The sequence below is a fragment of the Ursus maritimus genome, unplaced genomic scaffold (assembly GCF_017311325.1).
Source record: "Ursus maritimus isolate PB19 unplaced genomic scaffold, ASM1731132v1 scaffold_37, whole genome shotgun sequence".
NCBI lineage: Eukaryota > Metazoa > Chordata > Mammalia > Carnivora > Ursidae > Ursus > Ursus maritimus.
Genome location: NW_024426341.1, coordinates 495,929 through 568,017, shown reverse-complemented (window position 1 = coordinate 568,017; position 72,089 = coordinate 495,929). Strand labels below are relative to the sequence as shown.

The 72,089-nt window shown below is 39.5% G+C and overlaps 4 protein-coding genes and 1 pseudogene across 4 annotated transcripts; 3 read left to right on the top strand and 2 right to left on the bottom strand.

Moving 5' to 3' along the window:
* Positions 1-2,087: 2,087 nt before the first annotated feature.
* LOC103681577 lies at positions 2,088-3,021 on the top strand (annotated as a pseudogene).
* A 10,950-nt stretch (positions 3,022-13,971) lies between these two features.
* LOC103681578 (olfactory receptor-like protein OLF4) lies at positions 13,972-15,000 on the top strand. Its single transcript, XM_008711165.2, has one exon. It carries the CDS (start codon positions 13,972-13,974, stop codon positions 14,998-15,000), a length of 1,029 nt encoding a protein of 342 aa, XP_008709387.2.
* An 8,878-nt stretch (positions 15,001-23,878) lies between these two features.
* On the bottom strand, positions 23,879-24,832 carry LOC103681579 (olfactory receptor-like protein OLF4). The gene has a single exon (XM_008711166.1). The coding sequence runs from the start codon at positions 24,830-24,832 to the stop codon at positions 23,879-23,881; it is 954 nt and encodes a 317-aa protein (XP_008709388.1).
* Positions 24,833-45,401: 20,569 nt separating this feature from the next.
* LOC103681580 (olfactory receptor-like protein OLF4) lies at positions 45,402-46,388 on the top strand. The gene has a single exon (XM_008711167.2). The coding sequence runs from the start codon at positions 45,438-45,440 to the stop codon at positions 46,386-46,388; it is 951 nt and encodes a 316-aa protein (XP_008709389.2). The 5' UTR covers positions 45,402-45,437.
* Positions 46,389-56,687: 10,299 nt separating this feature from the next.
* On the bottom strand, positions 56,688-57,761 carry LOC103681581 (olfactory receptor-like protein OLF4). Its single transcript, XM_008711168.2, has one exon. It carries the CDS (start codon positions 57,654-57,656, stop codon positions 56,688-56,690), a length of 969 nt encoding a protein of 322 aa, XP_008709390.1. The 5' UTR covers positions 57,657-57,761.
* Between the last annotated feature and the right edge of the window lie 14,328 nt (positions 57,762-72,089).

The window sequence follows — 72,089 nt, the reverse complement described above, 5'->3', positions numbered from 1 at the left end:
TCCCGGTCTCAGTCTGGATCCAGTGAGCACACCGGGATTCCGGAGTTTGTGAGATGCCTGGTGGCGCGCTCCCGGCTCACTGGCCTTGTCAGCTCTCTTGCAGGTGCCATCCAGGAGTCCGCCCGCTCCCCCGTGCAGGTGGCTGCCACTTCCCGGCACCCTTACGCGGCGGCTCCCTCCCCCTTCCATTTATCTTCCGAGATCTGTGCGTGGTTTCATGACTCCCCTCTTCGTACCTCAATATTCAGCGCTGGAGATGTTCATTTGTAGAGATCCAGATGTATCTTCCTGTGTCTCAGGCTGATTCCGTGGTTATTTAGGCTGCTCTGGTACCTATCCAGCTCGACTCAGGGGACCGGCTGAAAAAGGGGTCCCCTACTCCTCCGCCATTTTACTCCCTCTGGTAGTGATTTTTAAACCAATAAATGAACAAATGAAAAGCAGAATGGTGAAGGGGAGTGGGAGATACAGGCTTCCAGTTAAGGAATGAATGAGTCACGGGAATAAAAGGCACAGCGTGAGGAATCTACTCAGTGGTATTGTCAGAGTGTTGTGTGGTGACAGATGGCAGCTCCACAGGGGGTGAGCACGGTGTAATTTTTAAGATGTTGTCACTGTGTTGTACACCCAAAACTAATGTAACATTGTGTGTCAACCACACTCAAATTTTAAAAATTAATTTTGAGAAATTCAAGTCTGTTCTGAGAGCCTTGGCAGCGCTATTCTCTCTGATGGGCACACGCTTCCATGGATAACTTTGTGTCTCCTGCTGTCTCCTCCTGAAGCCTCCGTGTAAATGTGTGCTGATTTCACTCACATGTGGAAAATAAGAAACAGTGCAGAGGATTGTAGGGGAAGGGAGGGAAAACTGAATGGAAAGTCATCAGAAGGGGAGAAAAACCATGATAGATTCTTAACTCAAGGAAACAAACTGAGGGTTGCTGGAGGGTAGTGCTGGGGGATGGGGTAACAGGGTGATGGGCATTAAAGAGGGCATGTGATGTGATGAGCACTGAGTGTCATGTTATTTTTTGTTTCCCGTAGTCACCTCCACCACATGGAACCAGGAAATGATAAACACATTTCACGATTTTGCACTCCCGTGTTATGTCACTTTCAGGTGTCCAGTTTATAGAGGCGCCCTCCCCTGTCAGTTTATCTTCCAATATTTCCTGAAAATTCAAGATTCCACAAAATGTAGTCATTTTTCTGCTTGTAGAGATCCAGATATGTTTTCTTACATCTGAGGTTGAATCCGTGTATGTTGAGGATGGTTTGATAGATTTCCAACTAAATTTGAGGGAACAGATGGAACAAGGTTCCCTACTCTGCTGCCATCTTGCTCCTGACCCTCTACGTAGACCCCATAAAAATGTTTTAAATTCTATTAGTTAATGTATAACTTCTTCCTTCTCGGTTTCTTGCATTAATTAAGAGGTTTTACCTGTAGATTTTATTTGTTTATTTTTTGTTTTGGGGTATTGTACACATGAAACGAATACTACACTGTAGGTTAACTAACTGGAAAGCATGGTCCACAATTGCTAAATCGTGGAAGGAACTGAGATGCCCTTTAACAGAGGACTGGATTAAGAAGTTGTGGTCCATATATACAATGGAATATTACTCAGCCTTCAGAAAGAACGAGTTCTCAACATTTGCTGCAACATGGACGGCACTGGAGGAGATAATGCTAAGTGAAATAAGTCAAGCAGAGAAAGACAATTATCATATGATTTCTTTCATCTATGGAACATAAGAACTAGGAAGATCGGTAGGGGAAGAAAGGGATAAAGAAAGGGGGGGTAATCAGAAGGGTGAATGAAGCATGAGAGACTATGGACTCTGAGAAACAAACTGAAGGCTTCAGAGGGGAGGGGGTGGGGGAATGGGATAGGCTGCTGATGGGTAGTAAGGAGGGCACGTATTGCATGGAGCACTGGGTGTTATATGCAACTAATGAATCATTGAAATTTACATCAGAAAAAAAAACTTAAAAAATAAAAAATAATAAATACATAAATGAAGCCCATTTGCTTGAAAATCATTATTTAATTTTTTTTCTTTCTATGTAGTCTCCACCACCACATGGAACCACACAATGATACAAGAATTTCAGAATTTCTTCTTCTGGGATTGTCAGAGGACCCAGAACTGCAGCCCCTCATATTTGGGCTTTTCCTCTCCATGTACCTGATCACTGTGTGTGGAAACCTGCTCATCGTCCTGGCCGTTAACTCAGACTCCCACCTCCATACCCCCATGTACTTCTTCCTGGCCAACCTGTCCTTTGTAGACATCTGTTCCACCTCCACCACCATCCCCAAGATGCTGCTTGAACATCCAGACTCAGAGCAAAGTCATAACCTATGAAGGCTGCATCACACAGATGTATTTTTTCCTACTCTTTGTTGGATTTGATGACTTTCTCCTGGCTGTGATGGCCTATGACCATTTCATGGCCATCTGTCACCCCCTGCACTACACAGTCATCATGAAACCTACCTATTGTGCACTGCTGGTTCTGGTGGTCTGGGTGATGAGTGTCCTGAATTCCTTATTAGAAAGCTTAATGGTGTCATGGCTGTACTTCTGTAGAGAAGTGAGAATCTCCAGCTTTTTCTGTGATATCAAACAGTTGGTCCAACTTGCCTGTTCCGACACCTTTCTTAATGGTGTGGTGATGTATTTTGGATCTGGGCTGCTGGGTGGTGGTCCCCTTGCTGGGACCTTTACTCTTACTCTAAGATAGTTTCTTCCATACTTGGGATCTCATCAGCTCAGGGCAAGTACAAAGCATTTTCCACCTGTGTGTCTCACCTCTCTGTTGTCTCCCTATTTTATTGTACAAGCCTAGGAGTGTACCTTAGCTCTGCTGCTCCCCAGAGCTCCCACGCAGGTGCAGTGGTCTCGGTGATGTACACGGTGGTCACGCCCATGCTGAACCCCTTCATCTACAGCCTGAGGAACAAAGACATAAAGAGGGCTCTGAAAAGAATTTTTTGGATTCCAGTGATGTAACGGCCCATCGTCCTGGGGATGAAGAAGGGTCCATGATTGCAGGGCTCAAGCTTCAGAGCCAGGAACTGCTATTCTTAGGTCTGATTAGGGGAGTGGAATCTGCACCTCACATTTATTTATTGGAATTTCCAATTGTTTGAATTCAACATTTCCACACATTTAAGTAATTCACTTATTAACCTTCTGTTCTGTCTGATGGACAGACAGTATTCCACTTTGTCCGTTTTCATATGTTCCAATGTTTTCCCCAAACTTCAATTACAAATGCCTGAAAATTTCTGTATCTTACGTGGGGCAAGTTCAATTTCTTCAAACTAATTTCATTTCAAATGATTTATACCATGCCAAGTAAATTTTCCCTAGATTTCACAAAAGAATAATCACGAGTTGTATTCTTCATATGAAAGAAATTACATTGGCTACTGAGCCCTTCACATAACTTTTTTGTAGAGAATACAAAACCCGACCACAGAATTACGTTGATTCTATCCGTCTTTTTACACCACTACCTTTACTCATCGTCCTGATAATGTGGACTTTAACATTGTTCTGTTTACGTCTCAGGCTCCTGACAGGGGTGCTCAGGCTAGGAAAGCCCGGGCACACCCTGCACCCCTGTGTTTGTGGACATTCCCATGATGCTTCCCTGACCAGGGCCTCTGCTGTGGCCACACCAGCGCTTGGGTTCTTACTGTGACTGCAAGACAGGCCTCAGCAGCACCCATTAGAGAACTCTAACGAAACCAGTTTTATTCCTCACAGGTCCTGGAGGACAGAGGCAGAAAGTTCAGAGGGTCAGAGAATCAGAACAAGAGAGTGAAAGCCCTGAACTGGGGCCCTGCCTTTATTGGGGTCCATGGGCAGAGTGGCCAAGGGTTCCCAGGTTCACTCTTTATTGACCAGCTTAAAACATAACAGTGAAATTCTGGCAGGGAAATGGAAAGCAGGGTCACTACTCATTCAGTATCGAGGTCACCCAGATCTTTCTACAGAGGTACTTCATGGATGGGGACAGCCTCACTGCTTACCTGGTAATAGTGCCACACACCCGACACTATGTTTATTCAGCATTGTTGTCCTTGAAATACATGCTTCAGAAATAAAAGCTTCATGTCAGACACTTTCTCTACAAACGTGCTAAAAATAGTCTCCTTGTTTTATTCTGTTATTCACCTAGGTGTCCAGAATGCCTACCACAGCCACTGGCAAATGTTGATTAGCAAACCTATCTCTCCCAGTGGAGTAGACCTGGGAAGACAAATTTGAATGAATGGATTGACTTGATATGTTCTTAGTGTCAGAGATGATCACAAATATGTGGTTGCATTTTCGGTGGGGGTAAATACTCAGTAGTGGGATCCCTAGATCATAGAGTAGGTCTATCTTAATTTTTAGGAGCCTCCACACCATTTTCTGAATGACTGCACCAGTTTGCATTCCCAGCCACAGTACAAAAGTGTTCCCCTTTCTCCACACCCTTGCCAACATCTGTTGTTTCCTGTGTTGTAGATTTTAGTCATCCGGACAGGTGTGAGATGATAGCTGATTGTGATTCTGATTTGCGTTTCCCTGGTGAGTGCTGCTGAGTGTCTTTTCATGTGCCTGTTGCTCATCTGGATGTCTTATTTGGAGAAATGTTTGTATATGTCTTCTGGCCGTTTTAAGTTGATTTTATTAATTGTTTGGTGTTAACTTGTATAAGTTCTTCATGTATTTGGCATGTTAAACCCTTATTTGGTATATCATTTGAAAGTATCTTTTTCCATTAAGTAGTTTGTCTTTTTGTTTTGTTGACCGTTTCTTTTACAGGAACTTTTTATTTTGATGTAGCCATTTACAACATGGATGGATCCAGAGGGTATAATGCTAAGTGAAATAAGTCAGTCAGAGAAAGGCAAATACCATATCAATTCACTCACATGTGGGATTTAAGAAACAAAACAAAGACAAAAAGAGAGAAACAAAAAAAATCAGCCTCTTCAATATGGAGAACAAAGTGGTGGTTACCAGAGGGGAGGGGATGGGAGGATGCATGAAGTAGGAGAAGGGGATTAAGAGTAAACTTATCAAGGGGCTCATGGGTGGCTCAGTTGATTTAGCATCTGACTCTTGGTTTCTACTCAGGTCATAATACCAGGGTTGTGAGATCAACCCTTGCATCAGGCTCCTCCTAAGTGTGGAGTCAACTTCAGATATTCTCTCCTTCTGCCCCTCCCCATGCTCTCTCTCTCTCTCTCAAATAAATAAATAAATAAATAAATAAATAAAACATTAGTAAAAAAAGAGTACACTTATCATGATGCCCAGTGAGTAATGTATAGAATTCCTGAATCACTATAGTGTACACTGTATGCTAATTGTACTGGCATTAAAAAAATAAAAATATTTAAGAACTGTGAGGGTGCAGCATTTCAGGCCACCAGCTTTATTACTATCCAAAATATTTCCTTTACATGGTGTGCATCTATTTATGGAAGCAAAGATAATTGATATCCACAACTGAGGGGGTTTATTCTTTCAGGTGAAGGATCTCTTAGTCTCTTCTCTGTTTTATCACAGAGTTATTTTCCTGTTTCTACTTGAAAATTTCCACTGCTACCATGTTATATGACTCTAGTGTTCCATGAAATAACCCCCATTCCTAGTATTTGTCACAAATGCTAAGGGATGGTGAAAGAACAATATTGGCATCATCCGTTTCCCACCTCCTTCCTGCTCAGAAGTCTTCCACCTGTTGGGACACCTGGGTGGCTCAGTCGTTAAGCGTCTGCCTTCGGCTTAGGGCGTGATCCCAGCATTCTTGGATTGAGCCCCACATCAGCCTCCTCTGCTGGGAGCCTGCTTGTGTTCCCTCTCTCGCTGGCTGTCTCTCTCTGTCAAATAAATAAAATCTTAAAAAAAAAAAAAAAGAAGTCTTCCACCTGCGAGGTCAGAGGACACTTCACAGGAAAGCTGGATGTCCTGCTGGTTGTGGTTCAGGGTCATCAGTTCTTCTGCACAGACGTGCACATTCTTCAAACTCCCCCAGTGACCCAGAAAGGACTCCACATATAGTCACTTGTTCATAAAGTCATTGGAAGTAAACTTGAATAACAGAATGATCATGCCTGCTCTCCTTAAGGTCAGATATGCAACAAGTAAAAAGGAGCACATGTTGTAATTGTCTCAGGTCTGTTCACTTGGATGATTGTGTCAGTCAGCTCTCTCCATGTAACAGTCTGTCTTTGTCAAATGGGATATCATAACACCTTTACAATCAAACAGAAATATATGCTGGGGAGTGTTTCTGATCTCTGCTGGGTCCTCATGGATCTGGAGTCAGGCATGAATCTCTACATATTTTTTCTAAGGCTGAACCATGGTGTCGTGTGGGGCTGTAATGCTCTTCTGTTCCAGCCACTTTATGGGCTCTTATTACTACACTTCCATATGTAGGTTAATCTTCTACTCATAGAAAAAGTTTGGTTTATAGTGTGAATTACTTAAATTTAATTCCATTGTTCATATATCCATAATTAACACTTGGCTTTCTTCCCCATCAGAAGTGCGATCTCCCACCCCTCTTACATGAGAGTCAGCTGCCTGTGTTCGAGATCCTACTAGTAGCCATGCATCATTAGGTTTGCTCCACTGAATTAATCATTGGAGTAAAATTATACACAATAACCTGCATATGTGAAATGTACACATAGGTAAGTTCAAGGAGCTACATGGAAAATGAATAGTACACGTTGCAAGTTTCTATTTGTATATGAGTTAAGGCTGTACATAAGTTTTAACGGTTTCATTAGGTAATTACTAAACATTTAAGCATCCTGAGCATCATATTCCCTATTTCTGAAGGTAACGTGGGATTCTAAACATGACTTCATATGGACATTGTGGGGAATGAGTAAAATGTGTGGAACTTTCTTTTTCACCTCAAAGAAAACATTTGAGGGTAATGGTTGTGTCTTGTGTATGTGTGTGTTTGCGTACATTTTCTTTCAAATAAGCTCATGACGTGTACACACACAGATGCATTTATGATTCCATCTCTTATGTTGATAGAAATCTTGAGAAAGCTAGAAAGGATAGCACTAAAAAAAGAATGAAGTTTTGAATTTGTGAAATAAAAGGATGCAGAAATACAAAGATTTAAATTGCAATGAGTGGGGCGCCTGGGTGGCACAGCAGTTAAGCGTCTGCCTTCGGCTCAGGGCGTGATCCCGGCGTTATGGGATCGAGCCCCACATCAGGTTCTTCCACTATGAGCCTGCTTCTTCCTCTCCCACTCCCCCTGCTTGTGTTCCCTCTCTCGCTGGCTGTCTCTATCTCTGTCGAATAAATAAATAAAAATCTTTAAAAAAAATAAATTGCAATGAGTGACCTTAATTTTGACCATGAGTTCCTTTCCTGTCACTGCCTCGAAGGCCTCAGAATCAAACCACATGCACATTTATGTCATGAGGAAATCACTGTACAGTTTGATGGGGCAGAATAAAACCACATCGATTTAAAATTTCCTTTCTAACTATTGTGGGCTTTCAATATAAATTTCCCTTATCCAAGGGAAGCTGATGAGTAAATTGAGAGGCTTAAACTCTGTTACCTCAATTCATTTTACTGACTATGTCTATATGAGATTCCTCCTGTTGCTGTAAACTATCCCTAACACTAGTTACTTAAAAAAAAAAACACACACACATGTGCTCTTACACTTCTGGAGGCAGAAGCTTGGAAGGAGTCTCATCGGGCTAATAGCAAGATGTCTGCCGGGTTGAGTTCCATCTAGAGGCTCAAGGGAGACTCTGTTTTCTTTCCAATTCTGGTCTCTCTGGCTGGCCGCCTGCCTTCCTGGGCTCCTGGCTCTTCCTCCACCTTCAGAGCCAGCAGGGCAGCATTTTCAATGTCTCTCTGACACCAACTCTTCTGTCTCCCTTGTCAACATTTGGAGGACTGTTGTGATTACCTTCATTCCACCTGGACAATTATAGCTAATCTTTTTATCCTTTTGTCTTTTTTTGAATTTATTTTTCATTTTTTCTTTAAAATTTTTTGAAAATTAAACTATCATTAACACAGCGCTGTATTAGTTTCAGGGGTACAATGTAATGATGCAACAATTCTATACACTTCTTAATGCTTACTAAGATAAGTATACTCTTATTTAAAGTTTTTATTTAAATTCCATTTAGTTAACATACAGCACAATAGTAGTTTCAGGTGTACAATTTGGTGATTCAACACCTCCATACATCACCCTGTGTTCATCAGGGCAAGTGTGCTCCTCAATTTCAATGACCTCTTTGACTCACCTCTTAACCATTTTTTATTTTTATTTTTATTTTATTTTTAAGTGGGCTCCATGCCCAGTGGAGAGTCCAACGTGGACCTTGAACCCAGGACCCTGAGATCAAGACCTGAGCTGAGATCAAGAGTCAGAGGCTGGACCAACTGAGCCGCCCAAGTGCCCCTTAACCATTTTTAAGTGCACAGCTCAGAGGGATTAAATACATTCCCATTGTTGTGCAGTTGGCACCACCATCCATCTCCAGAACTCTTCATCTGGTGAACCTGAAGCTCTACACCTAAATATATATTTTTAAATTACCAAAATATTTTATAAATTTAAAAGAAACAACAGGTCTTAATTTATCTTAAAGCACTGAACTCTTAACTGATTTGGCAAAAGTGTCATGGAAGCCAAGGACTGTAGTCCTCCTGGTTTTATGGCAAAGGAGTAGAGTTCTTCACCCTGTTGAAAGGGGGAATAGCAATTTTCTGGATATCAGTGCTGTGTCCCACCATGAGTCAATATTTGGGGGAAGCAAGGAGCCTAGTAAAGAAAAACTCTTCACTCTTAGATTTAGAGAAATCTTTAATTCAGGGTTGGGATAAGGAGCTAGGAGGTTAGGTCTGTGGGAGGCAGGTGAGTTCAGGGAAGAGTAATAACTGGATTCACCTGACTTATAATCTGGTCTCTTGGGACCAGGAAACTGCAGGAAAAAAAAGTCCTATCTGTGCAGACCAATGTCCCACTGGGATGATGTGCTAAAAGGTAGGAGAAACAGGAGGAGAATATTCCTAAGGAGCAGATAGGGAGCTGTAAATATCTCTTCTGCTGTTGTCCCTCAGCAGGTGCAACCTTGGGCTGAGTGGGACACGGGTATTTCTTCTGGAGTCCTAGGTCTGGTTGGGAGACTCCTGCTGTATTGTTTGAGAACAGAGCTTCAGTGTCCATCATCAACCATCGAGGGAGGAATTCAGACACCCTCAGAGAGACCCCCATGCTGGTGAGTCCAAAAACCCAGCAGGTACTGCAGGAAAGGGTGAGAGAGAATAGAAGGGTGAGAACATTTACCTGGTACCACCTGAGAGGCAATCCAGCCTAGCCCAGCACCGAGTTATCACTGTGGTTGTTGGCTTGCTTGATTAACTAATGAATACATTTACTTATGATCCTAGAAAGAAAAGTGAACATTGAAAGCAGCCATGCAGGGGAGATTGTTGAGGATTAACTACTACTGGTGGAAGAGCAGTGATGGGTGGCAGCAAGTGGTCCCAATAAGAGTAGAACACTAGTCCGAGAATTTTTGTAATTAAGAGAAATAGAGATATAGGGTATTCACTACAAGGGTTAAGCAGTCAAGTGAGGGCATTCTTTTTATTCTTGTAAGCCAGGGGGAATTTGAGTATGTTCCCAAATTGATGAGAAAGATCCAGACCAAGGGATCATGAGACGTACATTTCATGGTGTCCTTTTTCTTGCTGGGCATTCCAATGAATTTTTTTTAAAAAAATTGATATGTGAAAGGGGTATATAAAAAAAGCAATTATATCCTTAGTGGCAAGAATGAGTATATCTGTGGGTTTCTTAGATGTTTGCCTTCTCTATGGCAGATTGTGTCAGTTCTGTGCTTTTGTGTGGTGGGTTCAGAGTGTTTATATTCCTGCTGTTGATTGTTTTTTTTCGAACATAGGAATTGGAGATTTTCCATCAACATTGCTATTTGACCTTCAGTTCCTTTATGTCTGTGTAGATGTATTTGAGGGTAGTAGGAAAGTTAAGAGATTTTGTGTGCTCAAACCTATCATTTGGTCATATTTTCCTCCCTCCTCTTGCTTGTGTAAGTGTAGAAAGTTCTTCTGCAACATTTGAAGTAATACATTGCCTTTTATAAATATTTCCAACCTGTGTTCACTTTTCTGGTATTCCTTATTGTACCATTTGGCCTTTTGTGATTAGATATATTTCTCAAAGTCATGGCACCTGCAGCCCTCATGTGGAAGGGATGCTTCTTTATTGTTTGACTAACATTCACCTTTTCTTCCTAAACAAATATGCAGTAGTATGTCTCTACATGAGATGAAAGCTTCACTTTAGATAATGCTTCCTATCCACTTTTTCGTTATATTCTTTTATTTATAATTTTTATGTTTTTTAAACATAATTGGTACACTCAGTGGGGGGCTCAAACTCACAAGCCCAAGAACAGGAGCTGTACTCTCTACTGAGGCAGCCAATTGCCCCTGTTTCCAAGTCTTTAGCACTTTAATCTTGAATTAGTGACCCATGTTGACGTCATTACAGTAATACTGTTTTATGCCTGTCTAGAAAGCTAATTTTAGATTGTTATTGTGTTTCAGCTGTTGAGATAGCTCCATGCCTAACCTAGTCTCACTCCTCCTGCTATCCTTTGTTCCATAAGCTCTTAGTTTCTTTTAAAACTTACATTTCTAGGGGTGCCCGGTGGCTTAGTTGGTTAAGCCTGTGACCTCTTATTTCAGCTCAGGCCATGATGTCAGGGTCATGAGATGGAGCCCTGAGTCAGGCTCTGGGCTGATTGTGGAGCCTGCTTGAGATTGTTTCTCTGCTTCTCCCTCTGTCACTCTTCCACCCAGCTTCTGTGCTCTCTCTCTCAAAAAATTTTATGTTCCTATATTATGCACAAATATTTGTACACTTAAAAAAAGTGTATGTATTTATTATGTATTTATTTGAGAGAGAGACACACACAGAACGTGTGAGAGAGCACAAGCAGAGTGGAGGGGTAGAGGGAGAGGGAGAACCAGGGAGCCAGACAGGGTGCTGGATACCAGCACCCCAGATCCTGACCTGAGCCTGAGACAGATGCTTAACTGGCTGAGCTACCCGTGTGGTCCTATTCATACGCTTTTATACATATTCGTGAGTAGAATCTTATGCACATTTTAAATTGTCTTTAGGCTCCAGTGCAGTCTTTTTTTTTTTAGCTTGTCCCCCTGGATAGTACCTTACAGACTTGCCTCATCAACTAGTATAATGCTAATTCATTACTTCAGTGATTGCAGAATATTTCAGGGTGTGGCTGGGTCATTGACACTTTTGAGCATTTTTCATATTCTTTCTCATTAAGTTGCTATTTTCTCAATCACACAAAAATATTTTGAGATTGAGTTAAAATGCTGGTTCTCCACTGGGGGCAGTCAGTGGAGAACCTTTGTCCCCCAGGGGACACTTAGCAATGATCTCAGGCAATTTAGGCTGTCAGACGGGGAGGTGTCACTAGAGGCCAGAGATGCTCTAAACATCCTACGTTGCCCAGAACAAACCCCAGCACAGAGAATGATCTGGGCCCAAATGTCAATAGTGCTGAGATGAGAAACCCTGAGGTAAATAAAGCATATTTATATTTCTAAAACTTACATCTGTTTTCAGATTATTTCCCCCAAATGTGATAGCACCTCACATTTCTGCAATGAAAATTAAATAACACCACTTCACTACCTGTTTAAGAGTTCCATTCCCAATCAATGTGATAGCATTTTAAGCTTTTTCCTGGGCTGATGGGTGTGGAAGGGATGTCTTGCTGTTTTCATAAACAATTTGTGAGGTTGAGTAAATACATATATTTGGTCACCATTTAAAAAATTTTTTTATTTTGTTATGTTAGTCACTATACAGCACTTCATTAGTTTTTGATGTAGTGTTCCATGATTCATTATTTGCTTATAACACCCAGCGCTCATTGCAGCACGTGCCCTCCTTAATACCCATCACTGGGCTAGCCCATTGCCCCACTCCCCACCCCTCTGGCACCCTCAGTTTGTTCCCCGGAGTCCATAGTCTCTCATGCTTTCTCTTCCCCTCTGATTCCCCCCCCTTCACTCTTCCCTTCCTTCTCCTAATGTTCTCCCTGCTATTTCTTATGCTCCATAAATGAGTGAAACCATATGATAATTGTCTATCTCCGCTTCACTTATTTCACTTAGTGTAATCTCCTCCAGTTTCATCCATGTTGACGCAAATGTGGGGTATTCACCCTTCCTGATGGCTGAGTAATACTCCATGGTGTATATGGACTACATCTTCTTTATCCATTTGTCTGTTGAAGGACATCTTGGCTCCTTCCACAGATTGGCTATTGTGGACATGGGTGCTATGAGCATTGGGGTGCATATGGCCCTTTTCTTTACTACATCTGTATCTTTGGGGTAAATACCCAGTAGTGCAATTACTGGGTCATAGGGTAGCTCTCTTTTTAACTTTTTGAGGAACTTCCACACTGTTTTCCAAAGTGGCTGTACCAACTTGCCTTCCCACCAACAGTGCAAGAGGGATCCCCTTTCTCCACAACCTCTCTAACATATGATTATATGTGTATAGATATAGATATAGATATAGATATAGATATATACACCAATCTTCTTTATCCATTCATCTATCAATGGACACTTGAACTTCTTCCATATCTTGACTATTGTACATAATACTGCAAAATGTGGGATGCATATATATTTTTGAATTAGTGTTTTTATCTTCTTTGGGTAAATACCCAGTATCGGGATTACTTGATCATGTGGTATTTCTATGTTTAGTATTTTGAGAAATCTCCATTCTGTTTCCACAGTAGCTGAACCAGATTGCATTCCCACCAACAGTTCATGAGGGTTCCCTCTTGACCACCCCTGCACTAACACTTGTTATTTCTTGTCATTTTAAACTAGCCATTCCGACTGGAGTGAGGTGATAGTCTTACTCTTTTGGATGTCACACAAATGGAATTATTTTATTCCCTTTTCAGATTGTTCACCGTTTGTATGTAGAAATGCAATGATTTTTTAAAATGATTTTTTATTATATTATGTTAGTCATCATACAGTACATCCCCGGTTTCCCATGTAAGGCTCGATGATTCATTAGTTGTGTATAATACCCAGTGCACCATGCAATACGTGCCCTCCTTACTACCCATCACTGGTCTATCCCATTCCCCCACCCCCCTCCCCTCTGAGGCCCTCAGTTTGTTTCTCATAGTCCATAGTCTCTCATGTTTCATTCCCCCTTCTGATTACCCCCCTTTCTTTATCTCTTTCTTCCCCTACCGATCATCCTAGTTCTTATGTTCCACAGATGAGAGAAATCATATGATAATTGTCTTTCTCTGCTTGACTTATTTCACTTAGCATTAATACAATGATTTTTTTGAGGTTTGGCTTTGTATCCAGTTACTTGGCTGAATTAATTTATTAGACCTTTGAGTGTTTCTGTGACATTTTTAGGATTTTCTACACATGAGATCACACCATCTTCATACAGAAGTTTATTTCTTCCTTTCTAGTAGGGATGCCTTTTCTTTTCTTTTTTCTCTTCTCTTCTCTTCTCTTCTCTTCTCTTCTCTTCTCTTCTCTTCTCTTCTTCTCCTCTTCTTTGTTTAATTGCTCTGGCTAGAACTTCCAGGGTTATGCTGAGGAGACATTAGGAAAGTGGGCATCCTTGCCTTGTTCCTGACCATAAAGGAAAAATATTGACTGTATCCCCTTTGAGGATCATGCTTGCTGTGGGTTTTTCATAAATGGCTTTATCTTGAGATAAATATCTTGTCTATTCCTAGTTCTCAGTGCTTTTTTATCATGTACCATACACAGATATAAACATTAATTTCTTGAGTGCAGAATATAAAGGATAATATATCTGTCAGGTTAGTAATGCATGATTGTGTCATGCTGTTTTTCTCTTATTTTGGTAGTCACATCGACTCCATGGAACTAAAGAATGATACACGAATTTCAGAATTTCTTCTTCTGGGATTTTCTGAGGAACCAGAATTGGAACCCTTCCTCTTTGGGCTTTTCCTCTCCATGTACCTGATCACTGTGTGTGGAAACCTGCTCATTATCCTGGCCGTCAGCTCTGACTCCCACCTCCACACCCCCATGTACTTCGTCCTTTCCAATCTGTCCTTTGTAGACATCTGTTTCACCTCCACCACCGTGCCCAAGATGCTGGTGAATATACAAACACAGAGAAAAGTCATAACTTATGACAGCTGCGTCACACAGACGTACTTTTTCATACTTTTTGCAAGTTTGGACAACTTTCTCCTGACTGTGATGGCCTATGACCGCTTTGTAGCCATCTGTCACCCCCTGCACTACACGGTCATCATGAACCCCTGGCTCTGTGGACTGCTGGTTCTGATGTCCTGGATCATGAGTGTCCTGCATTCTTTGTTACAAAGCTTAATGGTGTTGCGGCTGTCCTTCTGCACAGAGGTGGAAATCCCCCACTTTTTCTGTGAACTCAATCAGGTGATCCAACTTGCCTGTTCTGACACCTTTCTTAATAACATGGTGATATATTTTTCAGCTATGCTGCTGGCTGGTGCTCCCCTGACTGGGGTCCTTTACTCGTACTCTAAGATAGTTTCCTTCATATGTGGGATCTCATCATCTCAGGGCAAGCATAAAGCATTTTCCACCTGTGCATCCCACCTCTCAGTTGTCTCCTTATTTTATTGTACAAGCCTAGGAGTTTACCTTAGCTCTGCTGCTCCCCAGAGCTCCCACACAAGTGTAGTGGCCTCAGTGATGTACACGGTGGTCACGCCCATGCTGAACCCCTTCATCTACAGCCTGAGGAGCACAGACATAAAGGGGGCTTTAAGTGAATTTTTCAGAGGAGCCACAAAGGGCCACTTTTCCACAGGTACCTGTGCTTGCAGGCTTAATGCCTAATAGCCAGAAATTGATATTCTTTAATCAGATCATGAAAGAAGAACTTAATCCCTCTTGTATATCCTGGAGTTTCAATATTTCTAAAGTTCAACTGCTTTATTGAATTTAAATAAGTCCATTTGTTGAACTTTCTGCTCCTTCTGATAGCCAACAATTTTCCTTTTGTTTTCTTAATTTCCAAAGTTAGTCCCAACCTTGAATCAGATACCATTTGGAGATTCCCATTTGCCTCATATAGCGATGAATGGTCTTACTTTCATAAAATAATTGACATTGGCAACTGAGGCCATTTTTATAATTTTATTGTGGAGGAAATTCTGAGATCACAGTTTTTCACCCTGTGTCTGTCATTCCTTTCTACAATAATTCCTTAAATGTTCTTAACTGTAATATATACTTTAATCGACTAGTTTGTTTTGTAGGTAGTCAGGGGGTTTAAGATCCTCATTAGGATCTTGTTTCCTTACCAGCTCAGCAGCCACAGTATCTCTGGAACAGAATAGTAAGGCAAAAATTCCTTATGGAAAACTCCCTCCAAGAGTAATATATAAAAAGACAAATTTGCATAAACCAGTTGACTTAATATGGGCTTGGTATCAGAGAAGACCTGAAGTATGATGAAGTAAAATTTTGTATCACACCATTTTTTTATGGCAGATAGTGTGTTTTTGATGATGAACATCTCATTGAAGTGTGGGATTTTTGGTGTCCCTGTTTAAAGGGTTTTATTAATTGGAGTGAAGAATTTAGTGGCAGATTTTGTATTATTTAATTGGATGATTTACTATTTCTATTTGAAAATTTCAAGTCCCACCCATGAATATGACTCCTCCCATTGCCCTAAACTCTCCCCCTTTATTTTTTTATCTTTATCTTTATTTTTATTATTTTTAAAGATTTTACTTATTTATTTGACAGAGAGACAGCCAGCGAGAAAGGGAACACAAGCAGGGGAAGTGGGAGAGGAAGAAGCAGGTTCCCAGCAGAGCAGGGAGCCCAATGTGGGCTCGATCCCAGGACCCTGGGATCACACCCTGAGCTGAAGGCAGAGGCTTAACGACTGAGCCACACAGGCGCCCCTAAACTCCCCCCCTTTAAAAATGTTGTCATAAATATTACAGTGTGAGTGAGTGAACAATTGGTGTGTTCACTCCGTCATTAATTTCTTTGCCCTTTTTAGGCTCTAAACACTCTTCCATCCTATGATCAAAGGATGACACAGAGAAGAGCTTGAATTCTTGTCCAGTAATGCTCTGGGAATGGAAACTTGTGACTGAAGGTCCCACAAGCTTTTCCTGCAAAAACATGGAGGTTTTTCCAACCTCTACCAGTTACCTGGGTGGAAATCTCAATGGTGGTCACTTTTTAGTATAGTTATCTGAAATAAATGTGATTAACCAGACCATTAGGAATAGTCCTTTTAAATATCAGAACAAATGTCCAATATAAGAACCAGTAGATTACTCTTAATATTCTCACTTCTGTTTAATTGATTATTGAATCAGTCAGCTATTGCTGCAGGATAAGCCATGCTAAATGTAAATTATATAAGACAATGTTTCTCTTAAAATATCATGGGGGTCTATGTTGGGGAAGTCTTCTGGTCTCTGTTGGTCTCCTCATGAGGCTGCAGTCAGCTGTGGGTCAGCTGGAAGTGCTCCACTAATCCTGGCTGTGTTCTCACATTTGTGGTCTTGCTGGTGGTAGGCTGCCGGTCTAGGTTGGCCATGAGCAACTGAGCTATGGTCAGTTTCCTCCTACAGCAAGCTAAACTGGACTTCTATACATGGCAGAGGCAGGGTTACAAGAAAGCAGCAGAAACACACAATGGCTCCTTGAGGCCCACTGTCATTTTCAGCATACACTAGTAGTCAAGGCAAAGAAAACACTAAGTTCAGTCCAGATTCAAAGTTGGAGAAATAGACTCCACTTCTCATTGGAAGGAGCTTCATAGTCACGTTGCCAAGTATGTGGATATAGAGATAAGTGGTGAATTGGGGCCATCTCTGCAAAAGGTCTACCACAAGTACAATTTTCAATTTAATAATGTTTTATTGGTGCAGAACATAAAGTTGACATACAGAATGATATAGTAGAGTACAATATAGTGATTCAGTAATTGTACACATGACTTAGGGCTCATCATGGTGAGTGTGCTCTTAAGGGTTGAGTCTGCTGGATTTTCTCTATTTAGTTCATGTCTTTTGTAAATAAATTTCTTTTTCTTTCTTTCTTTCTTTCTTTCTTTCTTTCTTTCTTTCTTTCTTTCTTTCTTTCTTCTTTCTTTCTTTCTTTCTTTCTTCCTTCCTTCCTTCCTTCCTTCCTTCCTTCCTTCCTTCCTTCCTCTTTCTGATTTTGATGCCTTCATTTCTTTATCTTGCCTGAGTGTTTTAGCTAGGATGTGCAGTATTATGGTGAATGAGAGTGATGAGAGTGGACACCCTTGTCTTGGTCCTGATTGCAAAGAACACGTTTTCTAACCTTTCAACATTTACTATGAGGTTATTGTGGGTTTGTCATAGATGGCCTTCTTTTACGTTGAGGTATATTCCTCCTATACCCAGTTTGTTGAAGATTTTTTTTTAATCATGAAAGGATGTTGTATTTTGTGAAAAGATTTTTCTGCATGTATTGAGATGATCCTATGATTGTTATATTTCGTTCTATGAATGGAGTGTATCACATTTATTAAAATGGCTGGTGTGGTTTAATTCCCACATATTTGTAATATATCAAATATCTGTGCTCTCATGTTCATTGCAGCATTATTCACAATAGCCAAGACATAGAAACAGCCTGGTATCCATCAACAGATGAATTAATAATGATGGCATATGTGCAAAATGGAATTCAACAAATAAAGAAAGGAAGACATCCTGTCCTTTGCTAAAACATGGATGGACCCCAAGGGTATTACACTAAGTGAAATAATCAGTCAGAGAAAGACAATTACTGTATGATATCACTTATATGTTAAATACAAAACTCTGAACTCATAGAAGCAGCGACTAGGTTGATGTTTGCCTGTGGCTGGGGTTTGGGGAAATGAGAAGATGATGGTGAAAGCCTACAAATCTTCAGTTATAAGATGAATGAGTTCTGGAACTTATGTACACATGGTCATTATGGTGAATTCTGTTGTGCTGTATACTTGAATATTGCTAACAGTGTCCATAGTAAATGTTCTTACAACCAAAAGAGATGATAACTTTGTGAAGTGATGGATGTATTCACTAACCTATTGTGGTGATATCTCCCAACGTATAAGTATATGACGTCACCAAGCTGTATGCCTAAACTTCCAGAATTTTATATGTCTATTATATTTCAATAAAACTGGAAAAATGAGGAAAAAATATTTCTATGTCTCTGTCTTCTATTTGCACTTCAAATGTCACCTCCTTCCAGCAGAATTCTCCCCATGAAAAAATAAAACACAGTATCAGGATGACAACCATGATAAACATGTCAATGGGAAGGTCAATCAATAGGAAAACAGGATCTACATAAGGATGCCATGAAGAAATCATCAGTGATACAACAGTTCTTAGTTCCATTAATCAGTGAGCTACATACAAGGTCCCTGCTCTCTGAGGCATCTGGAAAATAAATCTTTTATTTCTTTGATCTTTTCTTAGACTAGAAATGGTGACTATTAGGCAAGGAGTGGGAGGAGATGTATAGCTTTGGAGGGAAGCCTGACCCTGTGGAGTAGAATTTCCTTAACTGCCAGTAGACACATAATTAAGTCCCATTGTCTTCTCTGAGATCATTCCACTGCTGAAGGTGAAAGTGGAAAGGAAAATTTTCAGATTGAAATATACCCCAGTGGTAGACTGTTTGGAGAGATGGCCCCACATACCGTCCTTCTCTGTAGCCATGTCTTTGGCAATGTGGGCAGCATGTTCTCTTAGGTGGTGGAGACTCTTCCTTCACCTTTGACTTGGGCTGGATTAGGATTTTTTATTTGCCATGTCCAGCAGAATATGATTGGGTGACAGCGGACCTTAGAACCTTGGTGCATTTCACTTGCTCTCTCATGGAATTCTGCCTTCAAATAGCTAGTGTGCTGCCAGAGGAAGTGAGGACATGTGGAGCAGAGCCCAGTTGTCCAAGCCAAGACCATCCTGGATTAGCCACAACTAACTATCCAAACCCGGATTATATAAGAATGCCCTGGAGAGATCAGCAGATCCTCCCCAGTTTACACAGAGCTGACTCAAGACTCTTGAGGAAATGAACAGAGATCAGAACAACTCATCACCATACAACTCCACTTGATGCTAGAGACATTATAGCAAGCCATTTGCTCTCAGGATGGCTTGCTATGGAGCAACATTCATAATCATTCTGTTATTCAAGTTTATTTTGGATAACTGTTAAAAAGTGACTCCAGGAAACAAGGTGGGGTTTTGGGGGGGAGGGGGTTGGAGTGGTGGGCTAGCCCAGGGAAGGGTATTAAGGAGGGCACGTATTGCATGGAGCACTGGGTGTTATACGCAAACAATGAATCATGGAACACTACATCAAAAGCTAATGATGTACTGTATGGTGACTCACATATCATAATAATAATAGAAAGTGACTCTAGGGACATCTGGGTGGCTCAGTCAGTTGAACTTCCAACTCTTGGTATCAGCTTAGGTCATGATTCCCAGCTCCTGGGATGAAGCCCGACTTTGGGCTCCAAGCTTAGATAGGCAGTTAGGAGTCTGCTCGAAATTCTCTCTCCTTCTCCTTCTGCCCCATCCCCCTTTCTTGCTCTCTCTCTCTCTCTTAAATAAATAAATAAATAAATAAATAAATAAATAAATAAAATCTGAAACAAAAAGAGTGACTCTAATGAGGATAATTTTCAGGTACCAAGAAGAGTTCGGGATGACATGCATTTTTGTGGAGAATAAATAACGACCCAGAATCACGTAAGTAGGAAGGTATTCACTCTCTCTGTGTCCTTCAGAGACATATTGATTTTAGCCCAAAGAGACTCATTTTTGCAATTGACCTCCAGGACTGGAACAGTATAAATTTGTTTCTATGAAACCATCATTGTGGTACTTGGTGAAAGCAGCAATAAGAAAGTGACAAAGCCATTTCTCCACTAAAATTTTCTTTGAAGAAACTAAATTTAAGCCTCTCAAATCATTCACTTAGCTTCTGTGGGTCAGGGCATTGTGTGTTGAAACCCTACCTTAGGTTCAAGAAAAATCTAGTGAGTTTGGAGATTTTTAGTCCTATTAGCTGGTAGAGAGGAGTTTTCCTTGTATAAATGTCAATGTGGTTCTGTCTTTGAAGCCTCTGGGCACTTAGGTAGGAAAAGTGATCCGTTGTGAAAACTAAGGCCACCTGTTCTCTAAATTTTGTTTTTCTGAATTTCTACACTCCTAGCATACGTGAAAGAAAACATTCATAGTTTTCATTTCTTTACCCATCAAGTTTCTCTAAAGCTTTCTTTCAACACAATAGATAGTTTATAACGAGCTATAACGAGGGTTAGGAGCCTTGTGCACGTACATTCTTGCATGTCAGTATGTTTTCTTGAAATAAAAATGTATGTGAATATACATACATTTACATACACCCACTCTTAGTCTTGAACATTCTTTGTCCCCAACAAAGTATTTCCACTCATTGCATCTTGCCTTAAAACATCCCTTGAAGTTATGTTTATGATTCCACATTGCCTTCGGAAGAAAACGAAGGTTGGAGGGTTTACCCCCTAACAATTGCACAATGAAGTAGTGAGAGCTTACAGTGCACCTCCTTGAATTCTATGGAAATGGAATCATGCAGTATGTACCCAAGATTTTTCAATGACTCCTTCAATTCCTAATGTTGCACACGTTAAATGTGTACAGTTTATCACATGTAATAATGCCCCAGTAAATTAATTAGAATTTTAAAATTCTAGTGGTGCATGACTCAGGGTCAGATCTGGAGCACAGGTAGCTGGGTCACACCTATCGGGGTGGGAGAGCTCTCGTCCAACTGTGAAAAGCATCGGTTCACATGTGGGTGTTAAAATTGAGGAATTAGGGATGCCTGGGTGGCTCAGTTGGTTAGCGTCTGCCTTCAGTTCAGATCTTGATCTCAGGGGCCTGGGACTGGGCCCTGAGTTGGCCTCTCTGCTCAGTGGGGAGCCTACTTCTCCCTCTCCCTCTGCCTTCTGCTCCCTGTGCTTGTGCTCAATCTCTCTTTGTCAAATAAAAAAAATAAATAAAATAAAATCTTTAAAAACAGAGGAATTACACTAAGACAATTCACATTTGATAAACTCATTTATTTTGTAACTGGAAGATTTCCTACATTTATGAAATGGGTAAAATGATATAAGTTGACTCAAGACAGAAGAGCACTGCAGCCACACACTTCATGGATGAGCGTTAGAATCACAACGTAGAGATTCCTACCTGACTTCAGACTCTTGAGGAGCCCTGCAGAGATCAGAAAAATTCCTGACCCTAGAACCTCCTTCATTAATAAAGACATTATAAGAAGCCATTTTTAAAACTTTTATTTGTTTATTTATTTATTTATTTATTTTTTTTTTTTTTTTAAATAGAAAAACACTGCACAAATATTGGTTTCAATTATTATTAAATAATGCAACTAAATGTTTGAACAAACACAGCTCAATTCATCCTTTCAAATGACTCCATCATTTTATAAGTAAGGCTCCTGGTTTCCAATTCAACTTATCCCAGTACAACTCCGATTACCTAAAATATTTGAGGTATTTTTCTTTGGGAGATTATCTCAACACTATTTCAAATATTATCTTTGTGGAATGATCTGGCTTTTGGAGGCAGCCAAACATAATTATAATATCAGTTTGGTGAACAGATGGGTGTTCAGATTCAGTAATGCTGTTGTTTGTTCAAAAAGGAAATGTGTGTGTGTGTGTGTGTGTGTGTGTGTTAATTTTGTACATTAGAGGGTATGTAGTTTAGCAGGAAAAAAGAGAAGGCATTTGAAATTTGTCTCTAAAGGAAAATTTAAAGACAATTTCAAAAATTATGTTGAGGAATGGCACCACTGGCTTCCCAAATAAATCCGTTGAAGAATATAACACACTTGATCTAAAAGTTGTGTTTACTAAAAATCAGGCTCACTTCTTTATTGTTATACTTCGTTTATGAGCTCTGAAAGACATTTTTGCCATTCTCAGCTGGGACAATGCAAGCCAAGTGTAATATGTTATGTTCTAGGCTCCACATATGTTTTTAATGAAATTAGGTAAGTTCCAAAATATACACCAGTTGATAAGGCAACAGATAATTTAATACCTATTCTGTCCTTTTTATTGTTTTTTTTTTTGTTTTTTTTTACTTTCACCATTTACATAAGAGCAAGAGAGAGCAAGCTAGAGAGAGCATGAGTGGCGGGCAAGGAAGGGACAGAAGGAGAGGAAGAAGCGGACTCCCCACTGAGCAGGGGGGCCTACCACTGAGTAGGCTACTGGGGGGCTCGATCCCAGGACCCCAGAATCATGATCTGAGCTGAAGGCAGACACTTAACCAACTGAGCCACCTCGTGGCCCCTATACTAAGCCATTTTATTTTAGAATGCTTTGTATGCAGCATTGCTAACTGATATAATAATCAACTCACACAGAGCTCAAGGGCATTTGTAGTAATCTGATTCTTTTTATCCTAGGCATTTGTTCTGATACTTGAAACTAACTTTCAAGATTACCTCGTTCTTCAAGTTTATTGTATGTGATTGCATTATAAAAATGACTCCATTGAGGCCCCTTTGATGTAACATGGAAAGGTTGGAAGGACATGCATGTGTGCACCAAACTTATGACTCTGATTCACATCCTGGACAGGAACCCAAGCTTGCTGGTGAGTCCTCCTGTGGTTATGAGGATCATAAATAATGGATAATACTGATGTTGTTCAACCACTGCCATTTTAGAAGTTATGACAAAATTTTGAATAGCGGGGGATAGTTCATTTGGAGAAATGGAAGGAATCACATTCATACGTAGCACAGGAAAATTTCAACTGGAATCCAGAAAACAATTTAGTAAACCCCAAACATGCCACCGGTCTTTCACCTTAATGAATACACTTTAAAAATGGACTCTGATATACCATAATTCAATGAATAGATGAAGTGTCTGATGAAGAAACATTTTTTCACAGCAATAAATGTGTGCTTTAATATATTTCTTATCATTCTTAAAGAAATGGTTCAATTCCAAGGCTACATTATGTCAATGTATTTTTTCCATATTTGTTTCTCTGTGTAGATTCCACTTGGAGACATGTATTTATTAGCATTTTTTTTTTTTTTGCCAGTGACTGTGGTAGGCATGGCGACACATCTGTGTAACAGGACACAATCCTAATGTGTAGAAAAATCCCATGGTTACCTATAACCACCCGTATGTCAAAGTCTGCATTCTCAGGAAGAGCAGTGAAGGTTGTGATATACAAAGGAAGCTGTTCACAAGAGTGAAGCACATGGTCTCAGATTTTTCTGTTATAAACTTACATAAACAGCTGTGGTGGCCAAGAGTAGATGTTCCATAGGAGTAGTGTTCAGTCAAACAAAAGAAAAAAATACTCACTGTGATATATTTTATTTGAGAAAATTATTCTTAGCAGATTTATATAGTCTTTTGGATAAGTGAGACGTCTTAATATTTCACATCTTAGGTTAGCAATGGCATTGAGAGAGTACGAAGATGACAAAGAGAAAATCTCTTGGATATCAGAGCTTTAAAAAGTATGTTATGTAAATTTTTCAGACAGGTAAAAATAGAAATTCTGGGAAAAAAAATAAAAGAGGCATGTTCCACTTCCACAATCTGATCAAAGTATCCCAATATTCGGCTCAGGCTTTGGGCCCTGCCATCATGGGCATGTCTTCAACCCAGGACTATTGACCCTTTCAGAGCTACCATCCCAGAGAACCTCATCAGAGCCTCCTTTATGTCTCTGTTCCTCAGGCTGTAGATGAAGGGATTCAGCATGGGGGTGACCACCGTGTACGTCACCGAGGCCACTGCACTTGCGTGGGAGCTCTGGGGAGCAGCAGAGCTAAGGTACACTCCTAAGCTTGTACAATAAAATAAGGAGAGAACGGAGAGGTGAGATGCACAGGTGGAAAATGCTTTATGCTTGCCCTGAGCTGATGAGATCCCATGTATGGAGGTAACTATCTTAGAGTAAGTGTAAAGGATCCCAATGAAGGGACCACCAGCCAGCAACATACCTGTAAAATATATCACCATGTTATTGAGAAAGGTATCAGAACACGCAAGTTGTATTATCTGATTGATTTCACAGAAAAAGTGGGTGATTTCCACCTCTGTGCAGAACGACAGCCGCAACACCATGGAAGTGTGTAACAAGGAATGCAAGACACTCAGGATCCAGGACACCAGAACCAGCAGTCCACAAAGCCAGGGGTTCATGATGACCATGTAGTGCAGGGGGTGACAGATGGCCACAAAGCGGTCATAAGCCATCACAGTGAGGAGGAACATGTCTAATCCTGTAAACAGTATGAAAAAATACATCTGTGTGATGCAGCCTGCAAAGGTTATGGCTTTACTCTGAGTCTGGATGTTCAGCAGCATCTTGGGGATGGTGGTGGAGGTGAAGCAGATGTCTACAAAGGACAGGTTGGCCAGGAAGAAATACATGGGGGTGTGGAGGTGGGAGTCAGAGCTGACGGCCAGGATGAGGAGCAGGTTTCCACACACAGTGATCAGGTACATGGAGAGGAAAAGCCCGAATATGAGGGGCTGCAGTTCTGGTTCCTCTGAAAATCCCAGAAGCTGGAACTCTGAGATTCCTGTATAGTTTCTTGGGCCCATGTGGTGGAGGTGACTACTAGCACAGGGGAAAACAACATGACTAATTTTCACACATTGCTTACAATGACATTGGTAGTCATTGCTCACTTTGTGGAAAAGCACAATTTATATTTTCCAGTCAAGATACTAATTGTAATATTTTGTGAGTCGATTTGGTCCCCTTGAAAGAATTCCGAGTTCCTCTCTGATTAGGAATTTTCATCACAACATCAAATGTTCCCCAAAAGGTTGGTTATTGTACAGTTTTAGTTAGAAATTATTTCATGCATTTGTGGAATATATTGAGTTTTGACCCTATTTTGGAAATTCTATCATAAAACAAAGAGTTCTGAGAAGCAAAAATCCATACAATTCTATATTGGTGATAGAGTAGATGCATATGTAAAAATTAAATGATTGTGAGATGGTGACAGACGCTAAGAACAAAACAGAAGCAGGTTAAGGGAGATAATGAGTGAGGTGTTATGTTGGGTATTCAGTCAAAGTTGGCTAAGGTGGCATTTGAACAGAGACCTAATGGAAGAGAGGGTGGAAGAAGGGAGGTCTTCCTGGTAGAGGGACTGGCTGGTGCAAAGGCCCTGAGGAAGTGGTTCTGTCAGAAAATCAAGGGTTAGAAGGAAGTCAGTATGTTGAGGGAAATGGACAGAGGGAGAGTGAAGAGAGGTGGTGGTAATGAATTTCACATAATCGTGTGGCCTTATAGCTGCTTAAAATTTAAGACACTGGGAGTTCCTTGTCCACACTATGTACGTCTTGCACTTTATGATGGTTGCAGTAAAGTCCTGTCAATTGGCCCTCCCTCCTTAGTATCATCTGTTGATTGAGTTTGGAGTGTTTATTTTAAGGTTCAATTTCAAGTAGAGGAGCCTGTGTATCACTGCTCTGAGGACTGCTCTCACTCATGAAGGTGCATGCACCCATGTGTACACACACACACACACACACACACACACACACACACACACACTGTCACATACACACCATGTCCTCCTGGTGTGTGTTACTTATATGTCCTTCTCATCTCTCCCCCAACCACTCCAACACAGTGTTTAGGATGTGAATGCATACACATCGTATTACTTTTTCCATAGGAATGCAGAAATAGTACCCAGAAATTTCTATTCATAGCTTCCCAGGGACAAATCATCTTGGGGCTCCATTTCAGAATGTCCACTTTCTGACCTGTGTGTAAAGAAACATAAAACATTGTGTTCAACATTTGGGGTCTTTTCTGGTTCCATACACATTTTAGATTATTTGTTCCAGCTCTGGGAAGAATGCTGGTGGTATTTTGGTAAGGATTACTTTGAATGTGTAGACTGCTTTGGTTAGCATAGACATTTTAATAATATTTGTTTTTCTAATCCATGAGCATGGAATGGTTTCCCATTTTTTGTGCCTTCCTCAATTTCTTTCATAAGTGTTCCACAATATTCAGAGTATAGATAGATCTTTTACCTCTTTGGTTAGGTTCCTTCCTAGATATCTTATGGTTTTTGGTACAATTGTAAACAGCTAGGAGACACAGAGAACAATGGTTACATCACTCAACATCCGGAAGATACAAATCAAAACCACAATGAGATACCACCTCACACTGGTCAGAATGGCTAAAACTAAGATCTCAGGAAACAACAAATGTTGACCCAGATGCAGAGAAAGGGGAACCCTCTCACACTGTTGGCGGAAATGCAAACTGGTGCAGCCACTCTGGAAAACAGTACACAGGTTCCTCAAAAAGTTAGAAATAGTGCTACCCTATGACCCATCAATTGCACTACTCAGTATTTATCCAAATGTTACAAAGATAGTATTTCGAAGGGGCACCTGCACCTCAATGTTTATAGCAGCAATGCACACAATAGCCAAACTATGGAAAGAGTCCAGATATCCGTCCACAGATGAATGGATAAAGAAGATGCGGTATATATACACAATGTAATATTACTCAGCCAATAAAGAATCAAATCTTGCCATTTGCAATGATGTGGATGGAGCTAGAGTGTATTATGCTAAGCAAAATAAGTCAGAGAAAGACAATACAGTATGATTTCATTCATATGTGGAATTTAAGAAACAAAACTGATGAACATAGGGGAAAGGAAAGAAAAAATAAAATAAAATAAAAACAGAGAGGGAGAAAAACCATAAGAGATGCTTGATTATAGGACAGAAACTGAGTGTTGCTGGAGGAGAGGTCAGAGGGGGGTTGGGGTAATTGGGTGATGGTCATCAAGGAGGGCACTTGATGGAATGAGCCCTGGGTGTTATATGCAACTGATGAATCACTAAATTCTACCTCTGAAACTAAGAGTACACTCTATATTAATTAAATTTAATTTAAATGAGAAATTACAAAAATAACAGCAGCAAAAAAAAAAATTTGTTCAATAGACAGAGAGATAGAGAGAGACAGACAGAGGGAGGGAGAAATGAGATGGACATAAAGAAGAAAATGATCTAATGAGGTCAGTTGTCCTGAGAGACTGTGAGGAAAGAAAGCTTCCTTGGTGCTGGTGTCCCCCAGTCCTGGTTACATCCCATTTATACCCCCCAAATATAATAAAAGAGCAAAATTAAATTTGTCCACAACACAAGGTAGTGACATCTTTATGGTGTGAAACACCTTACAGAATGAACATCACAAGGGGAAAATGAGTAAAAAGAATAAACCAAAATTTCACAAAATTTGGGCATTTTTATTACCAGATAGCACACAGCAGAAGACTTGCTTTCCTGTACCTATTCAAACATAAATTAGATTTCCAAGGACTCATGAATAAAAGAATTTGAAAAAGTCTTTTCATGTGGAGAGAAGCAGTGTCTAAAGTTTAAGTTTCATCTCACATAAAGAGGTGTGGGACAAGTGTGCTTATGGAGGGTAATGGTGATCCATGGTCAAACTTAAGAAGAAGAATATGTGTCAAGTGATGGCATTTCTATTTTAGAAAGATATCCAATAATAAAAGGCCAAAAGGAACAGTAAGCAATACAGAGACGTGAACACTACTTGGAATATATGTATAGAGGGTGATATGTGAGTCATAAGTGTGCAGAAGGACATGCACTTTCAGTGTTTGGAAAAAAGGTTTCAACAAGTGAAGAATATTAAGGTGACAGACCAATTCTTCCAGCAAAACAAGCAAACAAACAAAATAGAAAATCAGCGGAGGGAATATCTTATGACTAACTCTGAAGACTTTACTACACAAAGTTTATACGCTCTCACACATTCTGCACAAATACATCTACACATACATAAAAAAGCAAAATGGCAAGTAGCTAAATTAGTGAAATAAACAGCAATTCTTTCATTGAAAGAATGTAATAAAAAACAGGAATAAAACCACTCCGACCCCACTATGCAAGCACCAAGACTTCCACAGACCATTTTCAACAGAGAAAGTGTGTGGCGAGCTCTGCCAGCCCATATTCAGGCTCACAGGTAATGACGTTAATTGTAAAGGAAGCTCATTAGCAGGCCCTTTCCCACATAATACAAGCAAAAAATTTCATTTGAATACTGAGAGAGGAGGTACTGTGATATGTTTCATGTACTGCTCTTGGATAGATGGACCTGCAAGAATTCTTTCGTCTATTGTATTTTTCTGCTCAGTATGGAAATGGAGTCTAATATGTCCCATCTTAAACATGAAAGACATGTCCTCACTTCACTGTATGTCCCTCCACAGCTAATACTTGACTTTTCTACTCTGGTTAATTGCAAAAATCCTTGGTCTCATGTTCTACTTTTCCACTCCCCCTCTCTCATAGGATTGGGCTTCCATTATTATTATTTACTTGTTAACATTGAATCTTGACTTCCTGAGTTCCATGTTCACTTCTATTTTTAGCATAATAAATAGATAAATGAATCCATCACTACATTTCTTAATCAAAGCAGCAAACAGCCACAGCAAACTCTCAGCTCTGGATTGGGCTTGATTGGTCCTCAGGTGACCTCAGGTAAATGCTCTTGACTTTCATTCTCAGACCAACTGCAGTCCCTACTGGGCAGTAAAACTCATCTACATGGGGTTTCAGAGAGGAAGGTCTCTACATGGACATCAAAATACCTGTCTGGTTGGTAGATGATGGAGGACGAAGCTCTGTCCCCAGACAAGAGAGCAGGAATGGGTCAGAATTCAGTGCCCCATCCAGACTCAGGACTGCACAAGAGACGACCAGGTCCTGTCCAGCCCGAGGTTGCCTGTGCTGCGGGACTGCAACAGAGGAGTATTTACAGCTGATTTGGTCTGCTCATTAGGATCATTTCTCTCTGTTCCTCCCACCTGTAGGCACATGATTTCCCTGCGGGACACTAGTGTGGACAGAAAGGAAACTTTTCCTGTTGAATTTCTGTTACTAGGAGACTGGTGATAAGCAGGTGAAGTCAGGTTTTTTTGTTTGCTTGTTTGTTTTGTTTTGCTTTGTTTTTTTACTCTTTTTCTATGACTTCTGCCTTTCAGAGATCTCACCTCCCAGCCCCTTATCCCACTCCTGAGTGAACATTTTCTTCTATTTAAGACTGAGGAATTGATCCTGACTGAGTCCATTGGGTCCTTCAAAGCTTTGACTTGGGGTGGATGATGTCTCTAGAAGGTTATTTCTCCCTTTTTCAAGAAAGATAATAAGTTTGTTCTTTTAGTATAAACCCCTGGGCACTACACTCTCTGGGCTTCATGACAATTTTGCCAAAACATTTAGGAATTTCACAGTTCTATCACAAGTTCAGAGCTATTAAAATGTCATTATAAAATGTTTGTTAATTGTAAGATATATACTGAGATATTTTATGCACTATACTCTGAGTTTAGCACCTTATAGGAGTTGCCTGATTTAATTTTTATAAAAGTCCATTCTGTGAGGAAGCAGTCGTGTGAACTCCATTCCCTATGAAGAAATGCGGCTTGACGAATTTAGTGAGCTTCTCAAAGTTATCATTGCAGAAAGGGGTGGGTGCTGATTGTATTCTCTCAGGATGCTCCCAGGTTTCAACCTCTGTGCCAGTGGTCCCAACCAGAGGTGGTCCTTTTCCCCCGGGGCACATCTGGCAATGTCTGAGGGACACTGCTAAACACCTCCACTGAGCAGGACAGCTCCCAACACAAATAATGACCCTGCCCCAAAGATCAGATTGAGAGTGTGAGAAAACAATCTAGACCAGCTCTTCTCCAACTTCAAGTTGCATAGGAATCACCTAGGATTCTGGCTTAAATGCAGATTCTGCTTTAGCAGGTGCTGGTGGGCCCAGGAGTTCAGCGTTTCTAACAAGCTCCTGAGTGACGTTGATGCTGTAGGTCGTGGTCTGTGGACCACTCTCTGAGTAGCAAGGCTGAGGTCCTGTGATAGAGGAAGGGGCAGGTGGCTGTACGTCTTCCTCAGAAAAAAAGTCATGTTTGCATTAAATTTTGAATAACTGGTGTGTCCATCATTCTCGGGGCTGTGATAAACCCTGTGTTAATTTCTTTTATATATGGACCCTTGATTGGCACCAAATAAAATTATTTTGTAAAAGATGCTCTGGTAGGCAGAATAAGAGCTTCCTGAAGTTGTACACATTCTAATCCATGGAAATTTGACTATGGTATTTTGTATAGGAAGAGGGAGCTTAAGGTAGCAAATGGAATAAGGCGGCTAATCAGCTGACCTTAAGCTAATCTTGGCCAAGGTCATGCAAGTGGAACTAACACAATCACCATTGTCCTCTGAATGTGGGAAAGGAGGGCAGAATTCTTGGATCAGAGAGATGTGAAGATGCCACGTGACTGACTTTCAAGATGGAGAAAGGACAATGAGCCAAAAAATGCTTGTGGTCACTAGAAACTGCAATAGGAAAGAAAAGATTTTCTCCTGGAGCGTCCAGAAGGAACCAGGCCCTGCAGACATCTTGATTTTAGCCCACTGAGACTTATTTCAGGCTTCTGACCTCCAAAACAGTCAGAGCATAGATTTGTTTTTTGAAGTCTCTACTGTGCTAATTTGTTACAGCAGAAATAAGAATGTAATATAGCCATTTTATTCAGTAACACTGTTTTGGCGAAAGTGAATTTTAGTCTCTTAACTAATTCATTTCTCTTCTTTTGGGTAAGGGCATTTTGTGTTTAAATCCAATTTTAACTTTAAAAAAATATTAAAGTGGAGCTTCTCCTCCATTGTTGAAATGGGATGCAAAAGGTTAATTCTCCATTTCTAAAATATAAATGTGAGTTACTTATTTATTTATTTAATTTTTTATTGTTATTTTTTAAATAGAGATTCCATGGAATGCGTAGATTGCTTTGCGTAGCATAGACATTTAACACTCTTTGTTCTTCCAAGCCATGACACAATCTAACTTTAGACCTAAGAGGGATCAAAAAAGAACAGCAAATAAAGCATAAATCCATCAGGAGAAGAGAAATAATAAAGACTAGAGCAGAAATCAGTGATATATAAATTTAAAAAACCAGTAGAATAGACCAGCAAACCTAGGAGCTGGTTATTTATTTATTTATTTTTAAAGATATCTCTACACCCAATGTGGGATTGAATTCATGACCCTGAGATCAAGAGTTGCATGCCTAGGCTGCCTGGCTGGCTCAGTTGGTGGAATGCATGACTCTTGAGCTCAGGATTGTGGGTTTGAGCCCCATATTGGAAGTAAAGATTACTTAAAAATAAAATCTTAAAAAAAAAAAGAAAAAGGAGTTGCTGGCTCCACGGAGACAGCCAGGTGTCCCATGACTTTAGATTTAAATATAAATTCTTTTTTAAAAAATATAAATTCAGGGGCACCTGGGTGGCTCAGCTGTTAAGCGTCTGCCTTCGGCTTAGGTCATGATCCCAGGGTCCTGGGATTGAGCCCTGCATTGGGCTCCCTTGCTCGGTGGGAAGCCTGCTTCTCCCTCCCCCACTCCCCTTGCTTGTGTTCCCTCTCTCGCTGTCTCTCTCTGTCAAATAAATAAATAAAATCCTAAAAAAAATAAAAAATATAAGTTCTGACTTTGAGTCCTTTGTGAATTAAGATTAAAAACAGTGATTCATTACTAAAATTAAGTTCGCCCATTCCATTTGAAATATTTTTGTCTAAATATGTATATTCTTTTAATTTCATTGTTTTTCAAACATTTACTGTTTCAATTTCTATCCTCTCCTAATTTCTTTCAAATTTACTTTCAACATAAAAGATGGGATTATTGAGTCAGTGTTTTTCACACATGTGTAGGAGTGTTTTAGTGTGAAGTAATGTACAAATGCACACGTACACATTAAGTGCATACGCTCCTTACCCATGAATGACTTTCTGGACTCACCAAATATTTCCTAACACTGTATTTATTCTTAACAACATCCACCTGAATTAAATATAAGGAAACAGAAGTTTCAGGTTGATTACATTTTTTACTGTTGTATAACAAACCTTACCCATAACATAATAAAAAACTACTATAAAAAATGGACTCATGCACTGTGTACTCTTACTGAATGAAGTATCATTACTTCAGGAAATTTTGCATTTTAAATCTGTTTATTGTAAAAAATGGACTCATGCAGTATGTACTCTTACTGAATGAAGTATCATTACTTCAGGAAATTTTGCATTTTAAATCTGTTTATTGTATGTCATTGTAATTCACTGAATTGTTTAAAAGAAAAAAACCTTTATAACTAATCAATGAATGGTAAAAAATGGACTCATGCAGTATGTACCCTTACTGAATGAAGTATCATTACTTCATTTTCAAAAGAAAAAAATCTTTATAACTAATCAATGAATTGTAAAAAATGGACTCATGCAGTATGTACTCTTACTGAATGAAGTATCATTACTTCAGGAAATTTTGCATTTTAAATCTGTTTATTGTATGTCATTGTAATTCATTGAATTGTTTAAAAGAAAAAAAATCTTTATAACTAATCAATGAATTGAGAAGGATATAAAGTCAATATACAAAAATTGGCCATCACTCTGTACACTAATAAGAAACTCTCAGAAAGTGAAATTAAGAAAACAATCCTATTTACAACCGCATCAACAAGAATAAAATACCCAAGAATAAATTTAAACAAGGAGGTGAAACACCTGTACACTGAAAACTATGACATTGCTGAAAGAAATTGCAGACAACAAAAAGAAATGAAAAGATATTCCATGTTCATTGGTTGGAAGAATTAATACTATTAAAATGTCCATACTACGCAAGGAAATTTGTGGACTCAGTGTAATCCCTGTTCAAAATTACCAATGGCATATTTTATAGAAATGGAACAAATATTCCTACAATTTTAAAAAAGATTTTATTTATTTTTTTCAGAGAGAGAGAGTGCACGAGCGGGGGGAAGGGCAGAGGGAGAAGCAGCCTCCCCACTGAGCAGGGAACCCAAGGTGGGGCTCAATCCCAGGACACTGGGATCAGGACCTGAGCTGAAGGCAGATCCTTGACTGACTGAGCCACCGAGGTGCCACCACTTCTGCAGTTTTTATGGAATCACAAAGACCCAAATAGCAAAAGAACAATATCATCCATTTCATACCTCCTTCCTGCTCAGAAGTCTCTTCCACACATGTGAACAGAGGATGCATCACAGGAGAGCTGGATGTTCTGCTGGTCGTGTGGTTCAGGGTCACCAGTTCTTCTGCACAAAGGTGTATGTCCTTCACTCTCCCAGTGACCCAGAAAGGACTCCACATATGGTCACTTGTTCATAAAGTCATTGGAAGTAAACTTGAATAACAGAATGATCATGCCTGCTCTCCTTAAGGTCAGATATGCAACAAGTAAAGAGGAGCACATGTTGTAATTGTCTCAGGTCTGTTCACTTGGATGACTGTGTCAGTCAGCTCTTGCTGTGTAACAGGCTGTCTTTGTCAAATGGGATATCGTAACACCTTTACAATCAAACAGAATTATATGCTGGGGAATGTTTCTAATCTCTACTGGGTCCTCATGGGTGTGGAGTCAGGAGTGAATCTCTACATATTTTTTCTAAGGCTCATCCATGGTGTCGTGTGTGGCTGTAATGCTCTTCTGTCCCAGCCACTTTATGGGCTCTTGTTACTACATTTCCATATGTAGGCTAATCTTCTACTTATAAAAAAATTGGTGATTCATGCGAATTACCTAAATTTAATTCCATTTTCATACATCCATATTAACACTTGGCTTTCTTCCCCATTAGAAGTGTTATCTCCCACCCCTCTTAAGTGAGAGTCAGCTGCCTGTGCTCTAGATCCTACCCGTAGCCATGCACCATTAGATCTGTTCCACTGAATTAAATCATTAATGTAAAATTATACACAATAACCTGCATATGTAACCTGTATCCACTTTGGTGAATTAAAGGACCTACACGAAAATGAAGAGTACATGTTGCAAGTTTCTATTTGTGTATGACTTTAGACTGTACATAAGTTTTAACGGTTTTGTTAGGTAATTACTAAAAATTTAAGCATACCAAGCATCATATTCCCTATTTCTGAAGGTAACGTGGGAATCTAAACATGACTTCATATGGACATTGTGGGGAATGAATAAAATGTGTGGAACTTCCTTTTTCACCTCAAAGAAAACATTTGAGGGTAATGGTTGTGTCTTGTGTATGTGTGTGTTTGCGTACATTTTCTTTCAAATAAGCTCACTCACGTGTTCACACACAGACACATTCATGATTTCATCTCTTGTGTTGATAGGGATCTTGAGAAAGCTGGAAAGGATAGCACTAAAAAAAGAATGAAGTTTTGAATTTATGTGATATAAAAGGATGCAGAAATAAAATATTTAAATTGCAATGAGTGACCTTAATTTTGATCATGAGTTCCTTTCCCATGTCACTGCCTTGAAGGCCTCAGAATCAAACCACATGCACATTAATGTCATGAGGAATTCACTGTATAGTTTGATGGGGTAGAATATAACCACATCGATTTAAATTTTCCTTTGTAACTACTGTAGGATTTTAATATAAATTTCCCTTATCCAAGGGAAGCTGATAAGTGACTTGAGAGGTTTAAACTCCGTTGGCTCAAATAATTTTATTGCCTATGCCCATATAAGATTCCTCCTGCTGTTATAAAATATCCCCACCCTGGTTACTTAAAACAAACACACATGTGCTCTTACAGTTCTGGAATCAGAAGCTTGGAAGGAGTCTCATCGGGCTAATAGCAAGATGTCTGCAGGGTGGAGCTCCTAGAGGCTTAGGGGGGGATGTGTTTTCTTTCCAATTCCAGTCTCTCTTGCTGGCCGCCTGCATTCCTGGGCTCCTGGCTCTTCCTCCACCCGCAGAGTCAGCAGGGCAACAACTCGGACAGCAACTCTCTTGTCTCCCTCCTCAACATTTGGAGGGTTGTTGTGATTACATTCATCCCACTTGGACAATCATGGCTAATCTTTTTATCCTTTCGTCTTTTTTGAATTTATTTTTTATTTTTTCTTTAATTTTTTTAAAAATTAAAGTATCATTAACATATAGTGCTTTATTAGTTTCGGGGCTACAATATAATGATTCAACAATTCTATACATTTCCTAGCACTTATTAAGTATACTCTTTTTTAAAGTTTTTATTTAAATTCTATTTAGTTAACATGCAGCATAATATTAGTTTCAGGTGTACAATTTAGGGTTCAACACCTCCATACAATGCCCTGTGCTCATCAGGGCAAATGTGTTCCTCAATCCCAATGACCTCTTTCACCACCTCTTAACCATTTATTTTTATTTTTATTTTATTTTATTTTTAAGTAGGCTCCATGCCTGGTGGAGAGTCCAATGTGGGGCTTGAACTCAGGACCCTGAGATCAAGACCCGAGCTGAGATCAAGAATAAGAGGATGGATGACTGAGCCCCTTAACCATTTGTAACTGCACAGCTCAACAGGATGAAATACATTCCCATTGTTGTGCAGTTGGCACCACCATCCATCTCCAGAACTCTTTTCATCTGTTGAACCTGAAGCTCTACACCTAGATATATATTTTTTAATTACCAAAATATTTTATAATTTTGGAAGAAACAACAGCTCTTAATTTATCTTAAAACATTAAACTCTTTTTTTAAATGATTTTTTATTATGTTATGTTAGTCACCATACAGTACATCCCCGGTTTCCAATGTAAGGCTGGATGATTCTTTAGTTGCGTATAACACCCAGTGCACCATGCAATACATGCCCTCCTTACTACCCATCACCGGTCTATCCCATTCCCCCACCCCCCTACATTCTGAGGCCCTCAGTTTGTTTCTCATAGTCCATAGTCTCTGATGATCGGTAGGGGAAGAAAAGGATAAAGAAAGGGGGGTAATCAGAAGGGGGAATGAAACATTAAACTCTTAACTGATTTAGCAAAAGTGTCATGGAAGCCAAGGACTGTAGTCCTGTGGTTTTATATCAAAGCAATACAGTTCTTCACCTTTTTGAAGGGGGAAATAGCAACCTTCTGAAGATATCAGTGTTGTGTCCCACGACAAGTCAATAATTGGGGGGCCCAAAGAGCCTAGTAAAGAAAAATTATTCACTCTTAGATTTGGAGAAATCTTTAATTCAGGTTTGGATAAGGTGCTAGGAGGTTAGGTCTGTGGGAGGCAGGTGAGTTCAGGGAGGAGTAATAACTGGATTCAACTGACTTGTAATCTGGTCTCTTGGGACGAGGAAACTGCAGAAAAAAGTCCTATCTGTCCAGGGCAGTGTCCCATGGGGGATGATGTGCTCAAAGGTTGGAAAAACAGGAGGGAAAGATGCTTAAGGAGCAGATAGTGAGCTGTAAATAACTCTTCTGCTGTTGTCCCTCAGCAGGTGCAACCTTGGGTGGAATGGGACACGGGTATTTCTTCTGGAGTCCTAGGTCTGGCTGGGAGACTCCTGCTGTATTGTTTGAGAACAGAGCTTCAGTGTCCACCATTAACCATAGAGGGAGGAATTCAGCTCACAGAGACCCCCATGCAGGTGAGTCCAAAATCCCAGCAGGTATTGCAGGAAAGGGTGAGAGAGAATAGAATGGTGAGAACATTTACCTGACGCCCCCTGAGATCTAACCCAGCCTAGTCCAACACTGGGACATCACTGTGGTTGTTGGCTTGACTGATTAACTAATGAATACATTTACTTATGATCCTAGAAAGAAAAGTAAACGTTGAAAGCAGCCATGAAGGAGAGATTGTTGAGGATTAACTACTGCTGGTGGAAGAGCGGTGATGGGTGGCAGCAAGTGGTCCCAATAAGAGTAGAACACTAGTCCAAGAATTTTTGTAATTAAGGGGAATAGAGATATAGGGTATTAGCTACAGGGTTAAGCAGTCAAGTGAGGGTATTCTTTTTATTCTCTTAAGCCAGGGGGGATTTGAGGATGTTCCCAAATTGATGAGAATGATCCAGACCAAGGGATCAATAGACGTACATTTCACAGTGTCCTTTTCCTTGCTGGGCATTTCAAACAATTTTTTAACAATTAATATGTGAAAGGGGTATACGAAAAAAGCAATTATATCCTTAGTGGCAATAATGAGTATATCTGTGGGTTTCTTAGATGTTTGCTTTCTCTATGGCAGATTGTGTCAGTTCTGTGCTTTTGTGTGGTGGGTTCAGAGTGTTTATATTCCTGCTGTTGATTGCATTTTTTCAAACATAGGAGTTGGAGATTTTCCATCAACTTTGCTATTTGACCTTCAGTTCCTTTATGTCTGTGTAGATGTATTCGAGGGTAGTAGGAAAGTTAATAGATTTTGTGTGCTCAAACCTATCATTTGGTCATATTTTCCACCCTCCTCTTGCTTGTTTAAGTGTAGAAAGTTCTTCTGCAACATTTGAAGTAATACATTGTCTTTTATACATATTTCCAACCTGTGTTCACTTTTCTGGTATTCCTTATTGTACCATTTGGCCTTTTGTGATTAGATCTATTTCTCAAAGTCATGGCACCTGCAGCCCTCATATGGAAGGATGCTTCTTTATCGTTTGACTAACATTAACCTTTTCTTCCTAAACAAATATGCAGTAGTATATCTCTACCTGAGATGAAAGCTTCACTTTAGACAATGCTGTCTATTCACTTTTTTGTTCTATTCTTTTATTTCCAATTTTTATGTTTTTTAAACATAATTGGTACACCCAGTGGGGGGCTCAATCTCACAAGCCCAAGAACAGGAGCTGTACTCTCTACTGAGTCAGCCAAGTGTCCCTGTTCCCAAGTCTTTAGCACTTTAATCTTGAGTTAGTGACCCATGTTGATGTCATTACAGTGATACTGTTTTTTGCCTGTCTAGAAAGTTAATTTTAGATTGTCATTGTGTTTCAGACTGTTGTTTGAGATAGCTCCATGCCTAACCTACTCTCACTCCTACTGCTATCCTTTGTTCCATAAGCTCTTTTTTAAATAATAATATTTTTATTATATTATGTTAGTCACCATATAGTACATCCCTGGTTTTTGATGTAAAGTTCGATGATTCATTAGTTGCATATACACCCAGTGCACCATGCAATATGTGCCCTCCTTACTACCCATCAGCTCCATAAGCTCTTAGTGTCTTCTAACATTTACATTTCTAGGGGTGCCTGGTGGCTCAGTTGGTTAAGCCTGTGACCTCTTATTTCAGCTCAGGCCATGATGTCAGGGTCATGAGATGGAGCCCTGAGTTGGGCTCTGGGCTGATTGTGGAGCCTGCTTGAGTTTGTCTCTCCGTCTCTCCCTCTGTCCCTCTTCCACCCAGCTTCTGTGCTCTCTCTCTCTCAAAAAATATTATGTTTCTCTATTATGCACAGACAAATATTTGTACACTTAAAAAAAGTGTATGTATTTATTATGTATTTATTTGAGAGAGAGACAGAGAGACAGAGAACATGTGAGAGAGCACAAGCAGAGTGGAGGGGTGGAGGGAGAGGGAGAACCAGGGAGCCAGACAGGGTGCTGAGCCTGAAACAGACGCTTAACTGGCTGAGCTACCCGTGTGCTCCTATTCATACACTTTCATACATATTCAGGAATAGAATCTTATGCACATTGTAAATTGTCTTTAGGCTCTGGCGCAGTGCTCTTTTTTTTTTTTTTTTTAAATCTTGTCCCCCTGGATTGTACCTTACAGACTTGCCTCCATCAACTAGTATAATGCTAATTCATTACTTCAGTGATTGCAGAGTATTTCAGGGTGCGGCTGGGTCATTGACACTTTTGAGCGTTTTTCATATTCTTTCTCATTAAGTTGCTATTTTCTCAATCACACACAAATATTTTGAGATTGAGTTAAAACATGACACTCAGCAATGTTCTGAGGCAATTTAGGCTGTCAGACTGGGGAGGTGTCACTAGAGGCCAGAGATGCTCTAAACATCCTACATTGCCCAGGACAAACCCCAGCACAGAGATTGATATGGGCCAGGATGTCAATAGTGCTGAGATGAGAAACCCCGAGGTAAATACAATTTACAGTTATTTTCAGATTATTTCCCCCAAATGTGATAGCACCTCACATTCCTGTGATGAAAATTAAAGACAAGCACTTCGCTACCTGTTTAAGAGTTCTAATCCCAATTAATGTGATAGTATTTTAAGGTTTTTGAGGGGCTAATGGGTGTGGAAGGGATGCCTTGCTATTTTCATAAACAATTAGTGAGTTTGAGCAAATTCATATATTTGATCACCATTTTTTTTAGTGTATTGTATTAGTCACCATACAGCACATCATTAATTTTTGATGTAGTGTTCCATGATTCATTGTTTGCGTATAACACCCAGTGCTCCATGCAATACATACCTTCCTTAATACCCATCACCGGCCTATCCCAATCCCCCACCCCCCTCCCCTCTGAAACCCTCAGTTTGGTTCCTGGAGTCTATAGTGTCTCATGGTTTGTCTCCCCCTTTAATTCCTCTGCCCCCCTTACTCTTCCCTTCCTTCTCCTAATGTCCTCCATGCTATTCCTTAAGTTCCACAAACAAGTGAAACCATATGATAATTGCCTTTCTCTGCTTGACTTATTTCACTTAGCATAATGTCCTCCAGTTCCATCCATGTTGGTGCAAATGTTGGGTAATTGTTCTTTCTGATGGCTGAGTAATATTCCATTGTATATATGGACCACATCTTTATCCATTTGTCTGTTGAAGGGCATCTTGGTTCCCTCCACAGTTTGATTATTGTGGACATTGCTACTATGAACATTGGGGTGCACGTGGCTCTTCTTTTCACTACATCTGTATTTTTGGGGTAAACACCCAGTAGTGCAATTGCTGGATTATAGGGTACCTGTATTTTTAACTTTTTGAGGAAACTCCATACTGTTTTCAAAAGTGGCTGTACCTACTTGCATTCCTACCAACAGTGTAAGAAGGTTTCCCTTTCTCCACATCCTCTTGTCAATTTCTGCCATTCTATCTGGTGTAAGGTGGTATCTCAATGTGGTTTTAATTTGAATTTCTCTGATGGCTAATAATGTTGAACATTTTTTCATGTATCTCTTAGCCATTCATATGTCCTCTTTGGACAAGTGTCTGTTCATGTCTTCTGTCCATTTTTTGACTGGATTATTTGGTTTTTGGGTGTTGAGTTTGAGAAGCTCTTACGGATCTTGGATATCACCCCTTTATCTGTAGTGTCATTTGAAAATATCTTCTCCCATTCTGTGAGTTGCCTCTTAGTTTTGTTGACAGTTTCCTTTGCTGTGCAGAAGCTTTTTATCTTGATGAAGTCCCAAAAGTTCATTTTCGCTTTTGTTTCCCTTACCTTTGTAGACTTATCTCGAAAGAAGTTGCTGTGGGTGATGTGAAAGAGGTTACTGCATATGTTCTCCTCTAGGATTTTGATGGATTCCTGTCTCACATTGTGGTCTTTCATTCATTTTTTTAAATCTTTGTGTATGGTGTAAGAGAATGATGCAGTCTCATTCTTCTGTGTATAGCTGTCCAATTTTCCCAGCACCATTTATTGAAGAGACTGTCTTTTTTCCATTGGATATTTTTCCTGCTTTGTCGAAGATGAGTTGACCATAGAGTTGAGGGTCCATATCTGGGCTCTCTATTATCTTCCATTGGTCTATGTTCCTGTTTTTGTGCCAGTACCATGCTGTCTTGGTGATCACAGCTTTGCATTATAGCTTGAAATCAGGCAATGTGATGCCCCCAGCTTTGCTTTTCTTTTTCAACATTTCTTTGGTGATTCAGTGTCTTTTCTGGTTCCATACGAATTTTAGGATTGTTTGTTTCAGCACTTTGAAAAATGTCATTGATATTTTGATCAGGATGGTGTTGAAAGTATAGTTTGCTCTGGGCAGCATACACATTTTCACAATGTTTATTTTTCCAATCCATGAGTGCAGAAAGTTTTTTCCATCTTTTTGTGTCTTCTTTAGTTTCTTTCATAAGTGTTCTGTAGTTTCTAGAGTATAGATCTTTTACCTCTTTGGTTAGGTTTATTCCAAGGAATCTTAGGGTTTTTGGTGCTATTGTGAATGGAATCGATTCCATAGTTTCTCTTTCTACAGTTACATTTTTAGTGTACAGGAAAGCAACTGATTTCTGTGCATTGATTTTGTATCCCGCCACATTACTGAATTGCTGTATGAGTTCTAGCAATTTGGGGGTGGAGTCTTTAGGGTTTTCCACATAAAGTATCATGTCGTCTGTGAAAAGAGAGAGTTTGACTTCTTCTTTGCCAATTTGGATGCCTCTTATTTCTTTTTGTTGTCTGATTGCTGTTTCTAGGACTTCTATTACTGTGTTGAACAATAGTGGCGAGAGTGGTCATCCCTGTGGTGTTCCTGATCTTAAGGGAAAGGATCTCAGCTTTTCCCCATTGAGAATGATATCCACCGTAGGCTTTTCATAGATGTTTTTTATGAAATTGAGGAATGTACCATCTATCCCTACACTCTGAAGTGTTTTAATCAGGTAAGGATGCTGTATTTTGTCAAATGCTTTTTCTGCATCAATTGAGAGGATCATATGGTTCTTGTTTCTTCTGTTATTAATGTGTTCTGTCGCACTGATTGATTTGCAAATGTTGAACCACCCTTGCATCACAGGGATAAATCCTACCTTGTCGTGATGGATAATCCTTTTAATGTACTGTTGGATCCTATTAGGTAGGGTCTTGTTGAGATTCGTGGCATCCATATTCGTCAGGGATATTGGTCTGTAATTCTCTTTTTTGATGGGGTCTTTTTCTGGTTTTGGGATCAAGATAATGCTGGCCTCAGAGAATGAGTTTTGAAGTTTTCCTTCTGTTTCTATTTTTTGAAATAGCTTCAGGAGAATAGGTATTATTTCTTCTTTGAATGCTTGATAGACTTTCCCAGGGAATCCATCAGGCCCTGGACTCTTGCTTTTTGGGAGGTTTTTGATCCCTGATTCAATCATGTTACCGGTTATTGGTCTATTTAGGTTGTCAATTTCTTCCTGTTTCTGACTTGATATTTTTTGACTGGTTTCCAGGAAGGCATCCGTTTCTTCCAGGTTGCTTAATTTATTGGCGTATAGTTGTTGATAATAATTTCTAATAATTGTTTCTATTTCAAAGGGGTTAGTCATGATCACTTCCCTTTTGCTCATAATTTTATTAATTTGTGTCCTTTCCCTTTTCTTTTGGATAAGTCTTGCCGGTGGTGTATAGATCTCAGTAATTCTTTCAAAGAATCAGCTTCTAGTTTTGCTGATCTCTTCTATTGTGTTTCTGGTTTCTAATTCATTGATCTCTGCTCTAATCTTTATTATTTCTCTTTTGATGCATGGCTTAGGCTTTATTTGTTGTTCCTTCTCCAGTTCTTTAAGGTGTGAAGTTAATTTATTTATTCGAGATTTTTCTTTTTCTTTCTTTCTTTCTTTCTTTCTTTCTTTCTTTCTTTCTTTCTTTCTTTCTTTCTTTCTGAGTGACGCTTGGATGACTATGTATTTCCTCCTCAGGACCGCCTTTGCAGTATCCCATAGGTTTTGGACTGATGAATTTTCATTCTTATTGGGTTCCATGCATTCTTTAAGTTCTTCTTAGATTTCCTGGTTGACCCAAACATTGTTTAGCAGGATGGTCTTTAGCTTCCAACTGTTTGAATTTCTTCCAAATTTTTTCTTGTGATTGAGTTCCAGTTTCAAAGCACTGTAGTCTGAGAATATGCAGGGAATAATCTCAATCTTTTGGTAACAGTTGAGACCTGATTTTTGACCCAGTCTGTGGACTATTCTGGAGAAAGTTCCATGTGAACTTGAGAAGAATGAGTATCCTATCATTTTAGGGTGGAACATTCTGTATTTATCTATGAGGTCCGTCTGGTCCAGTGTGTCATTCAAAGCTCTTGCTTCTTTGTTGATTTTCTGTTTAGATGATCCTTCTATTGCTGAGAGTGGAGTGTTGTCGTCCTCTACTATTGACATATTATTATCAATATGTCTCTTTATTTTGGTTAACAAAGGCTTATGTAGTTGGCTGCTCCTGTGTTGGGGGTGTAGATAATTATAATGGTTAGATCCTCTTGTTGGATAGACCCTTTAAGAATGATATACTGTCCTTCTGTATCTCTTACTACAGTCTTTAGCTTAAAATCTAATTTGTCAAATATGAGAATTGCTATCCCAGCTCTCTTTTGAGGTCCGTTGGCATGAAAAAGTGAGGTTCTCAATTTCCTCATTTTCAGTCTGGATGTATCTTTATGTTCGAAATGAGTCTCTTGTAGAAAGCATATGGATGGGTCCTGTCTTTTTATCCAATATGCAACCCTGTGCTGTTTTATGGGGGATTTTAAGCCATTCATGTTGAAAGTGATTCTTGAAAGATGTGATTTTATTCTCAGCATGTTGCCTGCGATGTCCTTCTTTCTATAATTGGTCACCATATTTATCTGCCCATTATTAATATATGCCCATACATTATATGTCCATTTTCTACAGTTTTCAGCATTTCAAATGATTTTTACAGATTATTGTTTTTATGTTGAATTCTGTGACAATATTTGGACAATAAAAATGTTTTAATTTCTATGAGTTAATATAAAATTTCTTCCTTCTTAGTTTCATGGTTATATAAGATGGTTTTATGTATAGATTTTGTTTTCTTTTATTTTTTTATTTTGGGTAATTTGGGTAATTTTAAAGACTTTGGGGGATCTTTGGTATTTTTAAAATTTATTTTTAACCTCTGTGTAATTAACATGAAGTGTTATATTAGTTTTGGGTGTACAGTATAGTGATTCAACAATTGTATACATTACTCAGCGCTCATCGTGATAGCCTACTTTTTATCCCCTTCATCTATTTCACCCTCCCCCCCAGACACTTCCCCTCTGGTAACCAACAATTTGTTCTCCATATTGAAGAGTCTTTTTTTTCTGTTTGGTTAGTCTCTTTTTTCTTTGTTCATTTGTTTTGTTTCTTAAATTCCATATATGAGTAAAAGCATATGGTATTTTTCTTTCTCTGACTGACTTTTTTGATTTAGCTTTATATCCTCTAGATTCATCCATGTTTTTGCAAATGGCAAGATCTCATGTATAACTGTTGATATCCTTTATCTACCCACTAACCTACCCTCTGGCAAATACCAGTTTGTTCTCTATATTCAACAGCCTGGGCAGTTTTTTGTTCATTTGTTCTGTTTTTTAGATTCATATATAAGTGGGATCATATGGTATTTGTCTTTGTCTGACTTATTTCACTGAGTATAGCGAAACTTGCAAAAAGTCTATACTCTCTAGAACCACCCATGTTGTTGCAAATGGCAAGACCTCATTCATTTTATGCCTGAGAAATCGTCCATCTTCTTCATCCATTCATCTATTGATGGACACTCCGACTGCTTGTAAATAATGTTGCTAAATGTGGGATGCATATATATTTTTGAATTAGTGTTTCGTCTTCTTCGCTATTTACCCAGTAGCGGGATTACTCGATCATGTGGTATTTCTATGTTTGGTATTTTGAGGAATCTCCATACTGTTTCCACAGTAGCTGAACCAGCTTGCATTCCCACCAACAGTGCATGAGGGTTCCCTCTTGACCACCCCTGCACTAACACTTGTTATTTCTCGTCATTTTAAACTAGCCATTCTGACTGGTGTGAGGTGATAGTCTTACTCTTTTGGATGTCACACAAATGGAATTATTTTATTCCCTTCTCAGATTGTTCACTGTTTGTATGTAGAAGTGCAATGATTTTTTGAGGGTTGGCTTTGTATCCAGTTATTTGGATGAATTAATTTATTAGTTCCATTAGTGTTTTTGTGGCATCTTTAGGATTTTCTACACATAAGACCACATTGTTTGTGTTCATAAATTTATTTCTTCCTTTCCTGTTTGGATGACTTGTCTTTTCTTTTCTTTGTTTAATAGCTTGGCTAGAAGTTGCAGTGTTATGCTGAGTAGAGATCAAGAAAGTGGGGATCCCTGTCTTGTTCCTGATCATAAAGAAAAAAATGTTGATTGTATCCCCATTGAATATCATGCTTGCTGTGGGTTTTTTATAAATGGGTTTATGTTGAGATAGTTTTCTTCTATTCCTAGTTCTCAGTGTTTTTATCATGTTCCATGCACAGATATAAACATTAATTTCTTGAGTGCAGAATATAAAGGGTAATGTGTCTGCCAGGTTAGTAATGCATGATTGTGTTATGCACTTTTTCTCTTATTTTGGTAGTCACATCAACTCCATGGAACTAAAGAATGATACACAAATTTCAGAATTTCTTCTTCTGGGATTTTCTGAGGAACCAGAATTGGAACCCTTCCTCTTTGGGCTGTTCCTGTCCATGTACCTGGTCACCATACTTGGGAACCTGCTCCTCATCCTGGCCGTCAGCTCTGACTCCCACCTCCACACCCCCATGTACTTCTTCCTGGCCAACCTGTCCTTTGTAGACAACTGTTTCACCTCCACCACAGTCCCCAAGATGCTGGTGAATATACAAACACAGAGAAAAGTCATAACTTATGACAGCTGCATCATGCAGATGTACTTTTTCATACTTTTTGCAAGTTTGGACAACTTCCTCCTGACTGTGATGGCTTACGACCGCTTTGTGGCCATCTGTCACCCCCTGCACTACACGGTCATCATGAACCCCCGGCTCTGTGGACTGCTCGTTCTGATGTCCTGGATCATGAGCATCCTGCATTCTTTGTTACAAACCTTAATGCTGTTGCGGCTGTCCTTCTGTACAGAGGTGGAAATCCCCCACTTTTTCTGTGAACTCAATCAGATGATCCAACTTGCCTGTTCTGATACCTTTCTTAATAACACGGTGATGTACTTTTCAGCTATGCTGCTGGCTGGTGCTCCCTTGGCTGGGATCCTTTACTCTTACTCTAAGATAGTTTCCTCCATACTTGGGATCTCATCAGCTCAGGGCAAGTATAAAGCATTTTCCACCTGTGTGTCACACCTCTCTGTTGTCTCCTTATTTTATTGTACAAGCCTAGGAGTTTACCTTAGCTCTGCTGCTACCCAAAGCTCCCACTCAAGTGCAGTGGCCTCGGTCATGTACACAGTGGTCACTCCCATGGTGAACCCCTTCATCTACAGTCTGAGGAACAAAAATATAAACGGGGCTCTGAATGTATTTTTCAGAGCAGCCATAAAGGTGCCATTTTTTCACAAGTAGCTGTGCTTGCAGGCTTAATGCCTAATAGCCAGGAATTGATATTCTTTAATCAGATCATGAAAGAAGATCTTAATCCCTCTTGTATATCCTGGAGTTTCAGTATTTCTAAAGTTCAACTGCTTTTTTTTTTAAAAGATTTTATTTATTTATTTGACAGAGAGAGAGAGACAGCCAGCGAGAGAGGGAACACAAGCAGGGGGAGTGGGAGAGGAAGAAGCAGGCTCATAGTGGAGGAGCCTGACGTGGGGCTCGATCCTGTAACGCCGGGATCACGCCCTGAGCCGAAGGCAGACGCTTAACCGCTGTGCCACCCAGGCGCCCCGACAACTGCTTTTTTTTAATAATAATTTTTTATTATGTTATGTTAGTCACCATACAGTACATCCCTAGTTTTTGATGTAAAGTTCCATGATTCATTACTTGCGTATAACACCCAGTGCACCATGCAATACCCATTACTGGCCTATCCCAATCCCCTATCCCCCTAATATAAAAGTTCAATGCTAAAAAAATCTTGATTGTCCATCATGAAAAAATATTGGGGAGGTCTAGGGCAAAAGGAACACAATGACTAATGATGTGAGACAGGAGTCCATCAAAATTCTAGAGGAGAGCATAGGCAGCAACCTCTACGGCATCGGCCACAGTAACCTTTTTCGTGACACATCTCCAAAGGCAAGAGAAACAAAAGATAAAATGAACTTGTGGGACTTCATCAAGATAAGAAGCTTCTGCACAGCCAAGGAAACAGTCAAAAAAACTAAGAGGCAGCCCACGGAATGGGAGAAGATATTTTCAAATGACACTACAGAGAAAAGACTGGTATCCAAGATCTACAAAGAACTTCTCAAACTCAATACACAAGAAACAAATAAACAAATCATAAAATGGGCAGAAGACATGAACAGACACTTTCCAATGAAGACATACAAATGGCTAACAGACACATGAAAAAAATGTTCAAAATCATTAGCCATCAGGGAAATTCAAGTCAAAACCACGCTGAGATACCAGCTTACACCAGTTAGAATGGCAAAAATTGACAAGGCAAGAAACAACAATTGTTGGAGAGGATGTGGAGAAAGGGGATCCTTCCTACATTGTTGGTTGGAATGCAAGTTGGTAGAGCCATTCTGGAAAACAGTGTAGAGATCCCTTAAAAAAGTTAAAAATTGAGCTACCCTATGATCCTGCAATTGCACTACTGGGTATTCATCTAAAGTTCAACTGCTTTTTTGAATTTAAATAAGTCCAATTGTTGAATTTTCTGGTCCTTCTGATAGCCAACAATTTTCCTTTTGTTTTCTTAATTTCCAAAGTTAGTCCCAAACTTGAATCAAAAACCATTTGTAGATTCCCATTTGCCTCATATAGCGATGAATGGTCCTAGTTTTATGAAATAAATGACATTGGCATCTGCGGTCATTTTTATAATTTTATTGTGGAAGAAATTCTGAGATCACAGTTTTTCACTCTGTGTCTGTCATTCCTTTGTATGTTAATACCTTAAATGTTCTCGATTATGTACACTCTAACCTATACTAGTTTGTTTTGTAGGAACTTACAGTCCTCATTAGGATCCCATTCCCTCATCAGCCCAGCAGTTGCAGTATCATTGGCACAGAATAGTAAGGGAAAGATTCCCTATGAAAATCACTCTCCAAGTGTAAATAAAAGTAGGACAGATTTACATAAGCTAATTGACTTAAGGTGGGCTTGGTATCAGAGAAGACCTGAAATATGATAAAGTAAAACTTTCTATCACACCATATTTTATCATGGATAATGTGTTTTGATGATGAACATCTACTCAATGAAGTGTGGGATATTTGGTGACCATGTTTAAAGTGTTTTATTAATTGGAGTGAAGAATTAGTGGCAGATTTTGTATTACTTAATTGGATGATTTACTATTTCTATTTGAAAGTCTCAAGTCCTGCCTACAAATATAACTCCTTCCATTGCCTTAAACTCCCCCCTTTAAAAATGTTGTCATAAACATTATAGTGTGAATAAGTAAACAGTTGGTGTGTTCACTCTGTCATTAATTTCTTTACCCTTTTTATGCTCTAAACTCTCTTCCATCATATGATCAAAGGATGACACAGACAAGGGCTTGAATTCCTGTCCAGTAATGCTCTGGGAATGGAAAATTGTGATTGAGGGTTCCACAAATTATACCTGCAAAAACATACAGGTCTTTCCAACCTCTACCAGTTACCTGGATGGGAGTCTCAATATGGTGGTAACTTTTTAGTACAGTTAACTGAAATAAATGTGAATAACCAGACCATTATGAATAGTCCTTTCAAATATCAGAACAAATGTCAAATATAAGAGCCAGTATTTTATTCTTAATATTTTCAGTTGTGTTTACACTGATTATTATTGAATAAGTCAGCTATTGCTGCGTGACAAGCCATGCTAAATGTAAATTATATAAGACAATGTTTCTCTTAAAATCACATAGGGGTCTATGTTGGGGAAGATTTCTGGTCAGTGCTGGTCTCCTCATGAGGCTGCAGTCAGCTGTGGGTCAGCTGGAAGTGCTCTGCTAATCCTGTGTTCTCACATTTGTAGTCTTGCTGGTGCTAAGCTGTTCTAGGTTGGCCATGAGCAACTGAGCTATGGTCAGTTTCCTCCTACAGCAAGCTAGACTGGACTTTTATTCATGGCAGAGGCAGGGTTACAAGAGAGCAGCAGAAACACACAATGGCCCCTTGAGGCACACTGTCATTTCAGCATACACTAGTAGTCAAGGCAAATAAAACAGTAAGTTCAGTCCAGATTCAACATTGGAGAAATAGACTCCACCTTTCAATGGGAGGAGCTTCACAGTCACATTGCCAAGTACATGGATACAGAGATAAGTGGTGAATTAAGGCCATCTCTGCAAAAGGTCTACCACGAGTAAAATTTTTCAATTTAATAAGGTTTTATTGGTGCAGGACATAATGTCAACATAGAGAATGATATAGTAGAGTACAATATAGTGGTTCAATAATTCTACACATGACTTGGGGCTCATCATGGTGAGTGTGCTCGTAAGGGTTGTGTTTGCAGGATTTTCTATATTTAGTTCATATTATCAGATTAATGTCAGACCTGTCCACAGAGACCTGGCAAGTCAGAAAGGGCTGGAAAGACATATTTAGGGTACTAAATGAGAAGAACATGCAGCCAAGGATGCTTTATCCAGCAAGACTGTCATTCAGAATGGATCGAGAAACAAGGAGCTTCTGAGACAGGCAGAAACTGAAAGAATATGTGACCATCAAGCCAGACTTGCAAGAAATATTAAGGGGAGTTCTATAAAAGGAGACGGACTCCACGAGTAATACAGAACAGAAATTTACAGAGATAATCTATAGAAACAAGGACTTCACAGGCAACATGCTGAGAATAAAATCACATCTTTCAATAATCACTCTCAACATGAATGGCTTAAAAGCCCCTATGAAACAGCACAGGGTTGCAGATTGGATAAAAAGACAGGACCCATCCATATGCTTTCTACAAGAGACTCATTTTGAACATAAAGATACATCCAGACTGAAAATGAGGAAATTGAGAACCTCACTTTTTCATGCCAACGGACCTCAAAAGAGAGCTGGGATAGCAATTCTCATATTTGACAAATTAGATTTTAAGCTAAAGACTGTAGTAAGAGATACAGAAGGACACTATCATTTTAGAGGGTCTGTCCAACAAGAGGATCTAACCATTATAAATATCTATGCCCCCAACACGGGAGCAACCAACTACATAAGCCTTTGTTAACCAAAATAAAGAGACATATTGATAATAATATGTCAATAGTAGAGGACGACAACACTCCACTCTCAGCAATAGAAGGATCATCTAAACAGAAAATCAACAAAGAAGCAAGAGCTTTGAATGACACACTGGACCAGACGGACCTCATAGATAAATACAGAACGTTCCACCCTAAAACGATAGGATACTCATTCTTCTCAAGTTCACATGGAACTTTCTCCAGAATAGTCCATAGACTGGGTCACAAATCAGGTCTCAACTGTTACCAAAAGATTGAGATTATTCCCTGCATATTCTCAGACTGCAGTGTTTTGAAACTGGAACTCAATCACAAGAAAAAATTTGGAGGAAATTCAAACAGTTGGAAGCTAAAGACCATCCTGCTAAACAATGTTTGGGTCAACCAGGAAATCTAAGAAGAACTTAAAGAATGCATGGAACCCAATAAGAATGAAAATTCATCAGTCCAAAACCTATGGGATGCTGCAAAGGCGGTCCTGAGGGGGAAATACATAGTCATCTAAGCATCACTCAAAAAAATAAAAAAATCCGGAATACGTAAACTAACTTTGCACCTTAAAGAACTGGAGAAAATACATCATCTGTAAATAAATAAACACTTTCACTTCTTTCTTTCTTCCTGATTTGGATGCCATTTATTTCTTTATTTTACCTGATTGTTCTAGCTAGGACGTGCAGTATTATGTTGAATAAGAGTTGTGAGAGTGGACACCCTTGTCTTGCTCCTGATCACAAAGAAAATGTTTTCTAACCTTTCAACATTATGATGTTATTGTGGATTTGTCATATACGGTCTCATTTTATGTTGAGGTATATTCCTCCTATACCCAGTTTGTTGGAGCTTTTTTTTTCAATTCATGAAAGGGTGTTGTATTTTGTCAAATCTTTTTCTGCATGTATTGAGATGATCATATGATTGTTGTATTTCCTTCTATGAATGGGGTGTATCACATTTATTGTTTGGCTAGAGTGGTTTAAGTCCCATATATCTGAATATATCAGATATCTGTGTCCTTCTATTCATTGCAGCATTATTCACAATAGCCAAGACATAGAAACAGCCCAGAATCCTTCAACAGATGAATGAATAATGCTGGCATGTCTGTAAAATGGAACTCAACAAATAAACAAGGAAAACATCCTGTCCTTTGCTAAAACATTCATGGACCTTGAGGGCATTATGCTAAGTGAAATAATCAGACAAAAAACAATTACTGTGTGATCTTACTTATAATGTAAAATGCAAAAAGCTGAACTCATAGAAACAGAGACTAGGTTGATGTTTGCCTGTGGCTGGGGTGGGGAAATGAGAAGATGCTGGTGATAGCCTACAAAACTTCAGATATAAGATCAATGAGTTCTAGGAACTTACATACAACATGGTAATTATGGTGAATTCTATTGTGTTGTATACTTGAATATTGCTAACAGTGTACAAAGTAAATATTCTTACAACAAAAAAATGATAACTTTGTGAAGTGATGGATGTATTCACTAACCTATCATGGTGATAATTTCACAATGTATATGTATATGAAATCACAAATTTGTATGCCTAAATTTCCAGAATTTTATATGTCAATTATATTTAATGAATCTGGAAAAAATGGGGAAAAAATATTCCTATGTCTCTGTCTTCTACTTGCTTTTTAAATGTCACCTCCTTCCAGTGGAACCCTCCCCATAAAAAATAAAACATAGTATCAGGATGAAAACCATTATAAATATGTCAGTGTCAGTCAACAGTATATACATAAGGATGCCATGAATATGGCATCGGTGATACAACAGTTCTTATCTCCATTAATCAGTGAGTTACATACAAGGTCCCTGCTCTCTGAGACATCTGGAAAATAAATCTTTCACTTCTTTGATCTTTTATGAGACTAGGAATGGTGATTGCTAGGCAAAGCGTGAGAGGAAATATTTACTTTTGGAGGAAAGCCTGACCTTGTGGAGTAGAATTTCCATAACTGCTCAGTAGACACATAATTCAGTCCCACTGTCTTCTCTGAGATCATTCCACTGCTGTAAGTGAAAGTGGAAATGCAACCTTTCAAATTGAAATGTACTCCAGTGGTAGACTATTTGCTGAGATGGTCCCACATCCCTGTCTTTCTCTGTAGCCTTGTCTTTGGCAATGTGGGAAGGACTTTACCTCAGTTGGTGGAGACTCTTCCTCCACCTTTGATCTGGGCTGGATTAGAATATTTTATGTGCTGTGACCAGGAGAATATGATTTGGTGACAGTGGACCTTAGAGCCTTGGTGCATTTCTGCTGCTCTGTCTTGGAACTCTGATTCCAAAAAGTGAATTAACCTGGGTGTGCTACCAGATAAAGTGAGGATATGTGGAGCAGACCCCCGTTGTCCAAGCCAAGGCCACCCTGGCTAGATAGCCAAGCTAGCTATCCAAGCCCCAGTTATATTGGAATGCACTGGAGAGATCAGCAGAGCTCCTCCAGCCGACACACAGCCGACTCAAGACTCTTGAAGAAATCAACAGATTATAACAACTCATGACCACACAGTTCCACTTGATACTAAAGGCATTATAGCAATCCATTTGCTTTCAGGATTGCTTGTTATGCAGCAACATTCACGATCATTCTGTTAATCAAGTTTATTTTGGATAACTGTTAAAAAGTGACATTAGGGACATCTGGGTGGCTCAGTCAGTTGAACTTCCAACTTAGTGTCAGATTAGGTCATGATCTCCAGCTCCTGGGATGAAGCCCGACTTTGGGCTCCATGCTCAGTTAGGCAGCTAGAAGTCTGCTCGAAATTCTCTCTCCTTCTCTTTCTGCCCCATCCCCCTTTCTTGGTCTCTCTCTCACTCTCTCTCCAATAAATAAATAAATAAATAAATAAATAAATAAATAAATAAATAAATAAATCTGAAACAAAAAGAGTAACTCTAATGAGGATATTTTTCAGGTACCAAGAAGAGTTTGGAATACCATGCATTTTTGTGGAGAATAAATAATGACCCAGAATCACATAAGTAGGAAGGAATTCGCTCTCTCTGTGTCCTGCAGAGACATCTTGATTTTAGCCCAAAGAGACTCATTTTTGGCATTGACTTCCAGGACTGGAAGAATATAAATTTGTTTCTGTTAAACCATCATTGTGGTACTTGGTGATAGCAGCAATAAGAAAGTGACAAAGACATTTCCCCAGTAAAATTTTCTTTGAAGAAACTAGATTTAAGCCTCTCAAATCATTCACTTAGCTTCTATGGGTCAGGGCATTGTGTGTTGAAACCGTATCTTAAGTACAAGAAAAATCTAGTCAGTTTGGAGATTTTCAGTCCTATTAGCTGGTACGGAGGAGTTTTCCTTGCATAAATTTCAATGTGGTTCTGTCTTTGAGGCCTCTGGGCACTTAGGTAGGAAAAGTGATCCGTTGTGAAAACTAAGGCCACCTGTTCTCTAGATTTTGTTTTTCTAAATTTCTACACTCCTAGCATACGTGAAAGCAAACATTCATACTTTTCACTTCTTTACCCATTAAGTTTCTCTAAAGTTTTCTTTCTTTTTGTTTTTTGTAATTCATGTATGCACATGCATTTCATTCTCCCAGGACAGTAGAAAAATGCCATACAAAACGAACTCACTTTTTATATTCTTTCTTGACATGTGCATGGTCCACCAATGCTCTCTCCCTCCAGCTTCCTGATGAATGAGTAAGGACCACAAGGACAAGGAACTCCATGTTACGCTACCTTTTCTTTCCTGTCTTTGTCATAATTTTCAGCCTCAGTAAATGCAGGGATGTATCTCTAATGAAAAAGGGTAAGATGCGGTTCCTTGGTATCGTTTTTATTTCTTACAACACCATTTAAAGCTTTCTTTCAACACAATAGAGTGTTTATAATGAGTTATAATGAGGGTTAGGAGCCTTGTGCATGTACATCCTTGCGTGTCAGTATGTTTTCTTGAAATAAAAATGTATGTGAATATACATACATTTACATACACCCACTCTTAGTCTTGAACATTCTTCATCCCCAACAAAGTATTTTCACACATTACATCTTGCTTTAAAACATCCCTTGAAGTTATGCTTATGATTCCACATTGCCTTCGGAAGAAAATGAAGGTTGGAGGGATTACCCCCTAATAATTGCACAATGAAGTAGTGAGAGCTTACAGTGCACCTCCTTGAATTCTGTGGAAATGGAATCATGCAGTATGTACCCAAGATTTTTCAATGACTCCTTCAATTCCTAAAGTTGCACACTTTAAATATGTACAGTTTGTCACATGTAATAATGCCCCAGTAAATTAATTAGAATTAAAAAATTCTAGTGGTGCATGACTCAGGGTCAGATCTGGAGCACAGGTAGCTGGGTCACACCTATCGGGGTGGGAGAGCTCTCGTCCAACTGTGGAAAGCATCGGTTCACATGTGGGTGTTAAAATCGAGGAATTAGGGATGCCTGGGTGGCTCAATTGGTTAGCGTCTGCCTTCAGTTCAGATCTTGATCTCAGGGGCCTGGGACTGAGCCCTGAGTTGGCCTCTCTGCTCAGTGGGGAGCCTACTTCTCCCTCTCCCTCTGCCTTCTGCTCCCTGTGCTTGTGCTCAACCTCTCTTTGTCAAATAAATAAATAAATAAATAAAATCTTTAAAAACAGAGGAATTACACTAAGACAATTCACATTTGATAAACTCATTTATTTTGTAACTAGAAGATTTCCTACATATATGCAATGGGTAAAATGATATAAGTTGACTCAAGACAGAAGAGCACTGCAGCCACACACTTCATGGATGAGCCTTAGAATCACAACGTAGAGATTCCCACCTGACTTCAGACTCTTGAGGAGCCCTGCAGAGATCAGAACAATTCCTGACCCTAGAACTTCCTTCAATAATAAAGACATTATAATAAGCCATTTTTAAATACTTTATTTATTTACATAAGAGCAAGAGAGAGCAAGCTAGAGAGAGAGCATGAGTGGCGGGCGGGGGAGGGACAGAAGGAGAGGAAGAAGCAGACTCCCCACTGAGCAGGGAGCCTGCTGGGGGGCTTGATCCCACGACCACAGAATCATGATCTGAGCTGAAGGCAGACACTTAACCAACTGAGCCACCTCGTGGCCCCTATACTAAGCCATTTTATTTTAGGATGCTTTGTATGCAGCATTGCTAACTGATATAATAATCAAATAAGACAGAGCTCAAGGGCATTTGTCGTAATCTGATTCTTTTTATCCTAGGCATTTGTTCTGATACTTGAAACTAACTTTCAAGATTACCTTATTCTTCAAGTTTATCGCATGTGATTGTATTATAAAAATGACTCCATTGAGGCCCCTTTGAGGTAACATGGAAAGGTTGGAAGGACATGCATGTGTGCACCAAACTTATGACTCTGATTCACATCCTGGACAGGAGCCCAAGCTTGCTGGTGAGTCCTCCTGTGGTTATGAGGATCATATATAATGGGTGATACTGATGTTGTTCACTCACTGCCACTTTAGAAGTTATGACAAAATTTTGAATAGTGGGGGATAGTTCATTTGGAGAAATGGAAGGAATCACATTCATATGTAGCACAGGAAAATTTCAACCGGAATCCAGAAAACAATTTAGTAAACCCCAAACATGCCACTGGTCTTTCATCTTAATGAATACACTTTACAAATGGTATATATACCATTTGATATGGTATATATATGCCATATATATATATATACCATATACATACCATATTTGATATACCAAAATTCAAGGAATAGATGAAGTGTCTGGTGAAGAAAAATTTTTTCACAGCAATAAATGTGCACTTTAATATATTTCTTATCATTCTTAAAGCCAAGTTCAATTCTAAGGCTACATTATGTCAACGTATTTTTTCCATATTTGCTTCTCTGTGTAGATTCCACTTGGAGACATGTATTTATTAGCATTTTTTTGCCAGTGACTATGGTAGGCATGGCAGACACATATGTGTAACAGGACACAATCCTAATGTGCAGAAAAATCCCTTGATTATCTATAACCACCAGTACGTCAAAGTCTGCATTCCCAGGAAGAGCAGGGAAGGCAGTGAGATACAAAGGAATGCTGTTCACAGAGGTGAAGCACATGGTCTCAGATTGTTCTCTGTTATGAACTTACATAAACAGCTGTGGTGGCCAAGAGTAGATTTTCCATAGGAGTAGTATTCAGTCAAACAAAAGAAAAAAAAATACTCACTGTGATATATTTTATTTGAGAAAATTATTCTTAGCAGATTTATATAGTCTTTTGGATAAGTGAGAACGTCTTTATATTTCACATCTTAGGTTAGCAATGGCATTGAGAGAGTATGAAGATGACAAAGAGAAAATCTCTTGGGTATCAGAGTTATCCCAAAACTTAATAAAGTATGTTATGTAAATTATTCAGACAGGTAAAAATAGAAATTCTAGGAAAAAAAATAAAACAAGCATGTTCCACTTTCACAATCTGATCAAGGTATCCCAATATTCGGCTCAGGCTTTGGGCGCTGCCGTCATGGGCACTTCTTCAGCTCCAGGATGATTGTCCCTTTCAGAGCTGCCATCCCAGAGAATCTCATCAGAGCCCCCTTTATATCTCTGTTCCTCAGGCTGTAGATGAAGGGGTTCAGCATGGGGGTGACCACCGTGTACATCACCGAGGCCACTGTACTTGTGTGGGAGCTCTGGGGAGCAGCAGAGCTAAGGTACACTCCTAGGCTGGTACAATAGAATAAGGAGACAACCGAGAGGTGAGATGCACAGGTGGAAAATGCTTTATACTTGCCCTGAGCTGTTGAGATACGAAGTATGGAGGAACCTATCTTAGAGTAAGAGTAAAGGATCCCAATGAACGGACCAACAGCCAGCAACATAGCTGCAAAATACATCACAATATTATTGAGAAACGTGTCAGAACATGCAAGTTGTATCATTTGATTGAGTTCACAGAAAAAGTGGGGGATTTCCACCTCTGTACAGAAGGACAGCCGCAACACCATGCAAGTATGTAATAAGGAATTAAAGACACTCAGAACCCAGCATACCAGGACAAGCAGTCCACAAAGCCAGGGGTTCATGATGACCATGTAGTGCAGGGGGTGACAGATGGCCACAAAGCGATCATAAGCCATCACAGTCAGGAGGAACATGTCTACTCCTGTAAACAGCATGAAAAAGTACATCTGCGTGATGCAGCCTACAAAGGTTATGACTTTGCTCTGAGTCTGGATGTTCAGCAGCATCTTGGGGACGGTGGTGGAGGTGAAACAGATGTCAGCAAAGGACAGGTTGGCCAGGAAGAAGTACATGGGGGTGTGGAGGTGGGAGTCTGAGCTGACAGCCAGGACGATGAGCAGATTTCCAAACACAGTCATCAGGTACATGGAAAGGAAAAGCCCAAATAAGAGGGGCTGCAGTTCTGGGTCCTCTGAAAATCCCCAAAGCTGAAACTCTGAAATTCCCGTATTGTTTCCTGGGTCCATGTGGTGGAGGTGACTACTGGCACAGGGGAAAATAACATGACTAATTTTCACACATTGCTTACAATGACATTGGTGGTCATTGCTCTCTTTGTGGATAAGCACAATTTATATTTTCCAGTCAAGAAACTAATTGCAATATTTTGTGAATGGATTTGGTCCCCTTGAAAGGATTCTTAGTTCCTCACAACATCAGATGTTCCTGAAAAGGTTGGGTATTGTACAGTTTTAGTAAGAAATTATTTCATGCATTTGAGGAATATATAGAGTGTTGACCATATTTTGGAAATTCTATCATAAAGTAGAGAGTTCTGAGAAGAAAAATCCCTACAATTCTATATTGGTGATAGAGTAGATGCGTATATAAAAATTAAATGATCATGAGATGGTGACAGACGCTAAGAACAAAACAGAAGCAGGTTAAGGGAGATAATGAGTGAGGTGTTATGTTGGGTATTCAGTCAAATTTGGCTAAGGTGGCATTCAAACAGAGACCTCATGGAAGAGAGGGTGGAAGAAGGGAGGTCTTCCTGGTAGAGAGACTGGTTGGTGCAAAGGCCCTAAGGAAGTGGTTCTGTGAGAAAATCAAGGGTTTGAAGGAAGCCACTATGTTGAGGGGAAAGGACAAGAGGGAGAGTGATGAGAGGTGGTGGCAGTGAATTTTGTAGAATGATGTGACTTCATAGCTGCTTAAAGTTCAAGACACAGGGCGTTTCTTGTCCACACTATGTACGTCTTACACTTTATGATGGTTGCAATAGGGTCCTGTCTATTGAACATCCCTTCTTAATAATATCTGTTGATTGAGTTTGGAGTGTTTATTATAAGGGTCACCTTGAAATAGAGGAGCCTGTGTATCACTGCTCTGAGGACTGCACTCACTCATCAAGGTGCATGCACCCATGTACACACACACACACACACACACACACACTGTCACACACACACACAACACAGCACACCATGTCCTCCTGGTGTGTGTTACTTCTATGTCCTTCTCATTTCTCCCCGACCCTCTACAACACACTGTTTAGGATATGAATGCATACACATCATATTACCTTTTCCATAAGGAATGCAGAAATAGTACCCAGATATGTCTATTCATAGCTTCCCAGAGACAAGTCCTCTCGGGGTTCCATTTTGCAATGGCCACTTTCTGACCTGTGTGTAAAGAAACATTAAAAAATTGTGTTCAACATTTGGGGTCTTTTCTGGTTCCATACACATTTTAGATTATTTGTTCCATCTTTGTGAAAAATGCTTGCGGTATTTTGATTAGGATTACTTTGAATGTGTAGATTGCTTTGGGTAGCATAGACATTTTTAATAATATTTGTTCTTCCAATCCATGAGCATGGAATGTTTTTCCATTTCTTTGTGTCTTTGTCAATTTCATTCGTAAGTGTTCCACAATTTTCAGAGTACAGATCTTTCACCTCTTTGGTTAGTTTCTTCCTGGATATCTCATGTTTTTTGGTACAATTGTAAACAGCTAAGAAACACATAGAAAAATGGTTACATCACTCAACATCTGGAAGATATCAAAACCACAGTGAGATACCACCTCACACAATCAGAATGGCTAAAATTAAGATCTCTGGAAACAATAGATGTTGACTCAGATGCAGAGAAAGGGGAACCCTCTCACAGTGTTGGTGGAAATGCAAACTGGTGCAGCCACTCTGAAAACAGCATGCAGGTTCCTCAAAAAGTTTAAATAGAGCTACCCTATGACCAGCAATTTCACTGCTTGCTATTTATTCAAAGGATATATAGTGATTCAAAGGGGCACATGCACCTCAATGTTTATAGCAGCAATGTCCACAGTAACCAAGCTGTGGAATGCCACCCACAGATGAATGGACAAAGAAGATGTGGTATATATACACGGTGCAATATTACTCAGCCATTAAAGGATCAAATCTTGACATTTGCAATGATGTGGTTGTAGTTACCATGTTTTATGCAAAGCAAAATTAATCAGAGAAAGACAAACACCATATGATTTCATTCATGTGTGGAATTTAAGAAAGAAAACTGATGAACATAATGGAAAAGAAGGAAACATAAAATAAAATAAAATAAATAAAATAAAATAAAATAAAATAAAATAAAATAAAATAAAATAAAATAAATAAAATAAAATAAAATAAAATAAAATAAAATAAAATAAAATCAGAGAGGGAGAAAAACCATAAGAGATGTTGGTTGTAGGACAGAAACTGAGGTTTGCTGGAGGGGAGGTTGGGGGGGATGGGGTAATCGGGTGATGGTCATTAAGGAGGGCACTTGATGGAATGAGCCCTGGGTGTTATATGCAACTGACGAATCACTAAATTCTACCTCTGAATCTAACAATACACTATATGTTAATTAAATTGAATTTAAATAAGAAATTACAAAAATAACAGCAGCAAAAATATTCTGTTCAACAGACAGAGAGAGAGACAGACAGACAGAGGGAAGGAGAAATGAGATGGACATAAAAAGTAAAATGATCTAATAAGCTCAGTTGTCCTGAGAGACTGTGAGGAAGGAAAGTTTCCTTGGAACTAGTGGCATCCAGTCCTGGTTACATCCCATTTATACCCAGCAAAAATAATAAAAGAGCAAAATTAAATTTGTCCACAACACAAGGTAGTGACATCTTTATGGTGTGAAACACCTTACAGAATGAACATCACAAGGGAAAAATGAGTAAAAAGAATAAACCAAAATTTCACAAAATTTGGGCATTTTTATCACCAGATAGCAGACAGCAGAAGATTTGCTTTTCCTGAGCCTATTCAAATATAAATTAGATTGCCAAGGACTCATGAATAAAATAATTTGAAAAAGTCTTTTAATGTGGAGAGAAGCAGTGTCTGAAGTTTTAGTTTCATCTCACATAAAGAGATGTGGGAGAAGTGTGCTTATGGAAGGTATAGGTGTTTTGTGGTCAAACATAACAAGAAGAATCCCTTCCAAGTGATGGCATTTCTTATTTTAGAAAGATATCCAATAATAAAAGGCCAAAAGGAACAGTAAGGAATACAGAGACATGAACACTAGTTGGAATATATGTATAAAGGGTGATTTGTGAGTAATACGTGTGCAGAAGGACATGCACTTTCAGTGTTTGGAAAACAAGTATGAACAAATGAAGAATATTAAGGTGACAGACCAATTCTAGCAAAACAAACAAACAAACCAAAAAAAGTAGAAAATCGGTGGAGGGAATATATTATGAGCAACTCCGACTTTATCACACAAAGTTTATACACTCTCGCACATTCTGCACAAATACATCTACACATACTTAAAAAAGCAAAATGGCAAGTAGCTAAATTGGTGAAATAAACAGCAATCCTTTGCTTGAAAAACATAATAAAAAAAAGGTATAAAACCCCTCCGACCCCACTATGCAAACACCAAGGACTCCCACAGACCATTTTCAACAGAGAAAGTGGGTGGCGAGCTAACCCAGACCATGTTCAGGCTCACAGGTAATGAGGTAATTGTAAAAGAAGCTCGTTAGCTGACTCTTTTTCACATAATACGTGTAAAAAATTTCATTTGAATATTCGAGAGAGGAGGTACTGTGATATGTATGCTTCATAAACTGTTCTTTTTTTTCATGTTCAATTGATGGTGTATTGCATATTTTCATTGAGATATAATTGAAATGAAATACTATGTTAGTTACAGATGTACAGCATGGTAATAGGATACTTGTGTATATTGCAAAATGATCAACATGATAAACTGTTCTTGCATAGATGGACCTGCAAGAATTCTTTCGTCTGGATTTTTCTGCTCTGTATGGAAATGTAGTCTAATATGTCCCAATTTAAACATGAAAAGACATGTACTCACTTCACTGTATATCCCTCCACAGCTAATACTTGACTTTTCTACTCTGGTTAATTGCAAAGATCCTTGGTCTCATGTTCTACTTTTCCACTTCCCATCTCTAATAAGATTGGGCTTCTGTTATTATTATTTACTTGTTAACATTGAATCTTGCCTTTCTGAGTTCAATATTCACTTCTATTGTTAGCATAAGAAATTCATAAATGAGTCCATCAATAAATTTCTTTTTTTTATTTGGTCCAAGGGAATTTTTTTATAATAATTTTTTATTATATTTTGTTAGTCTCCATACAGTACATCCCTAGTTTTTGACATAAAGTTCCATGATTCATGACTAGCATATAACACCCAATGCACCATGCAATACGTGCCCTCCTTAATACCCATCAATAAATTTCTTAATCAAGGTGGCAAACAGCCACAGCAAAACCTCAGGTCTGGGCTGAATTGGCCCCCAGGTGACCTCAGGTAAATGCTCTTGACTTTCATTCTCAGACCAACTGCAGTCCCTACTGGGCAGTAAAACTCATCTAGATGGGGTCTCTGCAAGGAAGGTCTCTACATGGAAATCAAACTACCTGTCTGGTTGGTAGATGATGGAGGACGGAGCTCTGTCCCCAGACAAGAGAGCAGGAATGGGTCAGACTTCAGTGCCCCATCCAGACTGAGGACTGCACAAGAGACGACCAGGTCTTGTCCAGCCCGAGGTTGCCTGTGCTGCGGGACTGCAACAGAGGAAGTATTTACAGCCGGTTCGGTCTGCTCATTAGGCACATTTCCCTCTGTTCCTCCCACCTGTAGGCACATGATTTCCCTGCGGGACACTAGTGTGGACAGAAAGGAGAGTTTTCCTGTTGAAATTTTGTTGCTAGGAGACCGGATGATAAACCAGGTGAAGTCAGGTTTGTTTGTTTGTTTGTTTACTCTTTTTCTATGACTTCTTCTGCCTTTCTGAGATCTCACATCCCAGCCCCTTATCTCACTTCTGAGTGAACATTTTCTCCTGTTTAAGACTGAGGAATTGATCCTGACTGGGTCCATTGGGTCCTTCAAAGCTTTGACTTGGGGTGGATGATAACCCTGATATCTTTAGAAGGTTACTTTTCCCTTTTTCAACAAAGATAATAAGTTTGTTCTTTTAATATAAACCCCTCAGGCACTACACTCTCTGGGCTTCATGACAATTTTGCCAAAACAATTAGGAATTTCACAGTTCTATCACAAGTGCAGAGCTATTAAAATGTCGTTATAAAATTTTGATAATTATAAGATATATATTGAGATATTTTAGGCATACTCAGGCTGCCTGGCTGGCTCAGGTGGTGGAATGCATGACTCTTGATCTCAGAATTGTGGGTTTGAGCCCCACGTTGGAAATAGAGATTACTTAAAAATAAAATCTTAAAAAAAAAAAAAAAAGGAGTTGCTTGCTTCACTGACTGAGTGAGCCAGGTGACTTGTGACTTTAGATTTAAATATTAATTCTTTTTTAAAAAAGTATAAATTCTGACTTTGAGCCCTTTGTGAATTAAGATTAAAAAAATAATTCATTACTACAAGTAAGTGTGCCCATTCGACTTTATTTATTTATATTTTTTAAATTTTATTTATTATATTATGCTAGTCACCATACGGTACATCCCTGGTTTCTGATGTCCATTCTACTTTATTCTTTTTTCCGTTTTTTTTTATTATGTTAGTCACCATACAGTACATCCACGGTTTCCGATGTAAGGCTCGATGATTCATTAGTTGTGTATAACACCCAGTGCACCATGCAATACGTGTCCTCCTTACTACCCATCACTGGTCTATCCCATTCCCCCACCCCCCTCCCCTCTGAGAACCTCAGTTTGTTTCTCATAGTCCATAGTCTCTCATGTTTCATTCCCCCTTCTGATTACACCCCCTTTCTTTATCCCTTTCTTTCCCTACTGATCATCCTAGTTCTTATGTTCCATAGATGAGAGAAATCATATGATAGTTGTCTTTCTCTGTTTGACTTATTTCACTTAGCATTATCTCCTCCAGTGCCGTCCATGTTGTAGCAAATGTTGAGAACTCATTCTTTCTGATACTGAGTAATATTCCATTGTATATATGGACCACAACTTCTTAATCCAGTCATCTGTTGAAGGGCATCTCGGCTCCTTCCACAATTTAGCTATTGTGGACATTGCTGCTATGAACATTGGGGTGCATATGGCCCTTCTCTTCACTACGTCTGTATCTTTGGGGTAAATACCCAGTAGTGCAATGGCTGGATCATAGGGTAGCTCAATTTTTAACTTTTTAAGGGACCTCCCCACTGTTTTCCAGAGTGGCTGTACCAACTTGCATTCCCACCAACAATGTAGGAGGGATCCCCTTTCTCCACATCCTCTCCAACAATTGTTGTTTCTTGCCTTGTCTATTTTTGCCATTCTAACTGGCGTAAGGTGGTATCTCAGTGTGGTTTTGATTTGAATTTCTTTGATGGCTAATGATTTTGAACATTTTTTCATGTGTCTGTTAGCCATTTGTATGTCTTCATTGGAAAAGTGTCTGTTCATATCTTCTGCCCATTTTTTGATTTGTTTATTTGTTTCTCGTGTATTGAGTTTGAGAAGTTCTTTGTAGATCTTGGATACCAGTCCTTTATCTGTAGTGTCATTTGCAAATATCTTCTCCCATTCCGTGGGCTGCCTCTTAGTTTTTCTGACTGTTTCCTTGGATGTGCAGAAACTTTTAATCTTGATGAAGTCCCATAAATTCATTTTATCTTTTGTTTCTCTTGCCTTTGGGGATGTGTCATGAAAAAGGTTGCTTTGGCCGATGTCGTAGAGGTTGCTGCCTATGTTCTCCTCTAGAATTTTGATGGATTCCTGTCTCACATCGAGGTCTTTCATCCATTTGGAGTTTATTTTTGTGTATGGTGTGAGAGAGTGGTCAAGTTTCATTCTTTTGCATGTAGCTGTCCAATTTTCCCAGCACCATTTATTGAAGAGACTGTCTTTTTCCCACCGGATGTTTTTTCCTGCTTTATCAAATATTAGTTGCCCAAAGAGCCGAGGGTCCATTTCTGGGCTCTCTATTCTGTTCCATTGGTCTATGTGTCTGTTTTTGTGCCAGTACCATGCTGTCTTTGTGATCACAGCTTTGTAGTACAGCTCGAAATCCGGCATTGTGATGCCCCCAGCTTTGTTTTTCCTTTTCAACAGTTCCTTGGAGATTCGGGGCCTTTTCTGTTTCCATACAAATTTAAGGACTGTTTGTTCCAGTTCTTTGAAAAATGTCCTCGATATTTTGATCGGGATAGCATTGAAAGTGTAGATTGCTCTGGGTAGCATGGACATTTTAACTATGTTAATTCTTCCAATCCATGAGCATGGAATATCTTTCCATCTTTTTATGTCTTCCTCAATGTCTTTCAAGAGTGATTTATAGTTTCTAGAATATAGGTCCTTTACGTCTCTGGTTAAGTTAATTCCAAGGTAACGTATGGTTTTTGGTGCTATTGTAAATGGGATGGATTCCCTAATTTCTCTTTCTTCGGTCTCGTTATTCGTGTATAGAAATGAAACTGATTTCTGAGCATTGATTTTGTATCCCGCCACGTTACTGAATTGCTCTATAACTTCTAAGAGTTTGGGAGTGGCTTCTTTTGGGTTTTCCATATAGAGTATCATGTCATCTGTGAAGAGAGACAGTTTGACTTCTTCTTTGCCGATTTGGATACCATTGATCCCTTTTTGTCGTCTGATTGCTGTTGCAAGGACTTGTAGTACTATGTTGAATAATAGTGGCGAGAGTGGGCATCCTTGTCGAGTTCCTGATCTTAAGGAAAAGGCTTCCAGCTTTTCCCCGTTGAGAATAATATTTGCAGTAGGCTTTTCATAGATGGCTTTTATGAGATTGAGAAATGTACCTTCTATTCCTACACTCTGAAGGGTTTTAATCAGGAAAGGATGCTGTATTTTGTCAAATGCTTTTTCGGCATCGATTGAGAGGATCATATGGTTCCTGAGTCTTTTCTTGTTGATATGATGTATCACGCTGATTGATTTGCGATTGTTGAACCACGCTTGCATCCCAGGTATAAATCCCACTTGATCGTGATGGATAATCCTTTTAATGTACTGTTGGATTCTATTAGCAAGTATCTTGTTGAGGATTTTGGCATCCATATTCATTAGGGAGACCGGTCTGTAATTCTCCTTTTTGAGGGGGTCTATGCTGGTTTGGGGATCAAGGCAATATTGGCCTAATAGAATGAGTTTGGTAGCTTTCCTTCTGTTTCCATTTTTTGAAATAGCTTTAGGAGAATAGGTATTATTTCTTCTTTGAATGTTTGGTAGAATTCCCCAGGAAAACTGTCCGGGTCTGGAGTTTTGTTATTTGGAAGGTTGTTTATCACTGACTCAATTTCTTCATAATTAATTGGCCTGTTTAAGAAATCAGTTTCTTCCTGTTTCAATCTTGGTAGTTTATAGGTTTCCAGGAAGGATTCCATCTCTTCCAGATTGCTTAGTTTATTGGCATAGAACTGTTGATAAAAATTTCTAATAATCCTTCCAATTTCCATGGTGTTCGTCGTGACCTCTCCCTTTTCATTCGTAATTTTAATAATCTGGATCCTTTCTCTTTTCTTTTGGATAAGTGTTGCCAGTGGTCTGTCAATTTTATTGATTCTCTCAAAGAACCAGCTTCTAGTCCTGTTGATCTGCTCTACTGTACTTCTGTTTTCTGCTTGATTGATTTCAGCTCTAATTTTGGTCAACTGCTTCCTCGTGCGTGGATTAGGCCTGTCCCTCTGTTGCTGTTCCAGCTTCTTGAGGTGAGAATATAAAAACTGCATTTTAGATTTTTCTATTCTTTTGAGTGAGGCATGGATGGCTATGTATTTCCCCGTTAGGACTGCCTTTGCAGTATCCCATAGGTTTTGGACTGTTGTATTTTCATTCTCATTGGTCTCCCTAAATTGTTTAATTTGATTTTTGATTTCCTGGTTTATCGAGCCATTCCTGAGTAAGATGGTTCTTAGTCTCCAAGTGTTTGAGTTTCTTCCAAATTTTTCCTTGTGGTTGAGTTCCAATTTCAGAGCGTTGTGGTCTGATAATATGCAGGGGATAATTTCAATCTTTTGGTATCGGTTGAGACCTGTTTTGTGTCCCAGAACATGGTCTATTCTTGAGAATGTTCCATGGGCATTAGAATAGAATGAGTATTCTTTGGTTCTGGGGTGTAGTGTTCTATATATATCTATGAGGTCTAACTTGTCGAGTATGGCATTCAAGACTTTGATTCTTTGCTTAGTTTTTGCCAGGGTGTTCTGTCTATTTCTGAGAGTGGAGTGTTGAGGTCCCCTAGTATTAATGTATTTTTATTTATATGTCTCTTTATTCTGCTTAAGAGTTGGCTTGTGTATCTTGCTGCTCCCCTGTTGGGGGCATATATATTTATAATTGTCATATTTACTTGTTGAATACTTCCTTTAAGAATAATATAGTGCCCTTCTGTGTCTCTAACTATAGTCTGTAGTTTAAAATCCAATTTATCTGATATGAGAATTGCTACCCCAGCTTTCTTTTGAGGTCCATTTGCGTGAAGGATGGTACTCCATCCCCTTACTCTCAGTCTGAATGCATCTTTGGGTTCGAAATGAGTCTCTTGTAGACAGCAAATGGATGGGTCATTTCTTTTTACCCAATCTGCAACCCTGTGGCATTTTATGGGATGGTTCAAACCATTTACATTAAGACTGATTACTGAGAGATATGATTTTAATGTTGCCATGTTGCCAGTAAAGTCTTTGTTTGTATTGGCTGTGACTTTCTGTTCTGTATCACTCTTGGGGCCTTTTTACTTTTATAGAACCCCCCGTAATATCTCCTGTAGGGCTGGTTTCGTGGTTACGAAATTGGTTAGTGACTGGCGATTCTGAAATGTCTTTATTTCTCCATCAATTCTGAATGACAGCCTTGCTGGATAAAGGATCCTTGGCTGCATGTTTTTCTCTGAAAGAGCTTTAAATATGCTCCCCCAACCCTTTCTCTCATTCCAGGTCTGTGTAGACAGGTCTGACGTAATTCTGATGCTTTTGCCTTGGTACGTGAGAAATTTCTTTGCCCTGGCCGCTTTCAATACTGTATCCTTGCATCTAATATTTGCGAATTGCACTATGACGTGACGTGGCGTAGGTTTGTCGTGGTTGAGCTTGGGAGGGGTCCTCTCTGCCTCTTGGACACGAATGTTTGTTTCCCTTGCTAGATTAGGGAAGTTTTCAGCTACAATTTGTTCAAATATCTCTTCTAGACCTCTGTTTTTCTCCACCCCCTCGGGGATGCCGATGATTCTAACATTGGATCGTTTCATTGAGTCAGTAATCTCCCGTAACCTACATTCGTGGGCGTGGATTTTTTTAAGACCATCTTCTATTTTCATTTTTTCCTCTATTAACCCATCCTCCAATTCACTAACCCGTTCCTCTGCTTCTGCGACCCTGGCCGTCAGAGCCTCTAGTTTTGCCTGCATTTGGCTCATAGAATTTTTAATTTCTGTCAGATTCGCTCTCATTTCTGTCCTTAGGGATTCTATATTCTCAGTAACCTTTTCGTTAATACTTTTTTCAATTCTACTCATCATTTTGACCATCGTTACTCTGAATTCCATTTCTGATAATTTGGTTACATCCATATCCATTATTTCTGTGGCAGAGGCCACAGACTCACTGTCTTTTCTTTGCTGGGGGGGGCTTCTCCTTCTTGTCATTCTGATGAGGAGAGGTTGCGGGGTTGTCCAGAGCCCAAATTATTGACTGGGTCCCAGGCCGTGCCCCTTGTTTTATAGGGATCTTAGGGATGTGGGCTTCTTCTTTAAAGATTTTATTTATTTATTTATGTGGCAGCCAACCAGCGAGAGAGGGAACAGAAGCAGGGGAGTGGGAGAGGAAGAAGCAGGCTTACCAGCAAGAGAGGGAAGAGAAGCAGGGGAGTGGGAGAGAAAGAAGCAGGCTCCCAGCGGAGGAGCCCGATGAAGAACTCCTTTCCTGAACGCCGGGATCACGCCCTAAGCTGAAGTCAGGCGCTCAATGACTGTGCCACCCAGGCGCCCGGGTTGTGGGCTTCTTGATTTTTCAGCCTGCCTTCTGTGTTCTGGGGGAGGGGCCTGCTGTGCTGATACTCAGGCAACCCTGTTTGGGTAGAGTCTCCTGTCCCCTGCGAGGGGGGATGGGGATGGGCACTCTCTGAGCCGGTATTTCCAGGCTTTTGTTCTCTGGCGGCTTTCCCTGGCGGTTTGCTGTGCCTCTTCTGAGAGTCAGAGCAGCAGCGGCCGAATTTCAGCCTCTGTCACAGAACAGAGGGATTGCGGCCCGTTCTCTACTAATGTTCTGGCCACTTTACTGCCAGCCGCCAGCTGCCCCGCGTGCTCCGGAAGCTCCTGGTCTCAGTCTGGATCAAGTGAGCACACCGGGATTCCGGTGCTCTGGGAGATGTCTGGTGGCGTGCACACCCAGCTCACGGTCTCAGTCTGCTGTTTTGCGGGTGCCGTCCGCGAGCCCCGCCCGCTCTCCCGTGCAAGTGGCTACTGCTTCCTGGCCCCCGAATGTGGAGGCTCCCTCCCCTTCCATTTATCTTCCGATATCTGTGCATGGTTTCATGGCTCCCCGCTTCGTACCTCAATACTCAGCGCTGGAGATGTTCATTTGTAGAGATCCAGATGCATCTTCCTGTGTCTCAGGCTGGTTCTGTGGTTGTTTAGGCTGGTCTGGTACCTATCCAGCTCGACTTGGGGGACCGGCTGAAAAAGGTGTCTCCTACTCCTCTGCCATCTTAACTCCTCCCGAGCGCCCATTCTACTTTAAATCTTTCTTTCTAAATATCTATATTTTTAATTTCATGCTTTTTCAAACATGCTCTCATATGATTTCTATCCTCTCCTAATTTTTTTTCAAATTTCTGTTCAACACAAAAGATGGGATTATTGAATCTGTGTTGTACATACATGTGTAAGAGTGTTTTGTATGAAGTACAAATGCACACATACATATATGTATATATGCTCCTTCCCATGAAAGTCATGTGGACTCACCAAATTTTTCTAAACACAGTATTTATTCTTAGCAATACCGATCTGAATTAGATATAAGGAAGCAGAAGTTTCAGGTTGATTGTAGTATTTACAGTTATATAACAAATATTTAAAGCTTTTGTGCACTTTTTTGAAAAGTATGTAAGTAATGTATTTAAGTGTGTAAAAATACATGAAAACATACTCTTAATTTTTGTATGATTACTTTACTTCAGAAAAATTTTCATTTAATTTTTTAAAATTCTATTTATTTATTATTATTATGTTCAGTTAGCCACTAATGTTCAATGATTCATTAGTTACGTATAACACCCAGTGTACATCACAACACATGCCCTCCTTAATACCCATCACCCTGTTGCCCTCTCCCCCAACCCCCCTCCCTTCTGAAACCCTCAGTTCATTTCACAGGGTCCATAGTCTTTCACAGTTCATCTGCCTCTCTGATTTCTCCCCTTTCTGATTTCCCTCCCTTCCCCTGGAGTCCTCTGTGCTATTCCTTATGTTCCACATATGAGTGAAACCATATGATAATTGTCTTTCTCTGCTTGACTTACTTCACTTAGCATAATCCCCTCCAGTTCCATCCATGTTGATGCAAATGGTGGCTATTCATCCTTTCCGATGGCTGAGTAATATTCCATTGTATATATGCATCACATCTTTTTCCATTCATCTGTTGAAGGGCATCTTGGCTCCTTCCACAGTTTGGCTATTGCGGATGTTGCTGCTATGAACATTTGGGTGCATGTGGCCCTTCTTTTCACTACATCTGTATTTTGGGGTTAAATACCTAGTAGTGTAATTGCTGGGTCGTAGGGTAGCTATATTCTTTTTTTTTTTTTTAAGATTTTATTTATTTATTTGACATGGAGAGAGACAGCCAGGGAGAGAGGGAACACAAGCAGGGGGAATGGGAGAGGAAGAAGCAGGCTCCCAGCAGAACAGGGAGCCCAGTGTGGGGCTCGATCTCAGGACCCTGGGATAATGCCGATGGTAAGAAGCTTAATGACTGAGCCACCCAGGCGCCCCAGGTAGCTCTATTCTTAACATCTTTAGGAACCTCTGTACTGTTTTCCAGAGTAGCTGTACAAGCTTGCATTCCCACCAACAGTGTAAGAGAGTTCCCCTTTCTCCACAGCCTCTCCAACATTTCTTGTTTCCTGTTTTGTTAATTTTGGCTATTCTAACTGGTGTAAGGTGGTATCTCAATGTGGTTTTGATTTGAGTTTCCCAGATGGCTAGTGATGTTGGGCATCTTTCATGTGTCTGTTAGCCATTTGATGTCTTCTTTGGAGAAGTGTCTGTTCATGTCTTCTGCCCATTTCTTGACTGGATTGTTTGATTTTTGGGTGTTGAATTTGAGAAGTTCTTTATAGATCTTGGATACTAGCCCTTTATCTGTAGTGTCATTTGCAAATATCTTCCCCCATTCTGTGGGTTGCCGCTTAGTTTTGTTGACTGTTTCCTTTGCTGTGCAGAAGCTCTTAATCTTTTGAAGTCCCAAAAGTTTATTTTTGATTTTGTTTCCCTTGCCTTTGGAGATGTGTCTTGAAAGAAGTTACTGTGGCCGATTTCAAACAATTACTGCCTATGTTCTCCTCTAAGATTTTGATGAATTTCTGTCTCACATTGAGGTCTTTCTTCCATTTTGAGTTTATTTTTGTGTATGGTGTAAGGGAATGGTCCAGTTTCATTCTTCTTTATGTAGCTGTCCATTTTTCCCAGCACCTCTTATTGAAGAGACTGTCTTTTTTTTCCATTGGGTATTTTTCCTGATTTGACAAAGATTAGTTGACCATAGAGTTGAGGGTCCTTTTCTGGAGTCTCTATTCTCTTCCATTGTTCTGTGTGTCTGTTTTTGTGCCAATACCATGCTGTCTTGGTGATCACAGCTTTGTAAGATAGCTTGAAGTCAGGCAATATGATGACCCCCACTTTGTTTTTCTTTTTCATCATTCCCTTGGTGATTCGGGGTCTTTTCTGGTTCCATACAAATTTTAGGATTTTTTGTTCCAGCTCTTTGAAAATGCCAATGGTATTTTAATAGGGATGGCATTGAAAGTGTAAATTACTCTGGGCAGGATAGACATTTTAACAATGTTTATTCTTCCGATCCATGAGCATGGAATGTTTTTCCATCTTTTTGTGTCCAACTCAATTTCTTTCATAAGTGTTCTGTAGTTTCTAGAGTATAAAACATTTACCTCTTTGGTTAGGTTTATTCCTAGGTATCTTATGGTTTTTGGTGGTATTGTAATTGGAATCAATTCCTTAATTTCTCTTTCTTCAGTTACATTGTTAGTGTATAGAAGTGCAACTGATTTCTGTGCATTGATTTTGTATCTTGCCATGTTGCTGAATTGCTGTATGAGTTCTAGTAATTTTCATATGGACTCTTTTGGTTTTCCACATAAAGTATCATGAATATCTTGTCATCTATGAAGAGAGTTTAACTTCTTCTTTGCCAATTTGAATATGTTTTATTTCATCTTGTTTTCTTATTGCTGA

Excerpts from the sequence above, each read along its gene's own strand:
- LOC103681580 (XM_008711167.2), top strand. The coding sequence starts at position 45,438 with ATGGAACTAAAGAATGATACACAAATTTCAGAATTTCTTCTTCTGGGA.
- LOC103681578 (XM_008711165.2), top strand. The coding sequence starts at position 13,972 with ATGCATGATTGTGTCATGCTGTTTTTCTCTTATTTTGGTAGTCACATC.
- LOC103681579 (XM_008711166.1), bottom strand. The coding sequence starts at position 24,832 with ATGGGCCCAAGAAACTATACAGGAATCTCAGAGTTCCAGCTTCTGGGA.
- LOC103681581 (XM_008711168.2), bottom strand. The coding sequence starts at position 57,656 with ATGGACCCAGGAAACAATACGGGAATTTCAGAGTTTCAGCTTTGGGGA.